The sequence below is a fragment of the Asterias amurensis genome, chromosome 14 (genome assembly GCF_032118995.1).
Source record: "Asterias amurensis chromosome 14, ASM3211899v1".
Taxonomy (NCBI): Eukaryota; Metazoa; Echinodermata; class Asteroidea; order Forcipulatida; family Asteriidae; genus Asterias; species Asterias amurensis.
The window spans coordinates 10,047,338-10,111,828 of record NC_092661.1 but is presented as its reverse complement, the minus strand read 5'-3'; the positions used below and the strand labels follow the sequence as shown (position 1 = coordinate 10,111,828).

The 64,491-nt window shown below is 38.6% G+C and overlaps 4 protein-coding genes across 4 annotated transcripts; 1 reads left to right on the top strand and 3 right to left on the bottom strand.

The window, feature by feature from the left end:
• Positions 1-8,812: 8,812 nt before the first annotated feature.
• On the bottom strand, positions 8,813-49,524 carry LOC139946881 (E3 ubiquitin-protein ligase E3D-like). Its single transcript, XM_071944641.1, has 10 exons — positions 49,187-49,524; positions 47,428-47,578; positions 46,645-46,811; positions 45,700-45,931; positions 44,087-44,150; positions 37,303-37,420; positions 31,151-31,262; positions 21,050-21,291; positions 16,002-16,140; positions 8,813-10,620 (listed from the first exon to the last, which is right to left on the bottom strand). The coding sequence occupies exons 1-10, from the start codon at positions 49,291-49,293 to the stop codon at positions 10,600-10,602; spliced, it is 1,353 nt and encodes a 450-aa protein (XP_071800742.1). The 5' UTR covers positions 49,294-49,524; the 3' UTR covers positions 8,813-10,599.
• Positions 49,525-50,858: 1,334 nt separating this feature from the next.
• On the top strand, positions 50,859-55,249 carry LOC139947471 (S-crystallin 4-like). Its single transcript, XM_071945394.1, has 5 exons — positions 50,859-51,145; positions 51,799-51,891; positions 52,758-52,876; positions 53,751-53,861; positions 54,615-55,249. Exons 1-5 carry the CDS (start codon positions 51,013-51,015, stop codon positions 54,771-54,773), a joined length of 615 nt encoding a protein of 204 aa, XP_071801495.1. The 5' UTR covers positions 50,859-51,012; the 3' UTR covers positions 54,774-55,249.
• Positions 55,250-56,265: 1,016 nt separating this feature from the next.
• LOC139947472 (perlucin-like) lies at positions 56,266-57,351 on the bottom strand. The gene has a single exon (XM_071945395.1). The coding sequence runs from the start codon at positions 57,243-57,245 to the stop codon at positions 56,763-56,765; it is 483 nt and encodes a 160-aa protein (XP_071801496.1). The 5' UTR covers positions 57,246-57,351; the 3' UTR covers positions 56,266-56,762.
• A 1,389-nt stretch (positions 57,352-58,740) lies between these two features.
• LOC139947393 (C-type lectin 9a-like) lies at positions 58,741-60,201 on the bottom strand. The gene is made up of 2 exons (XM_071945297.1): positions 59,832-60,201; positions 58,741-58,829 (listed from the first exon to the last, which is right to left on the bottom strand). Exons 1-2 carry the CDS (start codon positions 60,199-60,201, stop codon positions 58,741-58,743), a joined length of 459 nt encoding a protein of 152 aa, XP_071801398.1.
• Positions 60,202-64,491: the final 4,290 nt, after the last annotated feature.

The following is a 64,491-nucleotide window of genomic DNA, read 5'->3' as shown; positions in this document are numbered from 1 at the left end:
CAGTATTTGTGTCCCAACACATAAACCAAACTCAATGTACATGTGCATGGAATACAGTAAAACACAAATTATAAGTGCTTCTCAGCTAGAATATTATGCTAAGTAAGTAGCTCCCTCAACAATGGAAAACATTATCTTCGTTTATTGTTTCAACTCACGCACAAATTACAATCAAACGTTATGTTACAAATAATTGTTAGCAAAAAACTTACTTGGAATGAGCAATGTAGAGCTGTTGATACTATAACATTGTGAGAAACGGCTCACTGTGAAGTATTGTAGTGTTGCGAAAGAGGTAATTTCGCACTTAAATATTTTAAATACTTCAAGCCTGAAGCCTCTTGGCCATCTGAAAGCACACAAACTTTTGCAATAAGGTTGTTTTTACTTTCTTTTTTCATTATTCTCTTGCAACTTCGATGACCAAAATTGAGTCAAAATTTCACAGGTTTGTTTCTTTATGCATGGCATACACCAAGTGAGGATACATGTCTTTGACAATTAACAAAAGGTGTCCAGCTATTAAATACCTGATCCAGGGTAGTTTTAAACTGAAGCATGACGACGCAATGTGTGTACAGTGACTAGACTAAAGCTATTACCTTGTCGCCATGCAAACATTTCTCAAACCACTCAATTCCGGCATGTGCAACCGTGAATACTAACGTCTGATGTGAACATTCGTTGAATAAATTACCTTTTTCACTTTCTGGCTGTTCGAATAGAAAATGTGCTGACGGTCGACTCCCCCCGATGTCCTGTTAAAAATGACGGCTTAAGCGTGAATTGCGAATGCCTGGGGCCGTGTTATATCACCATGACATCGGGTGCGACTCCCCTCACAGGCGAGACAAACACGGAGCTGAAAGTCCAACTGCGTCCCGTCGATCTAACAGCAGTAAACCGAGCGCACGCCTAATTTTCCAATCTCCGGAAGTATTATTCCCCCTTAATGAATTGACTACGAGAGAACGATAGAGCGCGTCATCGTCATTAACTGGTACCGGCCGCCCTCTCTATTTGTAAGGCAAGACACTGGCATCGATTTGAGGTTTCCGGGAGTCGTTGCATTCGTGCTATAGTGACTGTTTCAGAAGCTGCTATATTTCCTTCGCATGATAAAGCACACGGTCACTGAGCAGAGATCCTTATATACTTCTGAAATTTTAAACAGAGATGTGCGTTGTGCTGATGGGGGAGGATGCGAGACAACACTTGCAACGCATCATTGATGGATGGTTCCCTAAGCATACACGTTCTACATAGCAGTGTCTGATGACGCGTAAACGGCAAAGTACTATTTGAAATGCGCTTGCATCGAGGGTCATTTATGACTTGATTCCCCGCTAGTGAGCTGCTGCGTAATCACTTTTACATCAAAAGGAACCAGGCTATTTTGTTATCCCCCCCTCCCCCCCCCGCTCCTCCCCCTTTTTGAAAGGCACATATTTATTTGTAAACGAACACTGCAGAGAAGATGACTGTATACTGACTGCTAAACGTCAGCTTTTCTTAAGGGGAAAGTCGTTGTTTTCGACGTTTGCATACTTTCATGGAAACATAGTCACAAAAGTATACAAGGCAGTCTCAGACACCTCGTAAAATTTGTATGTAAACTAGGGGGTCAAGTAGGAGGAAAAGTGTTTTTCATTAATGTCAACGTCACTTTTTTAGGATGAACATAAGTATAAAAGACGACTATAAAGTGAATTTAGAATTATGCAAGTCTATGTAATATGTTGTTGATTGTTTTGTTTTGGTTGTGTTAAAACTTGTTTATTTTTAATTAAGAAGATATCATCTCAGAACAGGTACCATTGTTAATTCATCCAATTAAAAGTATGTTGAAGTGACCAATCATTTAGTAATTTGCTTCCAATGGTTATACTGATGATGAAACATGACTGTGTAATGCACGTGCTTTGTATAATGAAAGGGATGCGCATTTTGATTGTTTCTCGTAATAATGACTCGCGTCACTTCAAAGGAATGCGGCATCAATTGTTTTATCAGATTTGTAATATAGGATGCATGACGCCTCATCATTGCACAGTATTATCTGACGCTTTGTTATGATTGATTGGGGGAGACAGGCGATCCGAGTATTGGCAATGAATTTCAAATCAACTCGCAATGACTCGTCAACCCCCCCCCCCCCCCCCCCCCCCTTCAATTACAGACATTGGACTTCGTTTCGAACCGGTAATTACAAACGCTTATATATATAATTAGAGAAGATAATTGCTTTTTTTTCACGATTTTACAGTCTGGAGAACTATGACGTGTACAATGTTCGTGGCTGCGCTACAGAAAAATACACTATTAAAGTAACATTTATCATGCGAACAGCATAAGGCAATGGAGACCATGGCTTCTGTTGACCATGCCCTTGGTGCCCCTTCCGGATTTTGCATTGTGCCCTTTGCAGAATACAGATAACTAGCCATGCCCTCTCAAAGATGAAATTCCGAGCCTGGAACAGCATACGATTTCTGCGTGCAACATTTATGGAAACTTTAAATCCATCATGCAGAAAATGCACAATGACTATTGGTATCGCCAATTTGGGAATACAATTCTCCCGTGTTGCTTTACTCTCCTGCGCACAAAACGCTCACAACACACTTTTAGAATGACTTTTTTGGAGTTAAATTGCGCAGTGGGAGTCAAATTGCGGCGCAATTTAACTCCCCCATAAATCAGTTGCCGCACGTGACGTCAGTGGATTTGCTTGATTGATTTGGGTAAAGGCAAACTGGTGAGGTTTGGGAAGAGGATGATTTGCGTCATATTGCTCCATATCAGTTCACCATTTCAAAGATCAATACTGTTGTAATGCTTGGAGCTTAGACCGTCACAAACAACGGGTACGGCTACGGCTGTTGTTAAAGCCACTGGACCCTTTCGGTTCAGAAAAAAAAATAAAAGTTCACAGATTTACAAATAACTTACAGGGTTTACAGAAGGCAATGGTGAAAGACTTCTCTTGAAATATTAGTCCATGAAATGCTTTACTTTTTGAGAAAACAGCAAAACAATATAAATTCTCGTTAACGAGAATTACGGATTTATTTTTAACACATGTCATGACACGGCGAAACGCGCGGATACAAGGGTGGGTTTTCCCGTTATTTTCTCCCGACTCCGATGACCTATTAAGCCCAAATTTTCACAGGTTTGTTCATTGATATAGAAGTTGTGGTACACAAAGTGTGGGCCTTGGACAACACTGTTTACCGAAAGGGTCCAATGGCTTTAAGGACGTCCTATAGTTAAACGCACGATGACGCAGATATCTAGCTGTAGCCAAAGCTGTAGCCGCTAACTAGGACCCGGCCTTACTTTAGTTTTGAAACTGATTGTCGAACTTCATTTTTGTTTATGTACTCACTAACCAGCCACCCACCCTCTTTCAAAAATTACAAAATAGGCCTTTACCATCTGTCCACTACTAAGCGATACCGATGAGTACAACCAAGTTACTAATAAATTGTTCACATGCCGACTGTAAAATTCCAGAAAATGAACAACTGGGCCGCAAAAACATCACCAATTTAGAATGTTATTTGACGAAATAGGAATCCACAAAATGGACACTCGAAAAGTCAGACGTCACGAAATTACTCTGGCTTTATAGCAACATCACATCAAGTGGTCATCCACACCATCCATATCGTATACCAAATGATACCTGTGGCAAGTCATTGAATCAAAATGGGTCTTTACATCAGTCCAAGCAGCCCCATGGGTTAGTCAATAACAGACGAAGGCAATACACGGGAATTCGATTTCATCTTGGATTGATGTTCCTTCACTACTTGCAGCTACAGTCAATATTAGTACAGTTCACCAGAAATCCTGCCCGTTACAAGGCCACTAAGTGTTGCGCTTGCAGGAACAATCTGTACTAAAGGTTGTACTTTAATACCCCCATTAGTGCGATGAGTCGATGACTAGACTTCAGGGCTGGAGGCCATCTAAAGAGCGTAAATGTGTCGGTATTACAGACAATCGATCATAAACACGCAACAATCAGACTGGCACCAGAGCAGTGAAGCCGCGGTGCACCCCTTCACGAAGGCTCTCATCCACCGGATAAGAAGAAACAAAATCATCCTTGCCCTTAACACAAGAAATGAACCGGAAATTTGACTGCAAATCTTACACCTGAATTCGTCACATTAAAGCCATTTGCACGTGACACGGCTAAATTTTGAAGCACACGAGTTTGTCAAATACCAAGGACAGTCAAGAACTCACGAAGAACTAAAAAAGGAAGTTTTAAACCCGGTTCATACTTCATAAGAATGCGATATGAATTCAGACGTCACAAATTCGCAAAAGAGTCGATCTGTTTTCAACTCCTGCAAAACATTTGCGGCGAAAATGGAATGTTATATCGCATTCGTCTTCGCAGGAAGCGCAAAAAGGTTTAACATCAGTTGAACAGTATGATGCTTCCTCGCAAATACTTGCCTGCAAAAAAATAGCAAGTGCTTGGCTTACTTCGATTAGGGAATGGTTGCCGCCTCCATTACCGGCAGTTAATAATAATAACACCATTTACATATAGCGCCTTTTCATGTTGGTGATAAGCAGGACAAAAATGCGTACCCAACCCGCCCCCTCCCGAGGGGGAATCGCTCTATATGCAGCCCGTATGGTTGTTCTAATTGGTACATCAATTATCGGTAAATTTATCATTAGTTTTTAAGCGCATGATACCAAACAAGTTCACAATATGTTTCGTTAATAACCAAGTTGTAATGAGGTCATAGTTCGCAGGGAAGTTCAAGATTGCCGCCCTCATGTGACTGCGAGAGGCCAACGAATAGTGTACAAGGATAATGGTTTTACAGATTGTACATTTTTATTGCATTCCCCGGATTAAAACAATAATCAAACAGAGATAAGTCAAACATTGCCAATTTCATTTTGGGCAGGTTGTTTACGTTATTAATTATTAATACATCGCATGTGTTCATTATTAATACATCGCATACAGTACAACTTTGGAATATTACTCCTGTGGGATTCGAACCCAACTCTCGCATTTCTAGGATTTCTTGGATAAGCTGTTAACAAATAAACCGCCAAGGTTGCCATGTGCACAATAAACAACAATAGTCTCATCACAATAGACCTTATGCACATGACGTCATTTCAGTACGGCGCACCCGCATTGAGGTCAAAAGGAGGTTGTTCATTGGCCAATCTATCCGCGTTTCGATTGTTTCGTCACCGTTTGACCTCAAAGATGGCGGCTGGATGACGTCAATGCATAAGGTCTATAGCACAATACGATTCTTGCGCAAGACATTGGACCAAATAATTGTATTATTGCATAAGTACATGTTGCTCATTACAGAGCACCATGTTAAACAATAACTTGCTATACTATTTGCGGTTTTTGAAAATAAAAGTCTATTTTATTCATATATTTGACCATACAAAAAAAGACGAGAAAATCACCAGCTCGAATGTTCCTAATGCATTTCTCATAACCTTGATTGATTTTAACAAATGCAAAATAGAAGAACACTGATCGATGCAGCATCACGTCTCTGACCGACTTATTTTACTCCGAGCACACTGTCACGATGCTTTAGAATGATATTGGTGGATTAACTTTCAAACGAATCTCCCTCTCAGTTCCATCCATGTACTTTGTTTTAATCCAACAGCACGATAGAACATAAGTCAGTCTACTAAGCCACAAAATGACAAAATGTATTTCTTCGCCGAACCCAAGATTATAAATGGCAAGGAACGCATTACGTTTACATGCGAAACTTTTTTCTACTTCAGCTTATCATCCGGTAAAGAGCTTTCAAAGGTACTGATTTTAATAAATAAACCACAATTCTCCATTTTACTGTTCATAAGTTGTATAGTTGACTTTTGTATTCATTCTATTGTTTATGCAATTATACTCACATTTTGTAACAGCTGTAAATTATTTTAGTTTATGTTTTTATTTTATTTATCTATTTACTTGTATATTAAATTCATTTAAAAATATATATGTATTTATAATATTCATGTAGTTCATTTTGTACAATAATAATGTTATTATTGTTGTTTTGTAATTTTTTCTTCTTTCTTTTTTTTTTTTTTTGGGGGGGGGGGGGGGTATTAGTACTTTTGATCACTGCTAATGATTCTAGACTAGTTTAGAGAAATTGGTATTTGGTGCATGTTGAATACGCCTACCCCTTTAAAACAGACATCGAGCAATCAGTTGCTCAGGACTGACTTGATTCGGATCTAGACTAGTTGGTACCGGAACTGCATCTAGCTCATCTTACATTAATATCAGACGTGATATGTCATACTGGCACTGAATCATTACAACATTAAGATATCATTTATGTGCTCTGAAACAGAATGCGGTCCACCGAATCAATGTTTTTGGCCAAGGGCAGTCGAAGACCTTTTATTTAATGCTACTACACAACAACTATGCAATTGCATCTTTATAAGTGAAAAAATGTATTGTCAATGACGAAAAATGGGCCAAATAGTTGTCCATTTCGATCTTGATTTCGTTAGGTTACTTTTAAAAGAACCAACACGACCCCCCCCCCCCCCCCCCAATTATCATAACGTCACTTCTTTATTGTTCACCAAGCATGGAACGTTGATGATAAAAGATCTTGCCTAAATGATCTTTCAGTCGTAAGGAATATAAACTTCCCTTTCACCCACCTTCTGCAAAGTCTTGTCACTTGATGACTTTTTTTCTGTTGATGTATTTTTGAGTTATGTGCGGACCCAAAATGATCAACGATGCTGGATATAAGTCCCCCCCCCCCCCCCCCCGTTAAAACAGCTTAACAAAAGAAATATGTTTAAAGGTGTGTATTTGGTCTAAAGAGCTTCGTTACAAGTTAACAAAAAAAAAACACTACAACCCAGGCCTAGCACCCAAATCTTGCATAAATAAATTTAATAAAATCTAAATAGGGTATGACTTTAATTGTTTGTTTTCTTTATTAAGTTGTTGCTGTTGGGTTTTTTCTGTTGTGATCAATTTGCTTTGGCAATGTAACTTGTGAATATTTCTCAATGAATGCCTTTTTTCAAAGATTGCTTGAATGAAGTATTTCTCGAAAGAAGACAGTTTAAGCACGGAGGAAGGAACCCCATGGTTTAAGCGCTTCAGAGAATAAAGAAGGTACATCGCCTTTATAATCCCTATGATGATTAAAATTTCTTATAACGAAACGAAGAGCCTCAAAGACACTAGACACTATTGGTAGTAACTCAAATAATTTGTAGCATAAAAACTTGGGCCTAATTGGCAACGAGCAATGGAGAGCTGTTGATATTATAAAACATTGTGAGAAACGGCTCCCTCTGAAGTAACGGTAGTTTGGGGGAAAGAGGTAATTTCTCATTAAAATAATAAAATTAATACTTCATGTCTGAAGCCTTTCATTAGGCATCTGAAAGTACACACAAGTGTGTTTTTTTATCTCATTATCTTCTTGCAATATCGATGAACAATTGAGCCAAAATTTAACAGGTATGTTATTTTATGCATATGTTGGGATACACCAAGTGAGAATACTGGTCTTTGACAATTTATACCAAACGTGTCCAACCGTCGATATCACCAAACTCCTCCTTACTTAAAATTAATCTTAGGACTTAGGACAAGTTACGTTGAACACATCCCAAGTTAACTCGTCCTAACTCGAGATAGGATTAATCTTAGTTTTTCAGGAACCGGCTGCAGTGCATGTAAAGGCAATGGACACTATTGGTAATTACTATAAAAAAAAATTGTACCATAAAACCTTACTTGGTAATTAGTAATGGGGACAGATTGATAGTATAAAACATTGTGAGAAACGGCTCCCTCAGAAGTGACGTAGTTTTCGAGAAAGAAGTAATTTTCCACGAACTTGATTTCGAGACCTCAAAATTGTATTTTGAGGTCTCAAAATCAAACATCTGAAATCACACAACTTCATGTGACAAGGGTGTTTTTTTTTCTTTCATTGTTATCTCGCAACTTCGAAGATCAACTGAGCTCAAATGTTCACAGCTTTATATTTTATGCAAATGTTGAGGTACACCAAGTGAGAAGACTGATCTTTGACAATTACCAATAGCGACAGTGTCTTTAATAGACGGATGGGGGAGGCTTGGGCAGAATTATCATCTTTGGGCATGACTGAACATAAGACGTTCCATAACCACCGGATTGATTAAACAGTGCTGTATGATATCATTAGTCATTTACTCTATTAAATTAGCCCAGTGTAAGCAAGTATCATTCATCACATTTATCTTGGGGTAGACTACCCATTAGAAATGAACACCGAGTCCAGATCAAAATGTGACATGCTGAAACTACGGGCAAATTATTCCTCTCTCATTCATGAACATGTGCTGCTTCAAAAATACGGGTACTTTCATTAAGGTAGATTAATATTGTATGGTCAATTATTATTATACTGATATTCCGAAATTATTTTCTGCGAAAAGGTAATTGGAAAATAATAAGAAATAAATTGATGTTGAGGTGATTACATTTCAAAATGTCTATATTTCAACACGTAAAAGCGAGGGCTAATGTTTGTCCAGGAAAGCAGTGGTTTTTGTTGCTAATATGCTTATTTGTGGTGTGGACTTTTGATCAGAATTCTCTCCCACACATAAGGTTCAATGATTTGTTTGTGTGGCAAAACACAAACACATGCAATGAAAACTACGAAAATAAATGGACAAATAAATAGACAAATACATAAAACAGACAGGCAAAAAGAAATGGCTCAACCTTACACTCAATTTATTCGATGGGAAATGTTTAATAGTATTTTATCTCTTCGGCCTACCAACTGTTTCTATGCTTTAGAATACATGTACTAGCGACAAAAATGAAGAACCCAACATAAAATAAAACACGTTTCTAGAACATCAATGTGAAGTTCAAATTAGTGTGTTTGATTATTATTATTTTCTTTCAATAAAGCTGGATTGTATTTCGCTTTGCTCCTCCAACAAGCTCTCTTGGTTATTGTTTATCTTGGCCTAAAATGTTCAACAAGGTAAGTTTAAATCATAGGCCTAGATTTGACAAAATTGTCAATTCTGATACATCTACAATGTATACGCTCGGTGTTTATACAAAACTTGTAACTGGTTAACGTTTAAAGGCAGTGGACACTATTGGTAATTACTCAAAATAATTATTAGCACAAAAACTTACTCGGTAACGAGTAATGGGGAGAGGTTGATAGTATACAACATTGTGAGAAACGGCTCCCTCTGAAGTGGAGTAGTTTTCGAGAAAGAAGTAATTTTCCTAAAATTTGATTTCGAGACCTCAGATTTAGAACTTGAGGTCTCGAAATCAAGCATCTGAAAGCACGCAACTCTGTGTGATAAGGGTGTTTTTACTTTCATTATCTCGCAACTTTGATGACCGATTGAGCTCAAATTTTCACAGGTTTGTTATTTAATGCATATGTTGAGATACAGCAAGCGGGAATACTGGTCTTTGACAATTACCAATAGTGTCCAGGGTCTTCTGATACTTCACTGTGACAAAGCGATTGCCTCCATCCCTTGGTGGCCTTAAACTACTATAGTCGAAAGTTACTATTTTCTCATATTTTGCCCTATAGAAAAAGGATCAAGCCTTGGTGCCTTGGCATTTCAAAAACTACGCATGACACGGACCTGACTATACGCACGTAATGCCTCGGTTGGAGAAGAAATCGTTTCTAGTGGTGAGATCAATCACAGTATCTTGATCAATGCTATGACACTAATATGGTGCTCTCCATACAACATAGTTTGCGGTATACTAATTTGTCTACAGGCGCTCTCTGGTTATCCCTTATGGACGTCACCGGGATAACATTTCCTTTGATTTTTACAGGTTAATCTATAACACTATCTATTCCTATAGATAGGCCTATCAATGATTCTTAAATGGGTCGCCTAGCGGGAATATTCATGTGTTAAATTTCCAGCGTGTTTTAGATACAATCGAATGGAGATCATGTGCCTTGGAAAAAGTGGGTAAACGGAGCATTTTCCCCCAAGTCACTGGATGTGTTTACTAATAAGCCCGCAAAACATGTATCCTCTGATATAGTTTTGAGGCGTTGAACGATGAGATGTCAATGTATAATCGGTTCGCAGTACCACCATGTGTATAATATCTACTTTGCTGTGTAGACTTTGTTCTTTGATAACTTGACCATGCTTTTTGTTCTATAATGGGCGAAAAGTAGGACATCGGCCGGGACTACTTCTTTCGTTTTAGTGGATCGAGGGGACTTCTCGCTATCAACTTCACCACCGCGGAGTGAGTTCTTCAAATCTCGCCCATCTTCGTCCGGGTGTGAAGTGTCGTGCTAGCCTGATTACAGTGGAACTGCTTCTAATAGAGAAACATGACGGCTACAGTAACTACACTAGCCTATACAGTGAAGGTTTTCAACCTATAAGCATCTATGACATTTCCCTTCGAAAATGAGAAGAAAGAAAAATAGTTAAATTGACAAAGTGACGGAGTGAACTGCCGGGGCAAAGACATACCATCAGATGAACTCGAGTGTTAAACCGGATTAATCTCGGTCAAAGGCGCAAGTATCCAACCTGGAAATAAAATTGAAACATTTTTTGTTTTATTCTTATCTGAAATCTTAAAAGGGGGAAAGACAATTATTACAAATAAAACTGTTGTCTTGTCCGCATGCAGGACATTCATTCCAAGAATGCAAGACCCCTAACTTTTATGTAGACCAATTAGCTGTGATGTGACGTGCAACCTTTGGGGCACCAAAATACACTGTTTTTTTGCCCTTGAAACGTGACACGGTAATGTTCAAATGCTGGTACAAATTGGATTTTGCCAGAAAGTTTACCTGACACTTTGAAGAAAAAAAACCCTGTCCTGTGAAAAACTAGACTTGTCAAGTACAAATCAGAGAAATGATCGTTTCGGTGTGTAATTTACATTGGAGGGGCTTCTAGACACGAGTACAAATCACGTGCTGTCTTTATCCACCAATCAATATCAACTTGTTCTGACCAATCAAACACACTCGCAATTACCACCAGAAATGACAAGCCTTGAACAAATTAAATCTCAATGTGACACTCACATAGAGCAAGGACTTCAGCATTAATGCCAGATGCCCTGTAATGGAGATACATGACAGGAAACAATGCATAAAGATGCATCACAAAACTTTGTTGTACAACCCTACAGCAGACATCATCCTGAAATATCGAATCAGTCGAATTCATATCAAGATCACATAGAATGGCAACGTGACAACCATCGCAAATGAAGCAGTAACACTGGGTGTCAACAACCTTTAAGTTATGTTGTAAAGGACACGAAAACCCCCGTATTATCAAGATTATCACAAACTCAGTTCTCAAAAGCTCAAGAATTTGCTATAATCCTCATCCTTGAAATGATTGATGCTTGGATACGAGTCGTCACTTACTTTTAATATTTAATTGTCGTAGACCACACATTGATGCTAATACCCCTATAAGTCTCGGGATGACGAATTTCGGTTTAACATTTTGACAACTAAATAAAATGGTGTATGGAATAAGCGTTACATGAACCAATATGAGCTCAATAGATACCTTTATAAACCTGATCGATCAGTCTTCAAGTAAAACGCAATGGCCCACTACTCACTTTCCCCTAAACCGGAAACATTTATTCTATCAGCAAAATACACACTTGCAAAGGAGCATTTGAAACACCGACAAAGTCTGGCTCAAAGTGACAACTTAAGTATTGAGGTGAGGCGCTAAGACTTTACAAACTTAGGAGCCAAGTTAGCAACTTGTGGTTTTGTTTTCTCTATACATAACGTACAATCAGCACTATACATTTTAGGCATGAGAGTTTTTGAAGTAGGGAATACACGCATTGACACACTCAATGTTCTTCCTCTTGGCCCGTTGTACTCACTTTCCCCTAAACCGGAAACATTTATTCCGCAAAGTGCACACTTGCAAAGGAGCACTTGAACGATGACAAACTGACTCAAAATGACAACCTTTAGGTGTTTAGGTAAATACGCTATGACTTTACCAACTTTAGGAGTCAAGTTAGCAACTTGTGTTTTTGTTTTCTCTATACATGACGTACTTGTAATCAGCACTAAAGCAAGAGAGTGTTTGAAGAACGGAATACACGCATTATTGGCACACTCAATGTTCTCCCTCCTGGCCCATCCACTGTACTCACTTTACACTAAACCGGAAAAATGTGTTCCGCAAAAACCACACTTGTAATTGGGCGATTTGAAACAATGACAAACTGTGACTCAAATGACAACCTATGTGTTTATGTATTACATTATAGCGTCTTAAAGGCGCTATAACTTTACCAACTTAGGAGTCAAGTTATCAACTTGTATTTTTGTTTCTCTATACATGACGTACTCGCAACCAGCACTAAGGGCGAGACAGTGTTTGAAGAATGGGAACGCGAGAAGGGTGGGTTAGGCGCCTCTGTAGGAGGTACCATGCCTGGCTGTCGGCCAGTCCAAACATGTATCGGTATAGACAGAGCGAAGATTCCTTGTACGAAAACATGCTGACTTGGAATGAGATACCTACTCTAATTAACCGCGCCCGAATGCCTTTACTTAAATAATACTGTTCTTTAAAGGGGATGTTGAGAGACACTTTGTAGGTAACAGATCATCACCACATTTTGTGAGCTAAAAACTCCCGGGGTCAGAGCTGACCCAGATCCCGGGCAGCCTGATCCTTTTCCGTGTCAAGCTGACCCCGGAAAAAGTTTAAATTGTGATTTTTAACTCTGCGACAGTTTGACTCATTTATGGATGTTTTAAGACGGATTCCGGGTCATATTAAACCCATAAATAGGTCGGGCACCACTGGAACCGGATCCGGGTCAATTCAGATCGGAAGATTTTAGAGTGCATGCAGATGGGTGTCTGGGATACCATGTTCCGAAAAGAGAACCCATTCTCTATGTCACTTATAATGCTGCACGTTTTCTAAACCCAGTTTCAAAACTCTGTCAAACTCCTTGTGTAAACTTTGGAGGCTCTCGCAGACATTCAATTTAAAAATTTTACTCTAATCGTTACAAGCATGTTGTGACGAACGTTATACAAATTAGGGGTGCAGATGTGGTGAAGCATCCTACCATAATGGTATCTTGCTGTGATTTAAGTCATCTTCTCGGCTGGGCGTAAATTATTATCAATCAGTGTCATCTTCTGCGTGTATCTTACTAATTCATCAACACGCGAGTTGGTTGCATCTCAGAACTGGTACTTCACAGGGCAACAAAGGCAACATGCCTTGGTGTACCGAATAGTGACCTTTGAAATGTTCAAATGGAACTTTTACTTTCTCTCACAGAGGTGCCCCTTCAAAAGAAAAGCTGCCTTGCCCTATAGGCCTATAAACGAAGTATCTATTTGATTTGACTTTACACTGTCACATGCTCCTATACTCAGAAGCTTAACACAACCATTGTATGATGAAAAACCAGGGTTATGGTGACAAAGTTTGTTAAATTAAGAGACATGTAAACTCATGTAAAGATACCTTGGTTTACATCATTAGGTAGCAACTTAATTTACTGTAGAAAGTTTCTTACATCATGTTGTGAACAAAGTTTTAACAGTAAGTCCATCAACCGTAATCACAAGCTTTACACCATGGTTATTGCATTGAAGTCATCTGTTTATTAGGGGTTTTTTTCGCCATCAGATTCGGACTTTCTCCTATCTATCAGGCATGTCGTTTGAAGAGACAAGCGATTTTTAGATAGGGAAAGAACCCCATGTAGCGGCCGGTATAAATCGTGCGAAGATAATAAAGTGTTTTCGCGCCAAAGGTTTCGCGCCAACGGACAGTCCGCAGGTGTCAAACCAACCATAGCATGGGGGCATCACAGGGCGGGTTTACCAACTCCCTTGATGGTTGCTTCGGCCACACAACTATATACAGTAGACTGAAGATGCCTGATCATTGATAAGGTATAGGATGGGTAATTGCAGCACCTGGAATGCAAGGTAGCCACAGAGAGGCGCAGAAACCCGCTGTCTGATAGTGCAAAAGTAGCGTCCCTCGTCTCACCGACGTCTGTTTGATGCCTACGTCAATGACAACTTCAAAAGATGAACGTCAATATTTCATATCAGACATCGTCGTACTGTTCGAAACATCTTCATACTGTTCGAACAATCGAGACCACATTACCTCTTTTCGGAGCCAACACTCCCACAAAAGAGATTTACGCATGGTTGTACCCGCAAGTTTGTTTATTTCTTCCTACCATTACTTGCATTTAAGATCCTAGGGATCAACTGTCATTGCCACATGGAACAGTCGTTGGGTCTGGGGTTTGATTTGATGATTTCTCATCGCAGCTGCAACAGTTGTGCCCAAAAGGTAGCAAATAAAACACCCGCTCTTATTTTGCAGTGTTACTCTATTTCGGCTGTCAACGCGCCATTTGTGGAGTTTACAAAATGAACTTAGTATTTTGTTTTGGTAAATAAATGTCACCTTTGAAAGAATTGCACAAGTGTTTTTCTGTGAGGGCTCCAAAAATAACTTTACAATTGTACCAACTTGTTGAAGGAGTGGAACAAATTTAAACTCAAACTCTTGTGACAAAACTACGGGGCTATGACAGTGCCATACAACTGGTTAAGATATCCCATAACGATGACATCATACAGACTGCTGTCATCTCAATATAAATATCAAGGAATGATATCCTAAACAAAAACATGTCATCATCCCAAGACGAGATGCGGACATCCTAAGATGAGGACATGTTAAAGATGAGGACATTTCTGCGCCTTGAACACCCAGGAGGGTGGATATGTGTGCATTACAAGTCTCATTATTATTACTATCCTAAGATGAAGACATCCTAAGATGAGGACATCCTATCAGCAACATGTCTACCTCTAAAGGTTAATTTAGGATGGCAACATCCTGTAAAGTGGGATGTCCACATACTGAAAACTGAGAACTCCTGTCTAGTTTGTTTCAAGATGTTGTCATCCTGAGATAAATTGTCTCAGTCAGTTGAAATCTTATTCCCAAGGTGCCATCGCCATTAGTTAAAAATCATTGGCAGGTCAACTTTCTACGTCAAGGATCTTGTTTCCTCGAGACATTCTTTCTTAAAATCTTAACAAATTGGCTGGCACTTACAGAGAGGACTTTCTTTATTCTCCACATCGTCTTAAAGCAATAAACGCAGACAGGGTTTTTGACAAAACGTGAATAGGAACCCACTGATGTAGAACAGAGAATTATGTTGGCAAACACACAACCCCTTTAAGGGATTGTCCATTTCAACATTTTTATGATAAACTAATAGTAAAAGGAAAGTAGTTACATTAAAAAAATGTTAAAAAAATGATAACGTAGGGCAATTATATTCAATAAGAGGGGCGCAGTGTTTGTCAGAAAGACAAAAGCATACATTATAAAGTCGAGAAGTCTCTTTCCTTTGAATTAAGTTGATCTATACAGTGGTATCTTCTCCTGTTTTTCACCTAAGTGAACCACAGTTCACACCTCACCTTGGACAAGGTAATATCATGTGTGTGTTTTTTCACCTAAAAGGCTATCACCCTACATGTTTTTACATATGACAACATTGCAGGGCACTATTGAACAATTAACAACAGATTGCAAACACCAGTGGGAACTTAAAGATAGGGTCATAGATTGTCTGTTGTCAATTTAATGCTGATTTATCTGCAATGTCAACAAAAATATACTTTGTACAAATCTTGCTTGTCAACATATTTGTTTTTATATTATCTCATTTCAGACAAAATATTTTCGCAAGATGCTAACCACTATTACCATTTTTACAATAAGTAAGTATCTTGCGAAATTACAAAAAAATTCTCTTTTGTGGATAAAGAAAATTATGACCCTACGTTTAAAGTACTGAGACATACCTTAAGAAACAAAAAAGATTAAGAAACTCTTACCTTAAAGCCATTCATTTGCCTAAGAGAGGCGGGTGTGTGCTGGTTGCTATCTGCTAATAACATCATTAACTCCAAGCAGGTAGTCTTGGGCAATGGTACAGCTTGTACAGATAGATCTTTACTCCACTGTTGATACACACTGCAAAATCACAAACAATGAAAATGAAAATGACGATTCTAATTGATACAATAACTTTGGCAAACACTTGTTGGTTAAAATCAAGTGTGTAATCAAAAGATATTTAAGTTTACACGTAATGTTAGTTTTGACAAATTAAGCTCTGAAAATCAACATTGCCAATTCCCAGGAAGTTTTTGAAAAGTTCTTTTTAATATCTAATAAAAAAAATAAAAACCTCTGATGTTAACAGAGAGTTTGTTCTCTATTCCCTATGACTTGCTACAGACGAACCCTTGTTTCCCTGTACTACAAGATTGTATGTTAACTGTAAAATGTAACATGTGTTAACATGTTAGGATTCATCTGTGTACCATCATAAATGCACAGACAAACATCTATTGTACAGACAAGCAAATTTTGTCAGAACCTGGGCCCAATTTTATGGAGCTAACTGTTAAAACAGCAAATTTTGTGGATTTTCTTAGTGCTGCTAAGTGGAAGTGTCATGGCCTAGCAGTTAAGAGCACCGAATTCAAACTCTGGTGTTTCTGATAAGCAGAGTGTGGGTTCGAATCCCAGTTGTGACACTTTAGCAGCTTGTCCTTTGAATGTGTCGTTAAGCTGTTTGTCCCTTGTGTTGTGTAACGCATGTAAACTAACCCAGTGCATGTATCAAAAAGAGAAGGGGTTTGCCCCGGTGTTCTTGGCTAGATTGGCAGCATAGAGTGCCACAGCAAGGCATGCTAAATCTAGTAAGCACTTCAAACGATGTAACAATGAAAATCCATGGTGAACATGCAAGCTGGCTGCCTAAATTTCTTGCTAACCTGTGGACTACGCTTACCCTTTAAAAATTTGTCCGTTGCAGTTAGCCTGAAAAATTTGCTTACCGTTAAGCAGCCCTAAGATATTGGCCTCGGACATGTCAGTTGAGTTAAGATTGTTGATCTTACTCAGATCCTTCAGAAGGTCACTTTAAACAAACTAATCTGATCAATGCAGGGAGCAATGAGCAGAGACTTCAGGCAGAAGTCAGTGGATTATGCTGGATTATATAATGGTGAAGCCATTATTTCTGATAAAGCAGACATGAATGACTGGTTGACATACGTGTAGATGTTTTGTTCATCAAGAGAACAGTTTTTTGTTTTGTTTTCTATTAACTGCACAACATTCCAATAAGGAAAACCCAAAATGGGAAAAACCCGTGCAATCAGGTAGGGACTGAAAACCCAATCCATATGCAAGGCTCCAGTCTGAGGTGGGATTGGAATCATGGTCCACAGAAGTGAAAGACAGGGAAAGAACTACTGAGCCAACCTGATCCCCATACAGTACAGATCAATGTACATGCTAAAATCTAGTCAAAGGCAGTGGACACTATTGGTAATTACTCAAAAAAATTATTAGCATAAAACCCTACTTGGTAACAAGTAATCGGGAGAGGTTGGTAGTGTAAAACATTGTGAGAAACGGCTCTCTCTGAAGTGGAGTAGTTTTCAAGAAAAAAAGTAATTTTCCAAGAATTTGACCTCGAGAACTCAGATTTAGAATTTGAGGTCTCGAAATCAAGCATCTGAAAGCACACAACTTTGTGTGACAAGGGTGTTTTTTTTTCTTTCATTATTATATTGCAACTTCGATGACCCATTGAGCTCAAATTTTTACAGGTTTGTTATTTTATGCACATGTTGAGATACAGCAAGTGAGAAGACTGGTCTTTGACAATTACCAATAGTGTCCAGTGTCTTTACGCAAAGTTTCAAATCCTTCTCATGTAATGATGTTACAAATGTACCACAAACCTCACTAGGTTATTTACAATTCAAAAATTTAAATACTACTCAAGAACGTGGTGTAACTACAAACTTTATGAGGTTGGATGCTGTTGTACGCAAACTTTCTAAACGACAGACATAAAACTATTGCCAAAATACAATGATAACATTTCAGTTTTATACAATCCACTGTATAGAAATTCAATGTTATAGGAAAGACAAAATGCAATCCCAGCATCAGCGGGAAACGACTTGAAAGTAAAAAGCATCCTTGAAGGCTACTTTAATCAATGTCTTACTAAAATGTTTTTATTGCGGAGAGGATGAGTCTATGTATGATAGTGATGTTGATACTGACATTCTAAACTCAAGGGCAGGCTCAAAGTGTCTTAACGTACGCTCCAAGCAACTGTATTAATGTGTAGTCGGAACATTCTTTAATGGAAGCTTGTCCATAGGGAATGTACACTTTGTGCGGCTCCTTTACTTGTATGTAGGGGAACAATAAACAAGTAAAAGGTATCAACATTAATGAGTGGTACACTGTTTTTCAATGACGCCTGAAAGCGTTTGCTTGCCAAGCAGAAACACTTAAGTCTAGATGTAATATACATGTACATGTAACTCTTCCACCCTATAGGTACTTTTAAGAAAGGCACTACCTGGTTCAGGCACTTAATGTCCTACTATCCCACGCCCAGAACAAATTCTAGTGGAGTATTTTGTCAAATATATGCCCCAACAAGCCTGACAAAAGCAGAGTATTTAAAGCAAGGATCGGTAAACAGCACAGGGTAAGAGTCAATGATCACCAAAAGATCTGAAAATAGGGTCCAAATTTAAGGGGGCAAGTTGAAAAGGTGCCATTTTTTTTATAAGGAAATTTGGAGAACAGTTTCCTAGATAGAGAAGTAGATCAAAGAGCATTTCTTTGAATCCGAAGAAAATAAAAGCTTTGTTTTCACGAGGCAGACAAACAAAAGGTCTTAAACTAGGATCCAAATTTAAGGAGGCAATTTGGAACGGTGGAATATTAATGAATGTACTGGTCACAAGTCCTTCACTTCACAGATCAAGTAACCAATGATAAATTGCAACACTAAAGAGCAACAGTTGACTGTTAAACTGAAGCAAGACGAAAGCCCTGTTTCATACTTCCTGCGAATGCAATTACTGTACAAATTTTTAAGTCACAAATTCACAGCGAAAAACTCACAACAGTTGAACTAAGCGCAACAAAACTCGCTTCACGCTCCCATTCGCAGGAAGTATGAACCGGCATTTGTAATCAATAGCTTCAACTAGTGGCAAAGCGTACTTCAAACTTCCTTTTTTACTTGTAAACTGTCGTGATGAAATGAATAACATTAAAATTGAAATTCTTTAGCTATATAGTTCTGTAGTTAACGACACCTTCAGACACATGCATCATGTACATTCCAAAAAGTTATTCGTCTGATCCTAAATAATCGTATTGCTGCCTTAGGCAACCTACTTGTGCAACCTGATCACCCCACAAATTATATATCAGCAACAACAAAAAGGTCAAACATTGTGATACACACATGTATCTATTCCCTTCCTTGGTATTCGATACAATGACTGATTATTTTCTTGTTGATACAAAAATAATTGAATAGAAAGTGATTAATATTTGGAATTGATCTACACCATAGGGAATTATGGCTTGAATTCTTAATGTTATGTCTTGCTAAATTAAATTTTAAGGTGACCATTTACCAAATAAATGGTGAAAGTTTGGTAAGTTATAACAAAATGTATAGATGCCACAAATGGCCTTACTTTACGGATGCAATTGCCTCACTGCCTGAGTGTCTTAAGATGAATTTAAGTGCTTTGTAAAATCAAGCCCTGCATTTACTTTTCTCTAATTCCCTTTACTCTTTTTCCTTTTTCTAGAATTCCCCTGTGTGGTCCTGGTTGAACTAGGAATTCTCTTTTGGGGTACACTGGGTTTTTTCTGTGTACAAGACACAAGGCCACTTCCATAGCTCAAATCCCCATGTACATGTACTGTACATCTACTTACAGATCCCAAATGGCTAGGTTTACACTTCTTGAATATATCCATTAATTGAACGACGTGGGATATTGGTTCTAATCATTACTGTTATACCCTAACCACTAATGGAGTACTGCCCATTTCTTTTAGAAGTGGTCCCCGGTCCACTTTTCTCACCAGGTTATTACATTGTACATGTATATCCATTTCTTGCATTTTACACCATTGAAATATCACAGCGAAGTCCAACACTTGAAGACCAACTTCCATTAGCCTAAACAGCGTGGGGGCAATTGTCATTCGAAAACTTGTCTGCAATTACAGACATGAATTCCAGCGTCGTTGGGATCTTCTCAAATTTAAACTGTAAAGTGACACCCAACCATGATCATGATTGCCTACGTGGGGTGTTATAGTGCTTGTGTCATTCTTTGTCATTAAAGATTGGACTATGATATATGAACATGTGTACATTTAGAATGTAGATTGTGTATGATCATCTAGTTTGGATTTGAGGTGTTTGTTCTTTGTTGGAGTGTTTCATTGTTTGTTTTACAAAATGTATGTGTTTGTGAGTCCTTTCTCCATCTCCTCCCCCTAATTGGTACAAAACCAGAATAAAATTGAGAATAAGTTATAAACACAGTGCCAAATTTACACTTTCCTAAAACTATGAGAAGGTTTATCTCAATGGCCGTTGGGCTCTTTCAAACCTTTTCAGAGAGTTTAACAAATTTGTGAGCAGAACTTTTTTAATTCAAGTTAATGTTAAGGTGCAATATTACAAATTTTCACAGGCTTGTTATTTTATTCACATGATGGGATACACCAAGTGAGAAGACTGGTCTTTGACAATTACCAAACATGTTCCTTCCCTTTAAATTTGTTCACAATGTGTATTTTATCATTTGATTGTAATTTTGATACTTTTAAACTTCTGAATGTTGCGATTTTGTCCCAAACCTCAAGTCTTTGAAAACTAACTACACTTACCGATTGTGTAACACATGTACAATAGCACCTCACTGCCATGTGAGGTGCAGAGAGATCATAGAATAATCAGTAAAACACTGATCATAAATCACAGGCCTGACTTTTACCAAACAAAATGTTATCATACTTGTACCTTTTCCACTCTTGGTCCCACTGAGTCTGGTAGAGTACCTTAACAATCTTATGAGCGTTCATGTCGTGAGTCTTGACTCTTTGCCGAGGGGTGCAGCAACATTTCTCCCAGCCTGCTGCTTTAAATGATGATGAGCTGCAACATGATGGTAGAGATTGATTGCCATGGAAATGGTTGCCGAGCTGGCCAAGTGGGAGGGTATCACTGGTGAGTAGCAAGGTGTCTGCACTCAGTAACCATACCTGTCAAAGTTACAGTCGGTTTGGAAATAATGGTTAGTTAAATCAAACAAACAGGCATTGAGTTAACACACAGCACTGGCAGTAGTTGTCTGTTTTGACTGTAGTGCCCTTTGAAAAGTTCTAATACAAATTTACATTATCCTTATTGGAGTGCCCAATTACCAAAGTTTGGATGAATATATAGAACAAAATTACTAGAACGGGATCTGAACTGGTGATCTCTGGATTAACAACCTAGTGCCCTCCCACTTTCAGAGCTTCTGACAGGAAAAACTGAACAGGGACTGACTGCCAACATTAGGGCATAGTTTATGTTAGTATAGCATCAGTTAATCCAGAGGTCACAAATTCAATTCCTGTTCTAGTTTAGTGTTTTCTTTCTTCAGCTTCTAAAATCACACTAATTTTAAGATTTTTCCAATTAATAGTAATAATAACAATAATAATAAGACATTTGTAAAGCGCCTAATGCAAAAGCCTCTAAGCGCATTAAAGAAACAATAAAATAAACAATTTAGAGAAAGATACAAGATACAAATAGGCAAATTACAAAAAAGAAGCTTTAAACAAATGAGTTTTCAACAAGGACTTAAAACATTGTAAAGTATTAGCTTGGCGAATATGCACAGGAAGATTATTCCAAAGAAACGGTGCGGCGTAAGAAAAAGATCTGTGGCCATAAAAAATGGAAGAAGCTCTAGTAGCAGAAAGCAATGACTGTTGAGATGATCGTAAAGTCCGAGTAGGGGAATAATGATGAACAAGTTCAGATAAATAAGCAGGAGATTGACATGTTTGAGCCTTGAAAGTTAACAGAAGAATTTTGTAAACTGTTCGAAACTTAACTGGGAGCCAATGCAATTGCAGTAGTACAGGTGTAATATGGTGAGAACGAGGCAGACAAGAAACGAGGCGAGCAGCAGTGTTCTGTACACGTTGAATTTTAGCAAGATTTTTATCGGGGAGTCCATACAGAAGTGAATTGCAGGAATCAAGTCTAGTAGTGACGAAGGCATGAACAAGACGAAGAGTAGTTGCTTCATCCAGGTAGCGGCGAATTAGTGATATTTTCCTAATAGCCATGAGAGCTCCTTTGCAAACATTATCAACATAAATTGATATCAACACAATTGATATCATTGGTTAGGCCTAGTGTATTCATTGCAAACTTATAGGATTGAAATGAAGTCGTTCTTCTAAAACATGATACCCTGCACTAAGATTCTAACAGATCTAACAGATTCTTATCTCTCATCCAAAACCAAATTTGATGATATTGAATGGTCAGATAGTAGGAGGGTTGACTGTATACTCTTGAGGTGCATTCACCACATGAGCATACTGTATGTGTACGCGTACGATATACATGCTTCATACAAGCTTGGGACTCATAGATTATCCCGTGGTGTTAATTAATGAGGGAGTATTCTTGTCATTACAATAAATCAAAGAAAGTAATTAAGATAATAATTAATCAAAACAATCAACCGATGTGTACTTGGTAAGGGCACAGTGTTAAAGTTGGCTGAATCTGCTGAGCGCATAATGTAATTATAAATGTGTACGGATGGTTAAGGCCGGCTTGTGTTTATTACCAAGTAGATCAATCAGCTATTAGTAGCACAGGGCAGCAGGGTAAGGGTGTGTGGTGAATCTACTTGGTGTCGCATCCACATGTGACAGGTTTTGACCACCTCAGCTGTAATGTCTGGGAGGGATTTAATTTTGTTACATCTATTCATTTATTTATTTTCAGAAAACGGGAATTTCTCACTCAAATATTAAAATACTTCAGGCCTGAAGCCTTTTTTAGCACACAAGGTTGTAAAAAAGGGTTGTTTTTTCTTTCATTACTCTCTTGCAATTTTTATGACAAATTTAGTACAAAATTTCACCTTTTTTTTTAATTGTATGCATACACCAAGTGAGATTTCTGGTCTTTGACAATTACCAAAGGTGTCCAGTGACTTTAAGTTGATGAAAACATTCATGGGTGTTGTGATGTACATTGTGCCTCACCAAGCCTAGAATGTTATCTTTAAGAGGTCAGGCTGGTTTCAATAGACCGATCCACTAAGCTCCGCCCCATTGCATATTAACCAATCACAGGGCAACGAAGGTCCGACACTAAGGTCCAACATGCGTGCGCGTATCTTGGCGCGCTTGGCGCGAGTTGTGCAGAAAGGCATTGGAGAGCCCCACGTGTTCTTGCTCACACGTGTGTTGTGGGCGGAGCCTACTGGATCGGTCTATTAGAAAAGAGCACATCCATTGGAAAATCTTCAAAGTCTTTAGGAAGCCTCATGGGTGAATGTGAATGTACAAACGCAGACGGACCTTGAGGTAAACTCAGAGTGACACTGCATCATCAAGAGTTAATGACACCATCCATGATTTATGTACCTTCCCTCATGACATAAGCATGATCCCTGCTATTGTGTTCTTAAATGATACAGATGGAAAGAGGGGGAGGGGGTGGGCATGGTCTTGTCTGCAAGAGTCATATTATGGTTGTATCAAGACAAACACTGCACAGAGAAAGCATCTTGGTCCCTCGTTAGTGATATCACTCATCAGAAAGAAACAAGATCCACTGAGCGTCAATGCCTCCACCTCCATATTGACTTACATCATGTCAAACCCTAAACTGCAGATCAATCAAGAGAGACAAAATGCAGAACATATTATACACCCCGTACTCCTTTTTGTATGATTCCACCGTATAAATCCATCACTCGTCATGTCGTAATATTTAGGCAGGTGGGAGATATCGCACTAAATGCCCCAGCCACTCTATGTGTCGTTTGTTTTGAGACAAAGTGCAATTTAAGTGATTCTCCTGGCCGGGAGAAGGATGTTGCCGACTGGAGAAGGATAGCTGGAGACTCAGAGGATGAGAAGAAGAGGAGGGGATATTTGCCCTTAGGCAATGACTGCCGGGAAATAGAGCAATTCCAACTTGTATTGAATGATGTGTGTGGCAACAAGCCATTTACTTACTATAATTGCATTACAGAAATCAAATGGACACATTCTCCTGTTAAAACACATTATCCTGGTACAAAATCATCTCTAAGTGTTACAGACTAAGAACAATGGTCATCCCTTTCTATAAAAAAAACAAAACAAAATAGTAATTTGGGAGAACGCAATCTGACATCTACTTTGAGGCTGCAGGATATGTTCAGCAAGATGAGTTCTCAAAGAACAAAATCCACACAGCAAAGAAGATTAATTTACATGTAAGTTTTGATGTTTACAAACTGAATACATTGATACCTCACCATAATACATGCAGTACGTGTATGCCTCAAAACCAACAACTTATGGTGTTACCACAAACAGACCATAATGATACCTCACCAGTCACCATGCTAAAATGTATACCTCACACTTTATGGTGTTACCAAACGCCTTAAAAGCCCTAATTTATGGTGCTACCACAAACTGAATATTATATTGATACAGCACATATGAACCTCACCATGTTACATGTTTATGTATGCCTCAAAACCCCCAAGTATTAATGGTGTTACCACAAACTTAGTACATTGATACACGTACACATTCCATGCTGTGCCTCAAAACCTACCTTACCATTTTTACACTGTATATATGACACATCACATGGGGATGTACATTGTATAAGGGACACACTTTCCATCCAAGGCGTTCACTTTCACTTTCAATTAAGAGTTGATATCTCTCAATCAGTATTGAAAAGAGAAACAAGACATGTACAGTGTGCCTGTACAGTATCATCTGGTTTTTGTGTACATATCACTGTAAATCGTAAAATATAGATTAACTCCAATGCACTTTTAATAGCATACTCAGCTGTTTTTCCCCACTTTAAATATTTTTTTCTTTCCAGTTTGAAATTTTTTTTTTCCTCCTCTGGTATTTCATGAATTGACCATATTGTCACGCCAGGATCAATTTGCATAAGTTTAGGTGATGATGATTGCTCAAGCCGACTGGGAAACGTTTTGTCAATTTCTCCTAACACAATTTATCACATCTGTGCCTCGCTCCGTGTTTAATATTAACCCAATGTCTAAAATGCGATAGCATCGGACTTGTGTCGGATCTGATGGCATTTTGATGAAATGAAATGAAGGAATTTTTATAACAAATCTTAAAAACATCTGTTTTGAGCTTGTTGCTCTGGTAAGTATGCCTAACCAGCAGTTGCTTATCACTGTGTGGCGGGGTCAGTGTACATGGACTACTGTTAATTCTTGCTGGTGATGTGCAATTAAAGAAAATAACTTTTAAGTGCACACAACTTGGGAAGTGCATCAAAAGAGTTAATTAAGTGTTGATTTGTAGTACTTCAGTCATTGCTGCCTTAAAGTGCATCAGAGCGTTGCTCTGAAGGTCAAGTTATTAGTCTTGTCACAGAGGCTACAGGGTCTGTGTATTGTATAATCAGAACTGACATAAATTGCTTCTCTACAACCAAGAGTAAATTTGCACATCATCTTGGATTGACGTGAAGGGAAACGAAATGCTTGATCAAAACCATTGCATGACAGTTTACGGCTGACAAGTGACCTAGTTTATTTTTATAACGAAAAAATTACTTTGATTTTGGGGGCAGAAATTTGTCAAGTTGTTGTAATTGTTTTTGTTTTAATGGAAAATGAAGTATGTGTACAAAAGTGAAATGTTGTCTGTATGAATATGTGGTAACAAATTGTTAAACATTACAGTTCAATAACAACTTTCCAATTACAGGGTTATAACCATCGCAGTGTAAATTCTTCTTCAAAATTAAGGGGAAAAAACTTGTTCATCATCACTGTATTGAATTTTATCAACTTGTTTTGTACATTTCTAGCGACAATACATTCGACACTGGCCTGAAACCGGAAATAGACAAGGCCTCTCAACTGCCCCAGTTCTGGCACCAGTAACCCTTTAAAATAAGAATGCCACGGTCATTTAAATGACTTCATTTTAATGCCCTACTTTTTAAAACCAGAAGCTAAGCCCTATCCATAGCTTCTGAGTATCGGTTACAGTGACTCCCTACCTTATTTTTACAGATAAATCCCCCTAGGTCGACACATAAGGCCAGGACTATTTGCTCAGTGATGTTACAGGATCAAGTTATATTTTCAGTGTAGACATCATAGTGGGTAGATATAATGTGCCATCAATTTAAAGGGAAGACACACTTGTACAATACATAGTTGGTGAATGGTGAATAATTGTTTACACAATAAATAGGCCCTAGTGTTTTCGGTCACGAGCCCATTATGTATGTTTAGTTACCGTTCACTATGGTTTAAAATTTGTCTGTAATGTGTGATTATTTCAACATGTTAGTTGTACAGTTAAATGCTAACCATGTTAGTTGTAGAGTATAGTGATTACTAGGTCTAAATTCTACGGACATGTCACCTTGCTAGCAACCAACGTGCATACCTTCGGAGTTCAGGTGAAATTAACAAGATAGTTTTTGTGTGTTTTTTTTCTCAGCAAGTAGAAGCTGTATGCAGCTGAAACTATCAAAGATTACCTTTTTATCTTTCTTTATAATTTTGTCTAAGCTATTTAACATCATTAAGATGACTACCATTCAAAAATTTGATGTCATCCTGATTTTGGTAAAATTATCCTGCTTATTTGTGCTTAACAGAAAACTTTTAGGTAATGTTTTCTGCCTAAGAAAATCTAGGATATTGGGCATACATGTACATGTAGATACTAGGTCAAACATGTTCATCATGTATACCTCACAAATGAAGATAACCACGTTAAACTGTCCTTAATGTGCAGCTCGACTTGCATGTACAACCAACTCAGTAGACAATGATGGCATACAAACCATACACTGTATGCACCTAAAGAAAAGAAGTCAAATATTCAGCAAGCCTACGGGGGAGATTTAGAACTGGTCTTGCTGGCTGGGTGTCCAGTTCTCTTGTAGAGTGGCAATAACCCGCTCCACACTTAAGGATGAAAATGAGACTAGGGAGCTCTGAGAGAACAGTGTGGTTATGTATCACATTAAGGGGAAAGAGAGCAGGAATCAAATTTTACTTTCTCTGTATCAATATCTCTGCTCATCAGAAATTTTAGATTTGGGTAAAACCTCCAAGGGTTAACTTTCATGCAGTAAGAAAAATAATCACTTGTCATTTAAGACTTTAAAGAGAAAATAAATCGAGAATCTTTCGATTCTAAAGTAGGCCTACTCGTGCAGAGAATCAACACTCATTTTTGCCATATCAGTTCTGAAGGCCAAAAAATGCAGGCACAATATACGGTAAAGAATGCAAGTCAACTCACCAACCAACACCCCACCCCCCCCCCCATTCCCCACCACCAAGCAAAAATGAAACATACAGAGTTAATCTTTCAAAGAATCTACATGTATCTAACAAACTACCAGAATAAGTTAATTCTTAATAGCACCCTCATGCTTTTTTGCAATGGGTGACTTTGTAGGGGGGCGACTGGGCGACTTTGACTGTGTAAGGGTTACCTTCTCAGGAGTGACTTTGAGAGAGGGCTAGAATGTACATGTATGTTAGGAGCAACCTTGCAAGGGGGCAACTTTTTGTTGTGGGGGACTTTGCAAGGGGGGGGGGGAGTTGACTGGTTCCCGATGTAAACCTGTACACTGTACATTGCACGTTCTGCCATGTACACTTTGAGTTTTCCATTAAGTTTTGGGTGGATCCGGGGTACAACTCTTTGTTGTGGGGGACTTTGCTAGGGGGGGGGGGGGTGGGGGGGAGTTGACTCAGGTTCCCGATGTAAACCTGTACACTGTACATTGCACGTTCTGCCATGTACACTTTGAGTTTTCCATTTAATTTTGGGTGGATCCGGGGTACGTTTGGGTTTGCTTTCGTTACGGCTGGTTTATGTTGAGGTTTTTGCTTTGGAGTGTTTTTTTTTAGGGGGGGGGGGGGGGTTCTCACGTCCTGCAGTTAGGTGTTTTGTTTACATTATGTTTATTTTTTCTGTCGTCTGCCATCATTCTGTAAGATAAACCATCGTTCTCACAAAAACAAGGATGGCTTCATATTTGAAAAATAGCCCAATTAACTGAGTAATGATGGAGTAATGATGTATGTTTGTCTGTACTAGTGTACATGTAGCTTTGCGATGTTAGGTTATGAGGTTATGACACCAATCTTTATTCCTTCTTGATCAGTTGATCATGCTGATACCTGTGACCTACATTTGAACATGAACGTGATGATGTTAAACTGTCAAAAGATGACTACAAATTAGAACCAGTTGCAATGACTGGCATGCCCACATGTACAATATGTATGACACTTTATCAAACTACATACTAGACTTCCTAGAAACCTAAATAGGTTTCTAGGAAGTCTAGTATGTAGTTTGATAAAGTTATTAATTTTTAAAAAAATGTATCTGTACAAGTGATGTACAATATGTCTTTCTCCACCAGATGAGTGAAAACAGATTTTGTAACTTTTGACTCAAGTTTCGATAAATTTTACGAAAGTTGTAATTCAAGAGGTGCTCCAAGAGCTTGTTATGCAGTAATTTTTATTGAGTCTTTATGAAACTAGAGCAATTCAAAGTCTCTCACTGCTCGATAAATGGTGTAAAATTTGGTTGTTTTTAAAAGGACTTACAGTGCCCCCCCCCCGGTGAAAATTAAGTCAACATCGAAAAACGTCAGATGATGTTTCATTTCAAATGAGGATGTTCATTTTGAAACAGGAAGTTTCTTGTTCGTACCTACACATGTAATGCACTTAAACACAGAAATTCCTCTTTGGAATGTACAATTTGATTTGTCAGTGGTATCCAATGAAATCATTTTTCAAGGAGTATGTGTGATGATGGAGACTTTTTCCCTTTTTTCAGAAGCCCGTCTTTAATACTGTGTATACACATTGCTTACATACAAAGCTATGTTTTTGTATCGTTGTACATTTATAACAGGTATGTGCAGTGTAATTAAAAGGTACTCAACAATCCAAGACACAACTCCACCCGTTGCCAGATGTGGCTTTAATAAATGTACTTAAGTCAAGAGCTGCTCAGAGATAGTTTATCGATTGGTTCATGAGATGCCCAACTCATCAGGACAACACCAATGATCTTATATATCAGAACCATCGTTTGTTCAGATGTTTCATTGGATTCCGAGACTGAAATAAAAACCAATACTGAATATTAGCTTTTCTGAATGTTTGTTTTCGGTGCATTTCACTCACATTTGGAGTGGATGTTTACAGTCAGTCTCTAGTAATCATTTGATACCCTTGTATTATGACGACAGTGTAGGGTTAATGCACCTTTGAAGCTAAGTTTAATTCAGTTGGCATTTTTGTATGGATTGCGTGGTGGGTTATGGCCGAGCGGTCTGGTTCACCAGACCCGAGCTTTGGTGTTGTCAGCTGCAGAGTGTGGGTTCGAACCCCAGTCATGACACTTGTGCCCTTGAGCAAGGCAAGGCTCTTTACCATAATTGCTTCATAAAAAGTTGGGAAGGTATTGCATTTTGTTCAACTAGACAGGTAGTGGATGGATGAAACCCATGCTTAAAGGCAGTGGACAATATTGGTAATTGTCAAAGACTAGCCCTCACAGTTGGTATATCTCAACATGTATGCATAAAATAACACACGTTCATCGAACTTGGGAGATAATAATGAAAGAAAAAACACCCTTGTCACACAAAGTTGTGCTTTCAGATGGTTGATTTCAAGACCTCAAATTCTAAACTTGAGGTCTCGAAATCAAATTCATGGCAGAAATTACTTCATTCTCGAAAACAACGTCACTTCAGAGGGACCTGTTTCTCACAATGTTTTATACTATCAACCTCTCCCCATTAGTCATTACCAAGTAAGGTTTTTTGCTGGATAACTATTTTGAGTAATAACCAATAGTGTCCACTGCCTTTAAATCCTTACAGACTGAGAAGGGGGTAACCCTGTGATTATCTACTACACTTGTAAACAGAAGCTGTGGCACATGCAAATCTCCAACAATATTCACATTTCAAGGTAAAGGATTGTATAAACATGATAAATGCCTGATTCCATAGTTAGTTTCACTGATCTGCATTCCTAGGTTCTACAGAGACACACAAAACATGCAGTCTGATTTTGATTGATTTGGGTTGATTTGTATAATTCTTAGTCTCTTGTAAATTATGTTAATCAAAAAATCTAAACACTTTATTCTTCTAAGCAATTAAATCTACTAGGCCCCCTAGATTTGAAGTTTTCTAAAATAACAAGTAATGTTTTGGGTTTTTTTTAAGCTAAGTCTGTTTTAATCTTAGTTGATTTTTTGGTATTTTTTACCCATCATCAGTAAACTTAGTTTAATTAAGAAACAATCTCGTCTACATGTACATATGACCAATGTGTAAGATGTTTACTTGTCACAGTAAGTTGTTATGAATCACTTGATTGTGGTTGAACGGTTTCCATTTGCAATTACAACGATAAGTGAGTTATGTACGTGTATATTTTGTTTTTAAAAAAAACCCAGAGTTATCCCTAATTTTTAATGATGAGTTTGATCGTTAGAATGTTGTCCATCGTGATACATGTAAAAGCAATCTACAAACTAATTGAGCAGATGTACATCTGTGGGGTGTCATGACCGAGCGGATAAGAGCCCCGAATTCAAACTCTGGTGTTTCTGTTCAGCAGAGTGTGGATTCGAGTCCGGTCATGACACTTGTCATGCGAGCAAGGGGTCAATAGGCTACCTTAAGATGAAGGACTAGCCCCCGGCTTTTCTTGACTACAACAAAAAGCTTTATGCCAAAGCAGTTGCTAAATTGAGCACTTTTTGCACATTGTACACCACTTTAACCGATAATCTGTAAAGTTCAACTCACCAGTAAACACTGCTGCTGGCTAGTCTCCTTCTCAATGATGAATTTGAATGTGGCGTGCATCTGACTCAAAGAGGCCAAGTGCTGGGCGAGGTAGGTTTCGGTGTTATAGCAACTGGAACAAAGAATAATGAACAAATTAATTTACCTGACAGAGTTTTTACCAACCTATTGTGAACCTGACAGATTTACTCAACAATAAACTCAACAATTTTAGTTAGAAATTACCTGTTTGTCAAAAACTATGGTTCTGTTCCTAGCAAAGTTTTATAATATAAACAGCTCTCCAGTGCTCTTTAAAGGGTGTATGTACTTTTTGTAGGACAAAAAACACAATGTTCACAGATTTACACTAAACTTACACAGTTTGAAGATAATGATAGTAGAAAGCTTCCCTGAAAATATTACTTGCTGAGGTGCTGTAGTTTTTGAGAAATGAGTAAAACAATGTCATGAAAATAACTTTCGTCTCAGTGATCATGAGACGAAAATGATTTTTTAGCATGTAAAACGTATTTTCATTACATTGTTTTACTCATTTCTCAAAAACTAAAGCACCTCAGCAACTAATATTTTAAGGTACTACTATCATTATCTTCAACGGTGTAAGTTTAATGTAAATCTGTGGACATTGTGTTTTGTGTTACAAAAAGTACCCAAATCCTTTAACAAGTAACTGTTTATGGTCATTAATTTGTGTAGTAATTAACAAAGGTGTATATCCTCACTTCAAACAATGTACAGTACCTCAAAATAAACTGCATAGTACACGTAGGTAAAATTTTCCCCCATGCATGGCCATGGTATGTACTTGTTTACTGAGAAACATTGCCTCTTTTGGGCAAACACTTTGTGGTAGCACTGCACTTTAATGTGCCTGAATTAATAACAATGAATTGCAACAAAACTAATACTGGGTGTTTTAAAGATCTTTCCTAAAACCTGGGCACAGTTTCAAAAAGCTTTTTGACAGGAATTTCTGCTTAGCAAAGAAAAATCTTACATAGCACAAACAGGTTACCAGCTTATGTTATGCAAATCGTTTGTGACTTGTTCCCTGCTCACTATTGCTTAGAATAACAGTTTTGCTAAGCACTGTTTCCTGCTTAACAGCTTCATGAAATTGGGCCATGGTAATGCGAGTACCAAAGCATTGACCTGCTTTTTTTTAATTGGGGTTACGTGTATATTTCTCTTTGAACAATGTTGATGATGTGACTCCATCTGGAGTACAAAATTCTGTCTATTAACTAATGAGCAGATATTCCAGATAGGTTTTTAAGTCTTTTAAATTTGAGTAAGTCTTTATTTCAATGACACATTTCTACAAAACATTAGGTGCAAATGTTACAGATGTAGATCTCTGTTACCATGTGTCTTTTCAATGAGAACATTATTTAGAGCAGACACACAAAATGCCTCAAGGGCAAATCTGGCAGGGATCATCAGGAACTAATTTTTCTTGATGCTCAAGACTTTTGGCAGGGCTTGAAGTTTACATTGAACTTCAGGCCTGAGGCCAGTGATTTTTTTTGATTTTTTTTTATGCAAGTCGCCCAAACCAAGGCTAAATACCACTGTATGTTAAGGGCTACAAGGATGAAAACATACACATGCAGAAACTCAGTGGGGCTGAAGGTAGGAATTGACATTCCTCTTAAAAGATGGAAGATTATAGGATGAAGGGAAACATGCACCAGGCAAGGAGTTCCAAAGAGATGCAGTGAGAGGGAAAAAGCTACTGGAGTAGCTCTTTGTTCTACATCTTGGCACAGCCACAGTATAAGGATGAGAACAAGCAGAAAGCCTGGTCTCGCGCTCAAACACCCTGACAGGAGGAGGAACAAGGTTGGATAGACTGGTGGAACATTTACCATGGAAATATCTGTAAAACAGGCAAAGGCTGACTACAGACCTTCTGTGAGAAAGGGGTTGCAGTGTAGTTCCTATAACTCTTCTCCAACCAGGTTTATAAGACCAGATTTGGGTATTGGGCCAGTTATATCTCATGAGTGAACAAGTTCAGCTGTTTTATGACAAAAAAGTCCAATGCTGACTTTTATTATTTGATTACAACAACTGAGGAGATCCTTGTCATTTGATTGGAGGATTGTAGGTCATGTGGTATTCAATGTAATCTACAGGGACAGGGTGATGTGGCCGAGTAAATACTTGTAAGAGAACCAGGACTCAAGATCATGGTGAGACTGTTCAGCAGAGCGTGGGTTTGAATCCCGGGCTGGACACTTGTGTCCCTGAGCAAGACACTTTTAAACTATAATTGCTTCTCTCCACCCAGGAGTAAACTGGTACCTGTGAGGGCAGAGATGGTTTTTGTGATTGATTTAGTTTAGTAGCACATATTTTATACACAGGCTGTATACTCCCCAGGGAGCTGAGATGGTTTAAGAAATAAATTAAATGGCCCAGTGACCAGGGGTATTAAAGTTGGAAGTGCTTTGAGACGCCCTTCGGGTGTGTAATGTGTGATATAAAAACCGATTATCATTAATATGATAGTTTTTTCATAACACGTGTATTATTTGTTTTTAAAATGTATTTGATTTCTACTCAGCTGTTATTTTTCAATGAATTCTGCCAACACTGTTGCAGCCTTATTTTTTCCATTTGTCTTCTTTTTTCCCCCCAGCTCATTGAACTTCTTTTGGATGTTTTTTTTTTTTATTTTACTTTATCAAATAATGAGCCACAAGGAAAACTGACTGGGTCAATTTTAAATGATTTAGGGTTAAAGAAAGACAAATTAACTAGTGCGGGATTTGAACCATCGAACACTGGGTTAATCGGTGCCAACGGAGCTACATATATCTAGCTCTATGTTGGTGGTCTCTCTATTTGTTCAACCCAAAATTATTTTGCTTCAGCATTTCTGCTTTATTAAGTAAGTAAGTAAACCCAATATTTCCATATTAAAGGGAAGGTACACTATTGGTAATTGTCAAAGACCAGCGTTCTCACTTGGTGTATACTCAACATTTGCATAAAATAATAAACCTATGAAAAATTTGAGCTCAAATGGTCATCGGAGTTGGGAGAAAATGATGAAGAAAAAACACCCTTGTTGGAACAAATCTGTGTGCTTTCAGATAGGAATAAAAGACTTTTAGCTAGAAGTCTTTTATTATTTTAGTGAGAAATTACCTCTTTCTCAAAAACTACATTACTTCAGAGGGAGTTGTTTCCCAATGTTAGTTACCAAGTCAGTTTTTAAGTTAATATTTGTTTAGAGTAATTACCAAACGTGCACCTTCCCTTTAACCTTGATTAAATTTGGAGTTCCTTTGTTATGGATTTTTGTCAATGTAAATTTCATCATTGTAAACCAAATAGTTATCGTCCTTGAACTTTTTGTTTGGTAATGTAACTCAATAAAAGCAAAATGAATTTCAATGAAGAGTTGATTTTGTATTGATTCTTTGACTTGTCATATGTTCTCTTTATTTACTCAAGTAAACACTAATGTGCAATTTTGAAAGCTTTATCAGGCGTGCCATTTGGTCCTTTAAAAAAAGTATGAATATTTTATCAAGCACAAGAGCTGGCCTACATATGGTGTAGACTTTGAGGGACATTAAAAGTCATTTTAAAAAAAATCAGAAATCAGACTACAATAGAAAGAATATCAAGCCTGCTTTAGATTGCAAGGGTTTCTAAATGCAAGTAGAATTTGAAATACTGACTGGTGGAGATACAACCTAGTAAACATACTGTACATTGAGTTAATGTTCTTATGTGTGGTGCTTTAACACGTGACCTATTAAAGGCAGTTGACACTATTGGTAATTGTCAAAGACTAGCCCTCACAGTTGGTGTATCTCAACATATGCATAAAATAACAAACCTGTGAAAATTTGAGCTCAATCGGTCATCGAACTTGCGAGATAATAATGAAAGAAAAAAACACCCTTGTCACACAAAGTTGTGTGTATTTATATGGTTGAAAATTACTTCTTTCTCGAAAACTATGGCACTTCAGAGGGAGCCGTTTCTCACAATGTTTTATACCATCAACCTCTCCCCATTACCCGTCACCAAGAAAGGTTTTATGCTAATAATTATTTTGAGTAATTACCAATAGTGTCCACTGCCTTTAAGGGCTCAACAGAGTAAGCAGAGCAACATTTTTAATTATGACGTTCATTTACACATGTATTGCAACTTCTAAAGTAGTTCACATGGTGCTGTGGCGCATTTAGCAGCGACTGCCAGACACACCAGGACAACCCCAAAAGTGTAGCTGGGTTATTTGATGTGCATTAAACAACACAAGGAACCTAGGTACTGTTCCTCTTCAGAACCTCAACTCATTGAGGGATATTCAGTGTGCATGGTGTAACCTAGCACCTTACACGTACTACCTTGTTTACATAGCTTTTACTCCTAGAAAATGAAGAGAAAAAAACAGATTCTATGCATTTCACTTAAAGCCATTGGACACCTTCGGTAAACAGTATTGTCCAAGGCCCACACTTTGTGTATCACAACTTACATATAAAATAACAAACCTGTGAAAATTTAGGCTCAATTGGTCATCGGAAAGTTAACGGGAAACCCACCCTTGTTTCCGCACGTTTCGTCGTGTCATGACATGTGTTTAAAATAAATCCGTAATTCTCGCTATCGAGAATTTATATATTGTTTAAATGTTTTCTCAAAAAGTAAAGCATTTCATGGAACAATATTTCAAGAGAAGTCTTTCACCATTACCTTCTGTAAACCCTGAAATAATTTGTAAATCTGTGAACTTTTTCTTTTTTTTCTGTACCGAAAGTATATAATGGCTTTAATAAATATATAATATGAATTGAAAGTTACACATACAATAGAGACTGCCATGTATTTGACATGTCTTGATCTAGGTGCCCTGTATGTCATCCTCACATGGACACTGGCAAGAATGGGAATGGCGTACTTTGTCAGCATTTACAACATGCATTATATTAGATCTGTTTTGTTATCACTGGAGAAAGGTGGCCTTGCCTCCTTCATCAACAGCAGTCTGCATTCTGTGCTGAGGAAGTCATCTGTTTATTATCCATTCACTGCATCCATCCCGGTAAAAATTAGATTTTAATGCAAATTTCATGTCTGTTTCTGGAAAAGTGTGTGTATTAGAAAAGCAAGTCAAGGCCAAGACAGTTCATTGACAATTGAACGATTTCAGGGCTCAACAGAATGCTGGCATGATAGCTGGTGCTTGGATGAAAGTAGACAATTTTATTTAAAATACAAGCACACTATGTGGTGTAGGCTCATCATAACACCCATTACCAATATTCTTGCTTTTCATTGCTTTTCATTGGTTTAGAGCGCGTCACATGATATGTCTTAGTTTTACTAGACGATGGCCGTGTGATAGTGCATCGGTTAGCCGTGCGCTAGTCCGAAGTCTATCACAGACGTCCGTTGCGTGTACGAGGATGAAAATTAATAGTCTGTATTTAACCATTTCGGATTACATGACACAACATGCAGCACAGTAAAAGTTTTTCGCAATCTGTATTCGCGTCGTCCGTGGATTGTAGCATTCAGGTCTATAACTTAATAGTACAGTATTGAGAAATGTTTGGGGTGAGTGTTATAAAACAAATATTGACTGCTTTTACTCGTGCAATGGTTTCGCCTCGGGAAAGTAGAATGCTCTGGGGATCACCTCGGGAGTCATAGTTTTAACCATAGCACTCGAAGCAGTCAATATTTGTATACCAGACTTTCAGGCTATCGTATAACAATTAAACTGATTTTCTGAGGGCAAACAAAATCAGAAGTCAGATTGAACTCATTAAACTCATTCCTTTAACCAACTCATAGCTCCCTATACAGCCTGTGCTGCCAAACATGTCAATCAATCACAAGAGCCATCTCTGCCCTCACAGGTACCCATTTACCCCTGGCTGGAGAAAAGCAATTATAGTAAAGTCCCTTACTCAGGGACACAAGTGTCACGACTGGGACTCGAACCAACAGACTCTGCTGCTGACCAGAAACACCAGAGCTTGAGTTCGGTGCTCTTATTCGCTCGGTCACGACACACAAAACAAACACAAATAATGACAAGGTGGCCCTTCTGCTGTCAGAGAGGGCAGGAGGAAGGAACACTTCATCACAAACCAACACTGACCAACGACCCTTACCTAAAGGATTTCCTGAGGTTGAGTTGTTCATCACATGATCGTATATGAAGACTATGTTTGAATAACTTGACGCTGTGGATTGCCTGCCACTCTTGACCCCGTTGTATACTATCAGCACCTGCATTCAACACAAGTTTTAAAAAAACATTATCCTCTCGGTAAATTATCGCATCACATGTCTTGAATGGCTACATTCGTTTTGTTCAAGTAGTTGCCAGTACTGCAAGTCGATTTACTGGAGAAGAGATATCTATTTCAAACAAAACAGCTGGATCCGTTTTGATCCAGATCAGTTTGGGTCCAGATCGGGTCTGGGTCAGTCGCAATCCTAAACTTTCAGATCTTTGTTTTGATCCTGGACTTCATAGGTCTTGGGCTGTACCTTTGCCTTTAAGTCTTAGATCACAGAAACAGGCCCTTGGGCTTAGGCTCCGCCTTAGGCTCTGACTTAGGCTCCGACTTACACACACATAGGCTCTGGCTTAGGCTCCGGTTTGGATTCCGACAGTAATTTTTAAGGTACACTTTTGCTATGGGACATCAAACAGACGGACGGTGCTATAAGCAGCAGTTTCGAAAAGGGCCTTCCGTGATCTGGGCCCAGTTTCATAAAGCTGTTATAGCAGAAAATACTGCTTGACAAATTTCTTTGCTAAGTAAAAAAGGAGGGGAACACCAGTCACAACAATACTTGTAATTTTGGCTGGTAACCTGTTTACATATGTTAAACATCACTTTTCTTTGCTTAGCAAGCTGTTATGCTAACAGGCTTTATGAAATTGAGCCCTGAGACTAAAGCAAAAATAAAGTCAAAGATCAAAACAAAGGTGATGAACATGGTGAAGGACTCAAGGGTTGCAACCGATCCATATGGTCCTGTAGGATACTCTCATTTATAACATTAATAATAATATCAAAGTCTTATATAGCGCCTGTATCTACCAAACAAGGAACTCAAGGCGCTGAGTATAATATACAAACTTCAGGAAGCTCATTTTGTATATGTACAAAATAATATGTACTGCAAAGACTAAGGGCCACAAAATAAAACTGTAACTTACATAGAATGTACTCCGCCTTACAAGAAAAATGATGACGCATGTAGTAGAACTACATGTGTGATAGTTTTACCAATGAGTGTACTAACTATTGATTCAGCAGCCTAAGAGCAATTAGTGTTAGTGTGAACCATATGGCTTAATCAATGCTTACTCAATTTGTGTTGGTCATTGTATACTAATGTCTCTGGGCTGTATGAATATGAGTTGTGTTCGGAATGATGTTCCGATATTTTTGTCAAAGGACAGGGAGTTTGTTTTCATAACGATTGTGAGTTGCTTGTTTCAGCAGGGACTGATTGAGGAGAGCTTGTTTTAAAGGGAAGCATAATCACTCTTAAAGGCTTTTGGCAACTTTTGTAAACCAATTTTTTGGTCACGACATTAATCCCTACACACTGTGAATGAAGATGCATGTTATATAATTTACCTGTAGAAGTTTCAGCTTCATAACGTCAAGTTTTTTAGAAAAAAATGTGAAAACCACAGAGCAATGTTTACAGGGGAGTCGCGTAATATCTGTTATATACACGCTAAAATAATTTTGATGAGATTGTTTTACTAATTTCTCAAAAAATACAGCACCTCAGCAAGTAAGAATTTGAGGGAAGATTTCTACAATCTTTAAACCATGTCAGTTTATTGTAAATCTGTGGATATCTGTGTCTCGTGTCTTATAAAAAGTACCCAAACCCTTTTAAGCTAATGGCAATAAAAACTTACACGAATAGAAGATCATACAACAGCTTTTGATAGTATTAAAGCATTTTGAAAATCATTTCACTTTGAAGTATTGTGGTATGAGAAAAATATATCAGTTTTTTTACCCCCCCCCCCCCCTCCCCAAATTGAATCTGAGCGGTATTAGTGTTAGTTACAGTAACTTCCAGAATACTTTTTCAGTACATGTACGTTAAATTGGAGGCTACAATGTGACTGGTTACTTTAGTAACATTTAGCATGATACGCATGTGCCTTAAGAGTTCTGTTAACTTCAATTTTCTTTTCATTTGCTCAGCTATAAAGTGCATTTGGGTTGTATAAATAAAGTTCCACATGGAATGCTTGATGAATGCTCAAAGTAAACCATGCCCTCTTTGGAGTAAATAAAAATCTGCCAGATGTCATTAGGCCAATCATCCCGCGTTGACTTCACTTTGTCCCTCCAGTCTTAAAGGCACTGGACATCTTTGGTAATTGTCAAAGACCAGTCTTCTTACTTGGTGTATCTCAACAAGTTTGCATAAAATATTAAACCTGTGAAAATTTAAGCTCAATTGGTCGTCAAAATTGTGAGAGAATAGTGGAAGAAAAAACACCTTTGCTGCACAAGTTGTGTGCTTTTAGATGCATTTGAGACCTCAGCTGAGGTCCCGAACTCAATATTTTAGTGAGAAATTACTTCTTTCTCAAAAACTACATTACTTCAGGGGGAGCCTATTCTCACATTGTCTTATCAACAGCTCTCCATTGCTCGCTACCAAGTAAGCTTTATGCTAACAATTTGTTTGAGTAATTACCAATAGTGTCCAGTGCCTTTAAAGACCCACTCTGTTTTAGATTATTTTAGTGTTTGTCAAAATTAACGGAGAAGGGATGGCAATCAGTATTTTATTAGCAAAGATAATTTGGAAAACGGTCTTCATTTTAAGGATAATTTACTGACAAGATTTATTCAATTAGATAAATAAAACACATCAAAGGATAACATTCTCCTTTTAACCCCATTTCAGGAGAACATGAACGTCGAGTACAGTTTTGTGATGCACCCATTTCAAATTAGAGCCTAATTTATGGAATTGGGAGAAAAGTTAGAAGTCTCTAACTTCACCTGTGTAAAATGCCACTGTCACTCAATGTGATAGCTATCTATTAAGTACTATTTTTGTGGGGACTTCTCGTAATTAAATTCACTACCGTAGATTGAGTTCTTAGAATTGGTCTCAACGTCAGTAGACATTCGTATAGTGACAAGTGTATGTTGCTCTACATTGGACAATTTGCTATTCCCTGAAGGCACTTTGCATAAAACATTTCCAAGGATAAGTGGTACTTGCACCAAGCCACATTCTATATTGAGCTATCCAACGGACTTTTAGACTGGCACATCCGTTTTTTTTTTTTATTCCCCATAAATAATTGAAACTAAATAGAGGTTGGGTGGGGAAAACTAGTCAGGCCCACTTTGATGTTATGACAACAATATCTAGTTGGTAAGACACTGCTCTAGAATTGCAAGGGTCGGAGGTTCTAATCCCACCTGAGTAAATGCCTGTGATTTTTTAAACAGAGCTTGGGAAAGTATTGAGTAGTGCTAACGCACATCAGTGTATATGGGTAAAACAAAAATTGACATTAAGCAAGTACACAGGGAATCTCTCCAAGATAGCCATGCGGTAACTTTCTAGGATTATGCCATGATCAATGTCATTTAAGTCATAGAAAGGTGTTCAGGGAGTCCGGTTTATTGATTGGTTGTCTTTGGGACTTAAGAAGCATAGCCCTGCTAATTGCATTGATTAGACTTGGGAGTAATTAACGTCTGAAATGGATAGCTGGCAAGAAGATCGATAGTAATTTGCCTTTGCCTTGTTGTGGGTGGACAATGGTCAAGAGCCAATGACCGGTTGGATTAATGTGGGTATTAGTGGGCAATCAAGTTTATGCACATTGGACTGTGCTCTACCTGATGAGAGAGGAAAGCCCCTTTCACACGAGAGTGACACGAGAGGGACCCTTGCTACACTGTAGCATGGTTGTAAATTTATACCTCGTGTGAAAGGATGAACAGTTTTTACTGTACAAGTTTCCTAGTAAAAGATTGTCAAACATTGCAACATTTTACAACCATGCTCAAATTAAGCAAGGGATCCAAGATAAAGTGCTGTCGTGTGAATAGAGCTAAACAAAAAATTACATTTCGTGCACATGTAGTTTGTAAAGAATTGAAAGGTATTTTGCATGCAGCTATGGAGAAAACAGAAGATTGCGAGCTGATACTGTTTACTGAACATCAAAAGGCACACACTCTGTTATTTATAGCATCATTCAAAATTAAAATGTGTAAAAAAAAATGTTAACTTCTCCAAAAAAGTAAAACTCACAATGTACAGTTACTAATGGAACATTTACATGTTACTGTAGAGGAGTGTTGTTAAACATGTTAAAGGAACTCGTTGCCTTGGATTGGACAAGTTGGTCTTTGAAAAGCGTTTGTAACCGTTTGTTATAAAATGCATAATTAGACAGATTTTCTAAAAGTAGAATATAATGATCCACACAAGTATCACTCGAAATTGCGGTATTTTCCTTTTACCTTGTCGACAAACACAGTCAGACATTTTTAACTCCCCTAAATGGCCGACGTGCTAGTTCGCAAAGTAAAAGGAAAAGTAAGCAATTCGAGGCAAATGTGTGTGGATCATTGTATTCTACTTTTAAAACATCTTTCGAACCATGTGTATTTTATAACAAACGATTACAAATGCTTTTCAAAGACCAACTCGACCAATCCAAGGCAACGTGTTCCTTTAATGTGCCTTGCATACAGTGATAAGGTGGGTTGGAATCCCAACCTGGTCGGTCATGAAAGCACGTCCTTTTTGTTGCTCCAGCAAACCCTTACCGAAATCTAGAGGTAAGACATTTTTTCTGAGACCGCAAGGGTTGTGTGGGTTGGTTTCCCACCCGAGTGATATGCCTGTGGATTTGATTTTATTTTGTTCACATGTTCTTTGAAGGGAATTGTTTCTTTAAAAAATACTTTTTATGGACAATATTTGGGGAGTATTTACCAAAGTAATACCCTCTTTTTAAACTGGTTCATCATCAGGCGTCACCCTAACACTGTACGGTACTTCCTTTAATTACTTTGCCTGTAAAATAATTTCTTTTTTCTACTGCATTATAACTGGAAAGTAGTTAGACATTAAAACTTTGCCATTAGTCGGGCACATAAATAAACACACGTTTCTTGATTGATGGGCTTGTCAAGAATATGTAACTCTTTTGCTTGTCAAGTAACTCTCAATATATTTTTGTTTGTTCATAATCCCTTAAAACCATCCAGTAGAAGTTTAAAATTCCTTTGCACTAATGAAAAGCGCCCTGAGACGGTTATTGTGAAATGCGCTATATAAGAACACGTTATTAGGACTATTATTATTTAAAGAAAAGCACTTTATTGAGGAGAAAAAATATTGCTAAAGTATCAGACCTAATAACGTACTGCACCATGCAGAAGTATGTACACAGTACATGAGCACGTGTACAAATGATGAGTGTTGGCAAATATTGGGGAGAAAAACTTATTACTGAGCTTGATTCAGTAAGGTTATAATATCATTCATCCGAGGCGGACAGGAGCTGTATTTGCAATACAAGATCATCCATCCATCCTGCACTAAACACTTTACCAGTTTCATTAAAAAAACCTCTGGCAAGTACATGCTCACTGAGGAGGAAAGTTCTTAGCACGCACATTGTTGACAAAACTGCTGTCACGCTCGATAAATTTTACACCCCAAAGACCACTGATCATGCATTTAGCATCAAGGACCAGTTTACAATTGTGGATCATAGTTCTTTATTACTTTTAATGATAATAAAGTGCTCCAAAAGTATATAATAAGTAGGGGTTGAGCCCAGAGTTTCTGGTTCAAATAGCAGGCACTCTTGTTTACAGGTTTCCTCAGGCTTGTGAGCTAGAGTAATTAACGAGGCAACCTTGGTTTCATTCCCAGAAATATAAAATATTAATATAAAAAAAGAATTATGAAATAAACCGTCACTTCTATTATGTCATACATGACGAGTAATGGCCTAGCAGTTAAGAGCACCGGATTCAAATTCTGGTGTTTCTGATCAGCAGAGTGTGGGTTCGAGTCCCAGTTGTGACACAAAAAAGCAAGACACTTAACCATGATGCTTCTTCCTTTGGATGGGACGTTAAGGGGTAATAATGTGGAAGCGCCATGAGCGTCACTGGGTGATGGACCTGAGCGCTATAAGAAGTCACTATTACTATTATTATAATAATTAAAGCGGTTAGTCCCATGTGTTGTGTAACGCACGTAAAAGAATCCAGTGCATTAAACGAAAAGAGAAGGGGTTCACCCCAGTGTTCCTGGTTTGATTGGCTGCATACTTTGCTGGCCTATTGCGGCAAAACACCTTTTAAACCATAACATGGTGCTATGTAAAAGGAGTACATGTAGCTCTCATATAATAATGAGTTTATGTAGCGCTGTTTCACTCCCGGACGGGTGTCTCAAAGCGCTTCAAATTATTACCCCTGGTCACTGGGCCTTAATTCACTCCTTAAACCATCTCAGCTCCCTGGGGAGTATACAGCCTCGTGCAACAAATGCGCTACTCGGCTAAACCAATCACAAGAACCATCTCTGCCCTCACAGGTACCTATTTTACCCCTGGGTGGCAGCACTGCTGGGTGGAGAGAAACAATTATAGTCAAGTGTCTTGCTCAGGGACACAAGTGTCACGACCGGGATTCGAACCCACACTCTGCTGAACAGAATCAGCAGAGCTTGAATTCGGTGCTCTTAACCGCTCGGCCACGACACCCTACACCAGACACCCTATAACTCAAACATAGTCCCACATCCCTTGCAGGAAAATAATGCAAGCTAAAACACCTTGATCATCACTGATTGATGGATATGCGCGCTTTGTAAGAATCCACTATTTTTATCATTATTACTTTGTACCTTTTGTTAAACCTTCTCCAAGTGAAGAGCGGCATCGCCTGCATAGAAGAGACAACGAAGACTCCTGGAAGAGATCAAGCAAGAAGAAAAACTAAAGTTTAAGCCACAACATAATGCACATAATATTTTACCTACAAGCAGACAAGATATTCAAAATTGGTAATGTTGCTAAAAGTTTAAAGAACTCTATTAGTTGTCACATTAATGCACACGGTTATACGGGCCCATGTAAAAGTTTAAAGAACTCTATTAGTTGTCACATTAATGCACACGGTTATACAGGCCCATGCCTGATTGCCTCGTCATCATGCATTGAAATATAGAACATTTATAGCAACATTGTCAGCAACAACCTCGGCCGTAGCCGTAGCCACCAACTCTGGGCCCAATTTCATGGCTCTGCTTACCACCAAATTCTGTGCTGACGATCACGATTGCCCGCTTACGTGCAAGCACCAAATTTCTGCGCTAGCCTTGTAAGCGAAGAATGCCGAGTACGCACGCGCAGAAGCCAAACTTCGCCCCTAACCCGTGAAATACGCTTGCCCTACGCACAGAGTTCTCTGCTTCCGTAAGAGCAGATTCTGTGCTTACTGCAAGCAGAGCCATGAAATGGACCCTTCCCATGAAATATGCTCATCACATTCACGCATGCGCACAGACCCTGTTGGTTGGCAAACGCCATAGAGTTGTGCACTAAGCAGATGCGCAATCGCGTCTGCGTCACGCACCCATTGGCAGTGTACAAAACAGCGCGATGTTCCCTCATTTTGCCAACCAAAACGTTAGTGCGCATGCGCTATGTGCAATTTACATATTTCATGGGAAGGGTCTACTGGGCACAGAATATGATAAGCAGCTTGGCCTGAGTAATCTTCTTTTACACAGCTAAAACTCTTTGCTTACACTGTAAGTAAGGAATGATGGCCTTGAGCTTATACTCATTTGCAGCAAGCAGAGCAATGAAATTGATTCTTGAAAGATTAACAACTAACAAAAGTGCTTGAATCACACCACAAGTTGGTTCTGTTTGGTTGCATAAAGTTTGAATATAAATTTTAAGTGACTGATTATCTTTCCTTTGTGATTTATTTTTGCACAGCTAACATTGGATAAGAACAATACCCTTTAGCATGCACTGTCAAGTTAAACTTGTGGTCCAACCAAACAGTGCCCTCGTGCATCAAGAATACGAGAACTTACAATGCCTCTTTCATTGACCCTATTCATAAACTGACTTCATCACCACAGGCAATGGAGAGCTGTTGATAGTAAAAACATTGTGAGAAACGGCTCCCTCTGAAGTAATGATAGTTTTTGAAAAAAAAGGTAATTTCTCACTCATTAAAACTCCTCAGGTCTAAAGCTTTTTATTAGGCATCTGAAAGCACACTAATTTGTGCAACAAGGATGGGTTCAATATTTTCTTGCAACTTGGATGATTAATTGAGTCCAAATGTTCACAAATTTGATATGTTTAATTGCATGTTGGGATACACCAAGTGAGAATACTGGTTTTTGACAGTATTACCAAACGTGTCCAGTACATTTAAGAAAGAAGTTAGGCTACCTGTCTGCTTTTTAATTTTCATACCCCCATCAAGAAAACTTACCTTTCGTGTGACAGGAGCATCTGCAGTCTTCGGCCGCCTTAGTATAAAAGCCTCCTTGCATAGCATGCTGGGATGCAAAAGAATGTATAGAGCACCCACCAGGCAGTCCGAGTCCGACGGCAACAGCGACTGGTTTGCAAACCGCCCCGTCTCTTTGTTACCATGGCAACACCAATTCTCAGACAGCTCTCTCCAGTTCTCAGAGGGAAGGGGGAGAACTCTGTCAAACGTGCTACAAGCAAAAGACATGAACAGTAGATCTCACTATACTTTGCAAGGATTGCTACTCACGAGAAATTCTGGTCCAGTCAATATTTTTAGCTAAAAGTACTGCGGTCTTGTTGACTTTCCCCCCAAATTTTATCCCCTTGCTCTGTTTCATTACACTAGTCTGCTCCCAGTTGTCTGCATCCAGAAACAAGTTTGAGTGCACATACACGTTTAGTTGACTAGTGACCAGCAATGTATGCGCAGCGACACACTCACTTAAAGGACTTGTTTTGAAACCTAGTCAATCATCGATACAACGGTATTCAACACTCGATTGTCTTGCGCCTTTTCACTGTAGACCTTTATCACGATGTGGCCATCTTGATTTTACTCCATTCCAACTCACCGTAACCAAACCGAGGCTGGACGAAATAATAGTTTGGTGCCATGTTCACACGATTAATCTAAGCATTCATTATCATAGGCAACATGACCAAGATGGTGACAGCGTGATAAAGGTCTTAAGTGTCACTGGTTCCCCTCTGCTCTTTACAGTGTTAACATGAAACAGGCTATTGGGACCAGTGAAGAAACCATGCTCTATGAGGCTGGTTCCAAATGGTTGACCACAGTAGGCAACCATGGGTGACCAGCCCAGGTACGAGTCAAAATAGTCAACCTTTAGTTAACCACGGTGCACACCCGAACTTGCTCCAGAAAGTGCACAAGACTCACCATTGATTCAATGCAATCTTGGCTCTGCACATCCCACATGTGAGGATACAGGAAGCCTGGCTCAAGAATCCACATTCTTCTTTCTCTCTGGCTTCAGAAATCTCCCTGGTGTCTTTAGAGTGACCCTCCGCCACCTGCAACCTCATATGGAGACCCTCCTCAGGTACCTGTGGAGGATAAAAAGGAGGATAAAATGCTCATCAAGTCACAACACTCCTAAGGTGACAGGTTTTTTTTTCTTCAGCCGTGTCATGCATCTGGAACTCTTTACCACTTAATCTTAGGTCTTGTCTTTGTACCACAAAATTCAAATCTCTTCTCAAAACTTATCTTATGTCACAGGTTTTCAAGGACTAATTTTGTTGGGTCCGTTTTTCTTCTAACCCTTGGCACTCATAAAAGCATGCTAACTTTTCGCTGCTTGCTGTATGGCAATGAACACTGACGTTATATTATATGTCATGGTGAACAAGCAAGCTGGCCGCCTAATTTTCTTGCTAACCTGTGAAATATGCTTAGCTCAAACAAATTTGTCGGCTTAGTTAGCACGCAAATTTGCTTATTGCTCAGCAGCACTCTGAAAAATTGATCCCACCAGGTCGTAAGTGGTGGATTTCACAAAAAGTTAAGACTAGTTTTATCTTATCTGAGTAAGAATGAGTTACTCGTCCTAACCTAGGTCTTAATCCTTAGTTAGGATTATTTTTGGGAAATCGACCCCACTAGTCCTAAATCCTAGTTTGTTTTCTTTCCTCTATGGTTGCAAGGAGGTGATCATCTTACCCAGTGAAGTCCGTTGCAGGTTTTAGGAAGAAGTTTAATTCCATTCAGCTGGAAGACATCACACGATTTATCAGACCATAAATTTATGTTCAGGGAGTGAGGAAGAACTTCAACTTGGAATGTACTTGGTGTGATCTGACACTTATCCTGGCTGTATAAACAAAACATAATGATGTATTTTATAGTTTTTTTTTATTAATCATATCACTAATGCAACCAAGGGATAATAATTTCTAAAAATGTGACTAGCACTGCGACCTGGAGGCCTGAAGAAAAGATGACGAAGATTAGAAATAAAACATCAAAAACAGATGTGCACGTGTAATCTGGATAAGAGGTCCTGTTTTCAAGGTGTCCCTCAAATCGTGGCAAATCGTTTACTTCTCTGTGCGCGATGTAAACAGTCCCTAGATAACATTTTTGAGGTTTTAATTGCCAAGCAAAGAGTCTCCTCGCCCTTGACCAAAACTTAGAAACACGTAAGGCTCCACTGGTTATTTGCACTTCTTGTAAATGCAAAAAGTTTGGTATTTTAGGCATTTCTACAAGGTATAAAAAAATGTCATAATGTTGGGCCATATAAAACAATTTGCCCACCGAAAAAGTTTCATCAAACACTATTTCAATTCACAATTCACGATGATCAAATCACGTGACTGAACATTCTGCTGAGCATTCTTGGAAAAACATACAGTAGGCTTAAAGAAGCCATGTGCCTTATATAATTTTCTAATATTTGTTTAGATTTTTTGTAACCCTCATATCAAATGTTATTATTAATATTAAATTTAAACATCGGCTTGGTGATTCAATTATCACTGTTTATTAATACGCTTTATTATAAATATTAAGAAAGAAAAAAATTGAAAACTAAATAAAAATCAGCTTTGAAAGCCAATAATTATTCACACTTTTTATTTAATTTTGCCAAGCAAAGAGTCTGCAGATGTTTCTCCAACCTATGGCTTCACCGGAAACCATACTTTGCCTTGAAAACAGGGGGAAAAATATATTTTAAAATGGGACCAGTTGAAGTCATCGAAGATCGGTGTGTGGTGTGAAAATGTCAATGTCCTTCAAGTTTTGATATGTTTGCATAGTAGGCCTACTTCATATAAACAAATGAAGGTAATTATAGCATCGGTTGATGGCATCATTTTGTTCCCAATTCAAAGAAAATGGCATAAAAAATACCGTGAAAACAGGTAAGAGGAGGATACGTGCTTTTACAATTTCTTGTCGTCTTGATTTTAAAATCACAACAGTACTGAAGTTGAAGGGATTGCAAAGGTTTTGCTCGAAGCTGTACATTTTGTACCTTGTAACCTTGTATTTATCCAAAAAATATCGGCTAAAGTAAATGATAATTTTCCATATCACTAATCAGTTATCACTCAGCCCACCTCTTTCTTGTTCAATCATTTTTTTTACAAAAGAAAAAGGGATCTCATTCTCATTTTATTATTGAGGTAATTTATTTCATATCGAACGAAAAGGTGGTGTGGCATGATACGGCAACTTTTCGATATAGAAGTGTGAACAAAACAATAACAATCCGAAGTCAGTCACTCAGTCATGCCAGTGCACTGCCTGCGCACTCAGCAGCCAGCCTGTTCGTCGAGCAGACGACAACACGTCACGACAATATTGTCATGCTTGTTTACATACAAAAATGAACAAAACTAAAGCTCCAGTTGTGGAAGAAGACGTTACACCATGTAAATTTCTTCGTGTAAATATAACCCTATACATTCCTCACCAGGGTTTGTCTTCGTCACACGAGGTCTGTATCTGTAAAACAACCTGCACTGCACGAATTTGTTGACGAACCTCAATGTAGACCGTGGGCACATTCGGCGCCGCCATTTTGAAGTATTGTTTTCTCTTCTCCTCCAAACTCTTGATGGCGGCATTTCACTTTGCTGTAGCGGATTTTGGGTTTTTCTCTCGGAGAATAATAAATTGTTTTATGGCTAGTTGACTTTTTAACTCACGCGGCAAAACGGTATGCATTTTCACTCTTTTTGTGTTAGTGTGTGGTACAGAACCAAAAAATATAGCCGTATAAAATTGTGTCCTGTGTGCGAAGGCCGTCACTTTTTTACTTTTGTGGGCCGGCCGGGTCGCAGCAGCAATATACATTTAGCCGGAAAACTTAGTGCGCAGCCGCAGTGTTCAAAGTCAAAGTCACACTTATGCAAAGTTTCCCGCTCTTTTGGGGCAGGTTGTCTGCACAAGACACAACCATCCACCCCTACGCTTTATTGATAAAAACTGGGGATGGGGTAAAAATAAAACCTATAAATGAAAAGAGACGTAATGCTCAAACAAAGAAAAACATATTTGAAGCCCGCCCTGGTGATTGTGTATAGGCCTTTTCTGTTTACCACTAATGCGAAATAATTAATGGGTGCGTTCGTTTAGCTTCCCTGGGTCATCTCGAGTCTGCCCCGGTGCGTTCGAATGGCTTTTGACGTCATTCCAGGGGCTCACCTGGGTCAGCCCCCAGTGCCCTGCTTGTGGAGTGGGTCACTTGGGGGCTGGCCCCATCAGGTAAACGACGTCACTACGAGAGCGGTGAGTGGTCGTTCGTTTAGCTCTTGTCAGGGGCTCCCCCAGGCCGGGGGGGGGGGGGGGGCGCGCAGGGTAGTCCCAGGGGGAAGCTAAACGAACGCACCCAATGACTTTCGGCTGAAAGTAATGTTTTGCAAGGGTGTCGTATCTGCGTAACGGAAAAAAAACTTGCGTCAAAAACAAAAAAATTGAGTGAATATGGGTACACGCAGGATGGGGGCTTTATAGGGGCCTAAAAGGAATAGGGGCTACAAAATATGAGAAGCGTTACTGTCAGTAATGCCTCCAATATTCAACTGTGAAATGTTTCTCAAAGTGCATTGTATATCAAGCTGCTTGGATAGGCTTCTGACCAGAAGTTGTTTGTAATTCTAAGAATGAAACTACCCCATAACGGACGAAGCACTGATGGGAACGGGATGTTTGTGAAATGCAATTATATATTTTCAAAGCTGGGCCAGTGTTGCATCCAGCCAGTCGGGGTCTTGTTTTCTGACAACCCAGGTCTCGACTTGAACTTTCACTGGGCGGGTTCGTTACCCCCCCCCCCCCCCCCCCAACCCAACCCCAAGGCTAAGTTCATATCAAAACGTGAACCGATTTTGTTATTATAACAATATGCCATAATTTGGTTTTATTTTGTTTGGAGAAAAAAAACTACCGACTCTCGCTATCAAAACACTTTCCAGAAACTTCTACATGTATTTACCTTATCATGGTCGAGTCTGCATGCTACACGCTGTGCTAACATGATAACAATGGGCATACAATGATTTTGCAAAAATCATCCAGGGCCTTACGAACCTTTGGCCTTGAGCTGGACAAAGGTACAATGCATGCGCGTAGACTGCCTATACAATCGTTATAATGGCAAGCGCTGTGCTCACGTACATGTAGTTTAAATAGCCAGACATAAAACCAGACGTACACTTGCATGCAACTACACTTGCCAAGCACCACTTCAGTCTCCAACTCCATCAGTACTTCACATAAAATCAACTTGCTTCAAAGATGCCTGCCTTCAAAGTGATATATTTCGACGCTCGCGGCCGGGCTGAGCCTACCCGTATGATGTTAGCTCATGCCGGCCAGGAGTTTGAGGATGTTCGCTACACATCGGAGGAATGGGGAAAGAACAAAGCTAGTAAGTTTAGTTTGGCAGGGGCGGGGCTCAAAGAGCAATCTGTTGAAGTTATTGCGTGCAATGTACACGCATATGTTACCATTCTAATTTTTGGTAATTATCATAAACAGCTAGGCTTTCAACGAGTAGGCTTTATAGGCCTACCAGCATAGACGAAAGTAATATTAGTATGTTTTTTTCTTATGAATAATGGTAACTGGAGTGGGGCGGGACTGAATAAATGGTGGCGCTAGCCAGATCAGAGATTCTCAATTACTGTTGACTTGAAAGACATAAAACTGTACACTCTGATTAGGTTTTATAGATAAGGTCCATTATACATTGATATTGTGTTCCGAAACTGAAGTTGTATGTATATGCCTATAATAAACCACACATAAGCTAATATAATTATTACTCTATTTCTCAAAATTCAATGGACACATTTCTGTATCAGTCACTATCGGACTACCACTTTTTCACAAAGGCAAGATCTTGTTTGAGTGAATAGGACACTATTATTTCATAATGAATGAAAAAGTGACATCCCGGATACAGAAATGTGACCATCCCTCCAGACAAAAATCATTAAAAGATATCCACCTACCATTGTTTTTAAATGTTATTGTTCTGTAGGCCCCCTAATTGATTTTTTTTTTATTTCATTCCAATAGCAACTCCAATGCAGCAGTTGCCATTATTGATGGTAGATAGCAGACCGATTCCACAAGGCAGAGCTATGCATGGATTTGTCGCCAGAGAGTTTGGTATGTAATAATTACATCCATAACAAACTAATATGAAGAAAATTTTGTGAAAAATGTTTTGTGTATGTGAGTGATGCTTTATGGTGTTTTGTTGCAAAACTGATCTAAAGGCAGTGGACACTGTGAAACATTGTGAGAAACGCTCCCTCTGAAGTAACCTTGTTTTCGAGAAAGGAGTAATTTTCCACAAATTTGATTTTGAGACCACGGATTTAGATTATGAGGTCACAAGCATCTGAATGCACACACCTTTGTGTGACAAGGTTTTTTTTTTACTTTAATTACTATTTTGCATCTTCGATGACCAGTTGAGCTCAAGTTTTTACAGGTTTGTTTTATGCATATATGTTGAGATACACCAAGTGAAAAGACTGGTCTTTGACAATTACCAATAGTGTCCAGTGTCTTTAAAAGCTTGCTGATAATTCAGTGTTATTGTTATAAAACAAAACAGCTCTGAATTTAACCCAAATTCAAGGTCCCATCAGACTTTACTAAAATTTCGGGGCCAGGTTGACCTAGAAAGTGGTTTTTAAAAAGGCGTTTTGATTCATTTTGGGGTCAAAATGATCATTTGTTGAATGAACTGGGTCAGACTGACCTGAAAGTGGTCTTTGAAAAAATCTGATTTTAACACAGATTTTGCATAATTTTGATCAAGTTCTGGGTAATTCTGGCATGGATTCAGGGTCATACTGACCAAGACGTGGGTCAAGTCCGACTTGACCTGAATCTGGGTCAATTCAGGCCCATAGGGGGGTTTAAGGAGCACTTGACTTTACTGTATCCCAAATGTCACTGAGACTCACCCCCTGCTTTCTCTGTGTGATTTCATCTCTATTTTTTTTTTTTTTTTTTTTTTTTAGGACTGAATGGAGCCAATAATGAAGAAACTACCAAGATTGATATCATTATTGCAACATTGGAGGACATTTTTGACCCACTTGGAAGGATCCTTTTCTACGAGAAAGATGAAGAAAAGAAGGTTGGTCTTCATGTTGTTATCATTTATTGGATAGATTAGTGATTTTCAGGGATGATGCAAATGACTTATCAAACACTAATGGGAGACTTTAAAACTCTAGGTGGCAGCAGACATCCCAGGTCATTACTGTTGTTGATGTGGCTCTGAGCATACTCACAATTACGAGAACAGAGTATTTTTCATCTGGTGAGTCTGCTGCCACCTAGTGTCCCCAAAAGTCTCACTTTAGAAGTTTTGGCGTTTGGGATTGAAGAGAGCTCCAATGTCAAATTCAGTTTGAAGAAAAGAAAAATCAAAACATTCTTTTGACTAGCGCACAAATTTTCCTTGTACAAACCAATTGTTTGTTAATGTTCAATGATGTCATGTTTCGAATTTCGCTCTGAAAGTGTACAAAATAAGAAGACATTATTAGGGGTTTAGACTTCTTGAGGTCTTGTCTTTTGGAAATTGAGTGCATCTGAATACTTCATTTGACCTTTGAAACCTTTACATATTGACAAAACAGGGCTAGATAGCGCAGGTGTTTAGAGAGCCGACATGTTAATTCGGAGGTCATTGGTTCAAATCCCATTCTAGTCAGTTTGTATTTGTCTTCATATAATTAATAAATAGAAAAAATGCATTTTGAACCAAATGTGAAAAATAACATTATTGTTGAAAGTCGTTAGACTCAAGCAATGGAAAGATTGTGGGTTCAAATCCCGCCTGAGTGATTTGCTTGTGGATTTTTTCCCCACAGAACTCAGGAAAGTACTCAGTATATCCCCCAGTGCTTAATTCTCATCGGTGTAAGGTTAAAAAACTGATTTAAAAAAACTTACATCTTTTAAAAATAAAAGAAACATCTATTACATTTTTTGTTTTCCTACAGAAAAAAGACCTGGAGGCATTCTACAATGAGAAGTCTCTCAAATTTCTGGATGCTTTGGAAAAGTTCTTGGTGTTCAACAAGGGTGGTGATGGTTTCTTTATCGGAGATAAGGTACTTTTAAAAGAAATTATGTAATTTTCACTGTCACCGTCGAATGAGGTGCATGCTGGTCTAGGTAGCGATCAAGTTTGATCCCTAGCTAGATCAGCATGCACCTTAATCAACAGCTCTTGCGCAGTGGGTATTTTTCGAAAGGTCTGTAGATTACATCAATTGCGACCTGTCGTATATCTTGAATTTTGCAGCCTTGGCCTTAAACTTTTGCTTTAATCTCCTCTGCTCAAGTCTCTGCTCAAGTCAAAAAATATAACGAGTCTTTTACCTCACGTTAAAACATGGTAAAAATGGTTTTCTCCAGAATGCTCCAAGCCAAATTTCTGAAAAACGCGGGGTCAAACAAACCCGCGCGACAAAGGAATCGTGACGTCAGTGGCGGCTATTTGATGTGGAAAATAGTGCCCTCAGCTGCCAAAGCTGGAGAACTGTGTTCAAACCCAATTATGGGAAAATAGTCACTAGCTGGCGTCAAAGGGTCATTATAATAGATAAGCCGTTTTTTACTCTCGGCTGAAAAAGCCGCGCGGCTGGGTGCATTTTTGACTTGAGTTATTTATTGCTAAATGCAAATGTTGAGAGTAAATGGTTATTAACCGGTATCTACGATGTCTATTTTGCCACAAAAATGGAATAGTTGAAATACTGAGGTAATCCTTTACTGGCTCTTTAAACCATGATTCTGTTTGACTTAACCAGTCCTGTATTATACCTTTAAAGGAATTAATGAAACAATTTTTTTCCCTACAGATAACTCGTGCAGACATCGTATTTTACTGCGGTGCAGAAGCCTACGGCAGAGATGATGTTCTTCAGAAGTACCCCAAACTGTTCGCTCTCAAGGGACGTGTTGCCCAGGACAAGAATATTGCAGCTTACTTGGCCAAGCGACCAGTAACTTCCTTTTAAACTAACACAAACAACTTGACAAAGAGGCAGTTAGTTTAATAGTTTTAAACAGCTTGTTCGGGATATTATTAATTTTACTGTCGTATGTAGAGTACTTCATCGGACTTGTTTTGACTACAATGAGCATTGTTTAATGTACAGTCGAACTTCGTCATAAGGAGCACTCTCAAAAGATGTTCTGCCTAAAAAGAGTACATTTTGAAGCCCTCCGGATCTCATTTCTACTTTGTGTTTCTTTGTTTGCTGTCCTCTTATAACAATATTCTTGATAATTTGGCCAGTCTAAGCGATTATCTGGTTATAAGTAGGATTTGAAACTTTGCATGGTGGAAATACGATATGGAAAGGTTTGCGGTAACAAGAGAGTTACAACGAGAGTGGACTGTACATGGGCAATGTTTTTACAGGGGGGTGACACGTTGGTACTGGCTGCTGAATGTACCCAGAATCTTCAACACTGTTTACAGGTTCTACACGGGTCTTAGTTCAGCAACTTTCTGACTTGGCTTCAGTGTAGGACTGTATCGATAATGGCGATAACTGGTCAATTTGGTATGGTGCACACGAGGATTCTGAAATTCGAACTGAAGCTAAAAGTTGATGTTAGAATGTTGTAACATGCAACTATAAACAACATGTGTATTTGAAATATGATGAGTTTTGCATATTAATAGGCTATGTTAAACTAGAGGACTATGTGAAACTCGTTGCGTATGCTTATAGTATCCATGCATATATTTTTGTTTTTCTTCTTCAAAATAAAACACCGCAGTAACACTGCATACAGGTAAATTCACCATGTACGATTGACTATTATCAAACAAAAACCCACAACAACTTCATCCCTGAGGAAAAATACCCAGCAACTTTGTTTTATTCACATAGCCTCACATTGGTGTATCTTATCTTGTTAACTGAAAAGTAAAAGCGAGTCAAACAAAAATTCTGTACCAATCCTTCTTTGATGTTAAACTACTGAAAAACAAGTTTTGAATAAATACGGGAAGTTTTGTTTTCAACGCCGTATAGGTCCAGTACTATTAAATAAGTAATCCTAAAAGGCATCACGGCTGAGAAATTCATTGCGAGTTATATTGCTTAGCCAAGATTATGTTCACCACTTTCTCGTAAGTGTCAATAGAGGGCATACAGTGTAGTTAAAAAAGCAGAGCATTGAGAGAGTTTGTCAACTTGTGATTTAGAAGCCACTTTTTGTCCGAGACACGTTCAGGCTACCACCAGACTGTACATTGGCTTGTGATGCATTTGGACTGGAAATGGCGCCCAGCAACCACTTGACCAAAGAAAAGTGGTCCCTTCATGTTATACTCTCTCAATACACTGCTCTGCAAGAAAACAAAAAAAATGATGTATAAAATAATTATTTCATTTCATTTCATTTATTAATTTCACAGGTCAAAATTCAAGTACAGAAAACAAGAACAGTAAAGAAAACAAAAACATGTATACATACTAGGAGAGAGAGGAAAAAAATAATAATAACATAGTTAATCATGAAACAAGGCAAAAACAAGCATATGAATAAATTACTTTATTTTTTCAAACCCAATTATTGCCAAGTCTGTTTTATTTCGCCTAAAATTAGTTATTTTTCTCTTCAGTATCATTGTTTTGTCCAACAATCTGTACATCTAATGATGCTGTCATCATGACAAAGGGTGTGGTCTTAATGTTGCAGTTCAATTGTGTATAGCAATGGTCTTTCGGGGACACTGTCACTTTAGCTTTTCTGGCCGATTGTGCAAAACGGTAATCTTTTTACCATAACTTACTTACGCAACAGTTACTTCTAGGAAAACAAAGGATGTCATATACAACTACTAAGAGCGTTTTGGAGATAAATATTTCTTTTGATGATGCCGGCCACTGTGGCGTCAAGTTGCTTCACTCGCAGCTGAGGTCAGCCAAATTGGTTTCCTGTTATCTCCAAAGTTGTTGGGGTGACCCTTGGCTTACAAGAATGGGTAGTCAGTTAGGTCGGTACTGGTATCGTTGAAGCATCTTGCAGATGTAAGGCAAACTCTTTGAACAAGGGTAATCATTCCAACCCATATCGGCCCTCATTTGGACACAATCCTCGTTACCAGAGTTATCAGGTTGGTTAGGGTACCACCAGTCTTGGGGCCCGGTGGGTTGACCGTCCTGCCACACCCAGTCACCTTCTATAGCGATGTCAGTTAACCCGATCCAGGCACTACCGTGCTGAATGTACCCAGCGAGGAACGCAGCTTCATCGGTGTCCAGTACCGAGGTGAGATGGGACTCTCTGCCGCCTTGCCCCTGGGCGTTGCAGTTGCTCTCGGCGGTTTTGAAAGTCTCTCGTTGTTCCACGTACATATAGCAATGTCGTCTATACGCATCCCATCCCAGCGGGCAGAGACAGCCTGCGTGCCCGTAGTGCACGATACCTGCTAGTAGAGCTAACAACTTGATGTCGGCGAGGAAATGCATTCTTATAGGAGTCGTTGTGAAATAAAGTTTTATCTGAGTTTTTTCCAAGTATTGACAGTGAATTTAGTTGTTGAAACGATGAACACCAGGGTTCAAGTGTCTTCTCCTTACAAAATGATACTTATTTTCATGAGGCAGCATTTAATATTAATGCATGTAAAATCGATCCACAATGGAGTCAAATTTAATCGAAATATACGTTTGAGGACTATCATTCATCAATTATTCATTGTACTTGTTCTACCAGGTTCGAAATCGTTAACAATTATTCCAGTATCCATATTATGAATATAATATATGGAGTGCCTGGTTATAAATAAATTGATCAAATAAGAAACCCAAACAATCGATGCTATACTTTGGCAGTGGCCCTGTCATTGTTTTATTACCCTGGGAGCAACCCATCTGTACAAACAACAGACTATTGACTTTTGTTGATCTCGAGCAATTTTTTGTCCGATTTCGTAGATTCGGGAAGTTATATGCCTCTTTCAACTCACTGGCTGCGAAAATTAATGGCAACTGTTTGCTTGTCTGTGAATCATTTCAACCTGAGCCCAGTTTCATAGAACTGCTTAAATGCACTGGACACCTTTTGCCATTACCAAAGACCAGTCTTCTCAACATTATGCATAAAATAAATAACAAACCTGTGAAATTTTGAACTCAAGTGGTCGTCAAAGTCGCGAGAGAATAATGGAAGAAAAAAACACCTTTGTCGCAGAAGTTGTGTGCCTTCAGATGATGAGGTCTCGAATTCAATTCTATTAAAGGCAGTGGACACTATTGGTATTCTCAAAATAAATTCCATCATAAAACCTTTCTTGATTACAAGTAATAGGGAGAGGTTGATAGTATAAAACATTGTGAGAAACAGCTCCCTCTGAAGTGACGTAGTTTTCGAGAAACAAAGAATTTTCCACGAATTCGAGTTTAGAATTTGAGGTCTCGAAATCAAGCATCAGAAAGCACACAACTTCGTGTGACAAGGGTGTTTTTTCTTTCATTATTATCTCGCAACTTCGACGACCGATTGAGCTCAAATTTTCACAGGTTTGTTATTTTATGCATATGTTGAGCTACACCGACTGTGAAGACTAGTCTTTGACAATACCAATAGTGTCCACATGTCTTTAATGAGAAATTACTTCAGAGGAAGCCGTTTCTCACAATGTTTAATACAATCATTTTTAACAGCTCGCTATTGCTCGTTACAAAGTATAAGTTATGCTAATACTAATTTTTTAATAATTATACCAATAGTGTCTATCAGCACAAAACAGGCTTAGCACAGCAATGCTCACCAGAATAGGGTTACATGCATAATGTTACATTGTGATCGGTATCCTACTGAGGATTTGAGGCATGGTGAGGAATCAATGCATATTTGGTATAAAAATATGATTGGTATCCTGTTCATTATTACCAAGCAAGGATTTTAAAGGTGCAGTATTTTTATGCTGAAGCAGCTCATGAAATTTTGCCCTGGGCCCTTTCATAACCCGGAGCTGGAGCCTGGAGACAGAGCTGGAGCCAACGCCGAGGTTTGGAAAATGTCCGTACATTGCCACATTGTTTTCCGACCTGATTCAAATTTTAAGAGAATGTGGGTTAATCACTCTTTAAAGGCAGTGGACACTATTGATAATTACTCAAAATGATTATTAGCATAAAACCTTATTAATTGGTGCTGCCATTCACTTAAAGACACTGACACCATTGGTAATTGTCAAAGACTAGTCTTCTCACTTTGTATATCTCAACATTATGCATAAAATAACAAACCTGTGGAAATTTGAGCTCAATTGGTCGTCGAAGTTGCAGGATATTAATGAAAAAACAACCTGGTCACACGAAGTTGTGTGCCTTCAGATGCTTGATTTCGAGACCTGAAATTCTAAATCTGAAGTCTCGAAATCAAATTTTGTGTAAAATTACTTCCTACTCGAAAACTACGTCACTTCAGAGGGAGCTGTTTCTCACAATGTTTTATACTATCAACCTCTCCCCACTATTTGTAATCAATAAAGGTTTTATGCTAATAATTATTTTGAGTAATTACCAATAGTGTCCATCACTACTTTTAAAGAAAACAGTATTACAGTATTTTAATTTTGCAAAATGTATATACAGACATCAAAGCCTGCCATTGTGGTGCTTGAGGCTTGTTCAAGCTTTCATAACAAGCTATCTGCTGTTTCAAGTTTGACTTGTCCAACATGACAAAGAAATATACGAGTTCTTATTGTACGAGTTCCTTACACAACTATGCACTCTGAACATTGTAACATTGTTGTCATATCTTGCTACGAAATGATTAATAGTGTTAAACTTACATGTACATTAAAAGCTTCATATGTAAATACATGTACGTCAGATTTAACCGCGAATCTCCAGGACCATGAAGGCAATGAGAGCCTTGAAGTGTGACGTCAGATATAATTCAGGCTAATGGAGCACTCGGTCTGTATTGGTATCGCTGTAACATCTTGCACACGTAGGGTAACTTGTAGTTGGTAGAACAATATGGGTAATTCAACCAGTAGTGAGTGGGATCGTCAACAAGCATTCGAACGCAGTCCTCACCAGAGTAATACAGATAGTTCTGTGGAGAGTTTGTGTCCCAGTTATAGAATATGTACGGCTCTCCGTCTGTCCATTGCCATGCTGAGAGGTAGTGGCCTTTAAGTCCAATCCAGAAATTAGAAGACTTATCCCTCGGTGCTAACCCTGCGATGAAGTCCTCTTCCCCGACGTACAGTACCGAAGCGAGGTGCGATTCGCGACCGTTGAGGCTCTTGCTGAGACAGATTGCTTCGGCATTGTAGAAGAAATCCGGCTGTGACACGTAAAGATAGCAGTGCCTGCCGTAGACGGACCAGCCTTTGGGACAAACACACTTAGCATGCCCTGAAGACGGCAACATCAACATCATCAAAATCATGTAGAACTTCATGGCGATTGTGAAATGAAATAGATAAGTGTTTCGTCTGTTCACGATTAATCTTTTTAAATTCCAGTTTATAACGACAACGCCAAAGCAGCTCTGCCTCACTTCCTACGAAAGTTGACTGAAGAAAACTCAAGCATCACCTTATATATTACCCCCCCCCCCCCGTATAGACGGTGGATGAGTGTTTTGTGACAACTTATGAATATTAATTCACTAGGCCTGCAGTGAATTAAGTATTGATGGAACTCAAACACTCATTGGCCAGAGCATGGCATGAGTTTCGAAATGGAAATACTTACACCAATTGGACATTTTTAAGGTAGTGCGTTTTTGATGTGGCCGTAGCAACTGACTCTTTTATTTCGGTTCTACTATGGAGGTAGAATAAACTGGACATTGGTTACTCACTGGCATCAGCAGAGGCATACTGTTCACGGATGTTTAAAAAAATATACGGGGAGGGGGGGGGGGGCCTTATTACGTTACTAGGTGTGGATGATTTTTTTTTACTTTTTATATATATGTCTTGGCAAAGTCGGATTGTATTTAGTGCCGGTTTGGTGTACTGTATAATATAGAGACATATATATTTAAGCAGAAAATACTGATCGAAAATGTGATTTGCTAAGCAACTAATAGAGTTGGGGCACCAGTCACAACAATGTAAACTTTATAAGATTTTGGTTGGTAACCTGTTTCTGTTCAGCAATACTATTCTGTGCGTATCACGTTTTTATGCATACAGGGTTTATCGGGTATTTTCAAAACGCCGGGTTGGGCCCCGGCTTTCAGCGCAGTCATCAATTTTCGAGCAGTATAAACTTTTTGCAGTGTGTTTCCAACCAAGCCCGATCCGAAGCAGGGGAGCCCCCGCCGACGTTTGGAAAATACACCTGGCAGCAATTTGGTTTCTTCTGCACATTAAAATTGCCATCCTCAATTTTCGTCCTGATTGTATTTTTAAGGATTCCCTTTATTAATCGATTTAGAAGAGATTCCCAATCGAAAAACACTACCACAGTGCATGGCAACTTTGACGTACAGACAAAAAATTGCACCCGGCTGAAAAGGCCGCAACTGAAAAACGTGAGCCCAGGGGGTGAGTCACTCGAGGTTTCAAGGCACCAGGTATTCTGCGACACACCATCCAAACTATTGACTTTTACTATTTGAATATTTCATGCGGGCTTTTTGTTTCTTTTCGGTCAAAACAAATGTTTCGACATTTAATGTAGCTTTAGATCGATGTACGCACATGTCACTTTCTCAACCGTAGTCTCGCTAAAGAATTGTATCGGAAAGTTTCCATTACTATTAATATTAAGGGAATCAATGTGTGGTGAAGAGGTTTTCAACTAGTGGTTTAATCCCAACGAGGCCTGGTTCTTGATAATTAATTTTACCGAGACGAAGTCGAGGTAAATTATCAAGAACCAGGCCTCGGCGGGTTTAAACCACTAGTTGAAAACCGATTAAACATCTTTTGATTCCCATTCATAAATACCTTTTCGGTCAAAAACATCAACACTTTTGGTCAAAAAGTAAAATAAATGCAAAAATTATAATTGTTTAATGATTTCATTCAACACAACACCCCTCCAGCTATGAAATGGCAAGGCCCTCCGCCGCCCTAGGGTAAACAACTCCTTATAAGGGAATGCTGCGCGCGTCGCGCGTATCGCGTGATGTGGCACAACTGTCTCGGCCGTTGCTCTCGACCAATAGGAATGAAGAAACTGTCTTATAAGAACAGGTGCAAGCTCGCGTGTCACGCCCATTTTTCAACACTTATTACTGGTCATTAACAAAGGTTTATACACACCCACGTGACGCGCTCTCCACCAATAGGAATAGCGAAACTGTCTGAGGTATTTATGAATATGTAATTAAAGACAGTGGACACTATTGGTAATTACTCAAAATAATTATTAGCATAAAACCTTACGTGGTAACGAGTAACGGGGAGAGGTGGTGAGAAACGACTCCCTCTGAAGTAACGTAGTGTTTTCGAGAATATTTTGAGATACCCCAATTGAGAAGACTGGTCTTGATAATTACCAATAGTGTCCAGCATCTTTAAATGTCTGTATGAACAAGAATTGTACGAAATTACCATTTTGCAGCATAAACGAACTGAAAAGCTATAACTGAATAATTGAAAACAAATTAGAATTCGACAGTTAATATAATAGTTATACTTGAAAAGATTGTTTGCAAAATGTTTTCAAATATCATAGACAGTAGGCCCAATGTTTATCCATGGGAAAGCAAGCTAAAATGTTTTCTTACACGTATTTATATAGGCATGTTGTTTCGTTATTAAATGCAATAGTACTATAGACCTTTATCACGCTGTCACAATCTTGATCATGTTCTCCGTTCCCAATAACAGTAATGAATGCTAACATTCATTGCGCATGGCACCAGACTATTATTTCGTCTAGCCTCAGTTTGGTTACAGTGAGTTTGAATGGAGTAAAATCAAGATGACCACACCGTAATAAAGGTCTATAAATAGCATGGCAAATGGCATGAGAAAACTTTTCGAATCTATTTCTAACCACCGAAAAAACAACGACACATTAATTGTATGCACGTGCACATTGGGACATCAGTCACCGAAATGGAACGTGGGCTCAAAATTATTTACCAATCAGAATGGAATAGTCGCGCGTCTGAAACACCTGTGTGGTACTATCAACCAATCACAAGCCTTAGTCGTGCGTCTGAAAGACCTGTGGGTATGTTGCAATACGTGCACTTTCTCCCACTAACTTATCACAACAAGTTGCAAATAAACAAATTCATTCGTCCAATGTGATAATGCCATGTGTTACTATCAACCAATCACAGGCCTTAGTCGCGCGTCTCAAACACCTGTTTGTTACTTTCAACCAATCACAAGCCTTGGTTGCGCTCCTTCTCCACCAAATTATCACAACAAGTTGCAAACAAACAAGTTCATTCGATAGTCCAATGTTATCATGCCGTGTGTTTACTACCAACCAATCACAAGCCTTAGTTGCGCTCTCAAACACCTGTGGTCTTTTTGCAATACGTGCCCTTTCTCCACCAACTTATCACAACAAGTTGCAAACAAACAAGTTCATTCATTCGTCCATTGTTATCATGCCGTGTGTTACTACCAACCAATCACAAGCCTTAGTTGCGCGTCTCAAACACCTGTTTTTATTCCGTAATACGCGCACTTTCTCCATCACAACAAACTTGCAAATGAACAAACAATCATCCAATGTCATTATGCCGAGTGTTGAATTGTCAACATAATTAGGCTACTACGGCAAATCAATGCAAAGTAACGAAGGGCAATTTCCAGGCGACTTGGAGGCAACCAACTGCATGCACTGTATGAAAAAAAAATATATATTTTGGCATTACAAGGGGCAGTTCTTTTTTTTCACTATTTCCCAAACATAGAATTTCCTTCTTGGAGATTGCCTACTAGGAACTTTTTTCTGTATGCTACTTTGTGTATAAAGAATCGTTTACGTGCCTTTCGAACAACTATTAAACAACTCATTGCATGGATGTTGTTGTTGTTGTTTTGGGGTTGTTGTTTTTAGTGCTCTCTGATAAAGCTTTATGCTAATGATTATTTAACCACTAGTGTCCACTGCCTTCAAACCGTGAAACATTTTATTTGCAGTAATACGTTTTTGTATAGAGAAGAGTCATACAAATTTTATTAAATAAATTGACCATAACATCTTTATTTTGGTGTGGTTGAGCAGACGATTATTTTCTTGCGGCAAGACAAATAATGTAGAATGTCGTCATGCAACACGTAAACACCTGCGCCTGCGTCTGCGCCTGCGCCCTAGGCATTGGTGTTGTACAATATGGCGTCGTCTTGCTTTAATTAAAAAGGTAAGAACAGTTTTTTTAAACACAATTTTATTTATCATTGTCACAGTCAATATCACACAGAGAGATATTTAAGTTATTCGTTTGTAATTCAAGCTATACCTAGTCCATATTTTGGCGGGCCAAGTTGGCCATGAATACAGAAATTTGACATTTTTGCAAGACGGTCCGTGAGAGCATGGGCAAAATTATTTTCAGACAATAGCGGCGCCAGCCATGATGTTGTAATACTCGACATAAATAAATCTTTATTTCTGTGGGTAAGGAAACTCGGTGTAAAACAGTGGTTAATTATATTTGGATAACTTTCCGTATGGCGCCACCACTTTTTCACTCATTTTTACAAAAAAGGATATCTCAATGAGGTAAATTAGATACAATATTATTTCATATCAAATGAAAAAGTGG

What these genes read in the sequence shown, in the direction of transcription:
- LOC139946881 (XM_071944641.1), bottom strand. Translation starts at nt 49,293, where the DNA reads ATGGCGGCGCCGAATGTGCCCACGGTCTACATTGAGGTTCGTCAACAA. An exon ending in AACCTCAGGAAATCCTTTAG is followed by an intron (nt 31,263 to 37,302) that starts GTAAGGGTCGTT and finishes TCTTTGTTCCAG; the next exon opens with TTGCTATAACACCGAAACCT. An exon ending in GGCAAATGAATGGCTTTAAG is followed by an intron (nt 10,621 to 16,001) that starts GTAAGAGTTTCT and finishes TTTTATTTCCAG; the next exon opens with GTTGGATACTTGCGCCTTTG.
- LOC139947471 (XM_071945394.1), top strand. Translation starts at nt 51,013, where the DNA reads ATGCCTGCCTTCAAAGTGATATATTTCGACGCTCGCGGCCGGGCTGAG. An exon ending in AGAAAGATGAAGAAAAGAAG is followed by an intron (nt 52,877 to 53,750) that starts GTTGGTCTTCAT and finishes GTTTTCCTACAG; the next exon opens with AAAAAAGACCTGGAGGCATT. An exon ending in GTTTCTTTATCGGAGATAAG is followed by an intron (nt 53,862 to 54,614) that starts GTACTTTTAAAA and finishes TTTTCCCTACAG; the next exon opens with ATAACTCGTGCAGACATCGT.
- LOC139947472 (XM_071945395.1), bottom strand. Translation starts at nt 57,245, where the DNA reads ATGCATTTCCTCGCCGACATCAAGTTGTTAGCTCTACTAGCAGGTATC.
- LOC139947393 (XM_071945297.1), bottom strand. Translation starts at nt 60,201, where the DNA reads ATGAAGTTCTACATGATTTTGATGATGTTGATGTTGCCGTCTTCAGGG. An exon ending in GAACTATCTGTATTACTCTG is followed by an intron (nt 58,830 to 59,831) that starts GTGAGGACTGCG and finishes AATTTGAATCAG; the next exon opens with GTCGGAAAACAATGTGGCAA.